General features: G+C 44.1%; 1 long non-coding RNA gene and 1 pseudogene across 2 annotated transcripts; one reads left to right on the forward strand and one right to left on the reverse strand.

Moving 5' to 3' along the window:
* Nucleotides 1-11,977: 11,977 nt before the first annotated feature.
* Nucleotides 11,978-51,478, reverse strand: LOC120401645 (annotated as a pseudogene).
* Nucleotides 14,320-51,568, forward strand: LOC120401651. 2 transcript variants are annotated; one of them, XR_005596611.1, is made up of 3 exons: nucleotides 14,320-14,593; nucleotides 20,522-20,572; nucleotides 50,768-51,568. It is a non-coding gene; the product is annotated as an uncharacterized LOC120401651 (long non-coding RNA). The 2 variants fall into 2 exon arrangements; XR_005596612.1 differs by lacking the exon at nucleotides 50,768-51,568 and adding an exon at nucleotides 28,552-28,862.
* Nucleotides 51,569-56,411: the final 4,843 nt, after the last annotated feature.

A 56,411-nucleotide genomic window follows, 5' to 3' on the forward strand; every position in this document is an offset into this window, starting at 1 on the left:
CTCTGGCGGCTGGGGGAACCCGGCAGGGCTGGCTCTAGGTTTTTTGCTGCCCCAAGCAAAAAAAATTTGGCTGCCCCCTGTCCCAGCCCTGGGCTCCCCCTGTACCCCCCTGCTGCCCCAGTCCTGGGCTCTCCCCCCCACACACACACACACCCTGTTGCCCCAGCGCTGGGCTTCCCCCTTTCCTCCCCACCAGTGCCCACCCCGCTGCTGCCCCAGCCCTGGACACCCTCTCCACCAGTGCCCCCCCCCAACCTGCTGCCGCCCCAGCCCTGGGTCACTGGTAACTCGCTCGCAGGGCGGGTCATTCAGCAGGAATTTTGGATGTGCACAAAACACAGACAGGATTGGTTCCCGTATGGTTACAGAGCTGCAGTAAAGTGGAACAATTTTCAGCTTGTGTGATTGGAGGATATCTGGATGTATATTATAAGACTGTCCTCCAAAAATGAGGAAAAGTTGAGGTGCCTTTATTATTCTTTTGTTCCACTCTTTCTTTCTATGGGGAATTTGCCAATGCAATATCACTGTCTTCCTTTTAAACAAACAAAAAGGCAATGGCTGTTGAAAATAACAATTCCAGTCCTAATAAGCATTTCTTGCTCAATTTTATCCTACTTTTTCTACAGCAAGTTACAGTGGATCAGTATATTTGATTTGGGAGAAATGAAGTAACAGCTGCCCAAACTGAGCTTGAGCACTCCTGAATTTTGAGGTGTTCAAATCTGGAAGGCAGGTGCTGGGGGGCTGTGGGCTCCGCGGGGGAGCATGGCAGCAACGTGTCTGGAGCTGCACAGAGCCTGACACGCTGGTCTGAGTGGTACGGTAAGGGGACTGGAGGTTGGATAGGCATGGGAGTCCCAGGGGTTTATCAGGGGACAGGTAGGGGTGGGGTCCTGGGGGAAGCTGGGGGTCTCAGGAGGGAGCAGTTGGGGACAAGGAGAAGGGAGGCTTAGAGAGGGCTGGGGTTCCAGGGGCAGTTAGGGGCAGGGGTCTCAGGAGGGGCAATCGGGGACAAGGAGCAGCGGCATTTAGATAGGGGGAGGGGTCCTGGGGGGCAGTTAGGGGCAGGGGTCCCGGGAGAGGGGTATCAGGGGACAAGGACCAGCGGTGCTTAGATAGGGGGTGAGGATCCTGGGGGGCAGTTGGAGCAGGGGTCCGGGGAGGGGGCAATCAGCGACCACGGGCCGGGATTCAAAGGGCTCTGGGCTGCCCGCAGCCATGGGGAGCCCAGAGCCCTTTAAATCCCAGCCGCAACCCTGCCACCAGAGCCGTGGCTGGGATTCAAAGAGCTCTGGGCTCCCCACGGCTGCGGGCAGCCCTCAGCCCTTTAAATCCCAGCTGCGACTGGGAATCTCTGCGGGCAGTCCAGAGCCCTCTGACTCCTGGCCGCGGCCGGGATTCAAAGGGCTCTGGGCTGTCCACAGAGCGCCCTGTGCGGGGGATTTAGAATCCCCCCGCGGGCCGTATGTTGTGCAGGCCTGCTTTAAACAATCTAACACAGCAAGCAGCAAATATTTGGCCACACACTTCTGAAACCCCAAACCATATTCAGGTTTTGGCAGACTAATTTCAGCTTTTCAATTAAAAAAAACACAACAAATTTTGAAGGAAAGCAGACATCGTCCGTGATTTTTTTCTGCTTTTTAAAAACCCCTAGTTTTCGATCCAAAAAAAGTTTTGATGGAAAATATTTGTCCAACCCTTTTAATGAGCTTTAGTGCCTTTTAGCACTAGCTGATGCTGAGAACCAGTGATACCTTGTAAAGAAGTTTTCTCAAAACTGGGTTTGTGCCGAGATGCGGAAGGTTTATTTTTCCCAGGGCCACCTATGGGGGTGGGGAGCAAGTGGGGCAATTTGCCCTGGGCCCCACAGGGGCCCCCACGAGACTATAGTATTGTATAGTATTGCAATTTTTTTTATGGAAGGGGCCCCTGAAATTGCTTTGCCCCAGGCCCCCTGAATCCTCTGGGCAGCCCTGTTTGAGGTTAAAAGGGGCTGTGGCCGGGCCAGAATCAGAAGGGGCCCCAGATGACCCGATCCCCTGGCTGGCTCAGCTTGCTCCGCCCACGCTCCATCTCTGCACTCCCCAGAGGATTACAGCAGGGATCAGACGCCCTGCACTCACCGGCAGCGGGAAGTGGAGCAAGTCGGTCACAGCCCGCTCTGCACCGCGGGCGAGTGCTGGGGGGCAGTTCCCCCAGGTCCCAAGGCTGGGAGCCAGGGGAGCAGAGCGGAGCGGGGTAGGGCCGAGTCGCTCCACTTCCCGCCACCCTGTGAGTGCAGGGTCAGGCCTGCCCTGCAATCACCTGGCAGCAGGAAGTGGAGCGACCCGGCCCCAGCCCGCTCCGCCGGCTCGTTCTGGGGGGCGGTTCCCCCTAAGCATGGGGAGGAGATGGAGTGGTGGGGAAGGGACATGGGATGGGGAAGAGAAGGGGATGGGAGAAGTGGGGGCAGGGCGGAAGAGTCAGTGGGGAAGGAAGGGGGTGGGGTGCGGAGGAGATGGAGTGATGGGGAAGAGAAGGTGATGGGGGAAGCGAGGGCAGGGGGGAGAGCAAGGGATGGGGATGAGATTGAGTGGTGGGGAAGGAATATGGGATGGGGAAGAGGAGGAGATAGGGGAAGCAGGGGCCCGGCATGCGGATCCCCTGGCAGCAGCTGGGGCTCCCCTCTTAAGCAGGCCCATCAAATCCTCACCCTGACAAGCCCCACCTCCCCTGCATCTGTCCCATGCGGATGAGACACCCCACTGAGCCCCAACCACCTACACCTGGACCCCCACCCAAATGAACCCCACCTCCCCTGCACCCAGGCACCCCTCCAGCCCCGCTGAGCTCCAACCACTTTCACTTGGTCCCCCCTGCAAACTCCCATTGCTCCTGCACCTGGAACCTCCCTGTGCATCCAGATCCCCCACTGTGCTGCCTGCCCCCAGACTTCCCCACACAGAACCCTCTTACCCCCATCTGGATCCCCCCGACACCCCATACTAATTCCCTCTGCACTTGGATCCTGATGCCAGGCTAAGCCTCCCTTCCTACATCTGGTGTGCCTGGCGCAAAAGGGGCAGGGCCCCAGGGTGTTTCTGTGGCAGGCATGGTCCTTGTGCTGTGTAAGGGTCAGGTGCAGCCTCACTGCGAAGTCCTTGTCCCAGTGGGGTGGGGGAAGCTGCAGGGTATTTTCCCACCTCAGTGGCCTGTGCTCCCCACTGCCATGGTGGAGCTTCCACATTTATTTATTGTAAAAAAAAAAAATTGCAGAATTTTAAAATATGCACAGAATTTGATGCAGAATTCCCTCAGGAATATGGGGTGCTGTACAGCTGCGATGGTGAGGCTGTGAAGGGGGTACTGGACAGTAGAGGATCTGTGGGTTGGGGAGCTAGGCAGGGGGGATGGTGTGCAGAGTGCTGTTCAGTTGTGGGAGGTCAGCGGGAGGAGTCTTTGGCAGGGAGTGCTGGGCATAGAAGGTCTGGAGGCATTGCAAATAGGGATCTGTGGGGAAGGTCTCTGGGCGAGGGGGTGCTGGGCTAAAGGGCAGGGAACTGGGCAGGGGGGCAGTGTGGAAGGGGCATGCTGGCAGCGCAGGGCTCGGTGGGCCAGTGTGCGTCTAGCAGTTGTGGGTTTGCAAACAGTGCCCTTGTGCTGGGCTGAGTGGGGCCACTCCCGCTGTGCTGCACTTCATTGCCCCCAGCCGGCCTCTTGCGCTATGGACCACCTCCCATCACATGCCTTATTTCCCCAATAGGGGCCCACAAATATGTTTGGCGCCGGGCCCACAAGAAGTTAATCTGACCCTGACTGTGGCCTTGTGTACTGAGCTTTCTAGATATCTGGAACTATAAGCATCCCAGGGAAACACGCACTGCACTTTGCATTCAGCAGTTCCCACCTGAGCCAAGGGAAGATTTCAGATACTCAACAGTTTTGAAAATCAGGCCATTTATTTAAGCAGCTGTAATATGGATTCAGAAGCCTAATTGTAGGTATCCATCTGAAAACACAAAACCTTGCTCAGTATGTTGTAGTTACGCTACTGTTTTGTTATGCTGCGTATATTCTTTTACCCTGTGCAGTCTAAAATGGCATTGGCTTTTTGCATGAGCCATTTTGCAGTACAAACTGAGGTGCAATTTGTGGTCCACTCTCATGTATGTCTACACTGCAAGTGAAGGTGTGATTGTAGCACAGGTAGGTATACTCATGGTAGCTTTAATCTAGCTAGTGCTGGAAACACAGTGTAGATGTGGTGTCACAGGCTTCAGCACAGGTTAGCAACCAGCCTACAACCCACTGGGAATCCTGGATATGTGCTCTGATTGTTAGCCCATGCCAAAGCCTGTGCAGTCACATTTACACTGCTACTGTTACCTGGCCAGCTAAATTAAAGCTAGCATGCAGGTGCCTACCTGTGCTACAACCACACCTTCACTTGCAGTGTACTCCAAAATCTCACGCTGGAACTATATCTTGGTTTGAAACAGCAGAGCACAGCAATTGTTAGTACAAGTATAGTCTGACACCTAGTGGTTTTACAAAAACAACTAATGGATAATATTAATGATCTAACTAACTGATAATTGCTGGAGATTCAGTTCTTACTTACCTTAGCTCATGCCCTGAAGTCAGTGGTACTACTCATCTGAATAAGGCAAGTAGGATTTGTCCCCTCAGAGGTGCTGGGTTTCTGGGGTTGTGTGAAAAAAACCGTGAGAATCTGTGAAATAGAGTAAAGACTGTTTCTTAACTAAAGTTTGATTGTATTATAGCTGTAGCAGTTGTAATATCAATAGTTAAAGATGACACATAAATGCGTATAGTCCTTGAGGCTGAGCTCACACCAGTTTTATGCCGGTGTAAGGGTAGCTGTTTGAAATGCAGCAAACAGGCAAGTTTGAACTAATGTCGCTATAGTGCCAGTATTTCAACACCGGCCCAAAACACACTTCACAATCTGATATAGCCATATCCCAATCTGTCACCCTCAACACCAAGCATTTCTGATTAGAGTCAAGGGAAGAGCATCTAGGTACTCAGCAATTTTGATTATCAGGCCTAATTTGCAGTGCCTAAATTTGGACTTAAGAACCTAACTTTAGACTCCTATTTTCAAAAATCTTGGAAATTTTAAACTGTAGTGCAGGGCCGGCTCCAGGGTTTTTGCTGCCCCAAGCAGCAAAAAGAAAAAAAAGCCGTGGTCGCGATCTGCAGCTCTACCGCCGCCGCTTCAAAATTCGGCGGCTGGTTCTTCGCTCCAAGAGGGAGTGAGGGAACCACGGCTGAATTGCCACCAAAGACCCGGACATGCCGCCCCTTCCCTTTGGCTGCCCCAAGCAGCTGCTTGCTGGGCTGGTGCCTGGAGCCCGCCCGGCTGCAGTGTTGTTATACTGCAGTTTGGGTGAGTTCTGTTCCACTTTGCAACCCTAACTTCAAGATAACAAAGTTTGTTTTTGTCTGTGAATAATAAAAGAAAGCCTGTCTTTGAATAAATGTAGTATATTAGCGGATTGGGCCAAAAGAAATCTGATGAGGTTCAACAAGGACAAGTGCAGAGTCCTGCACTTAGGACAGAAGAATCCCATGCACTGCTACAGACTAGGGACAGAATGGCTGGGCAGCAGTTCTGCAGAAAAGGACCTAGGGGTTACGGTGGACGAAAAGCTGGATATGAGTCAACAGTGTGCCCTTGTTGCCAAGAAGGCTAATAGCATTTTGGGCTGTATAAGTAGGGGCATTGCCAGCAGATAGAGAGACGTGATCATTCCCCTCTATTCGACATTGGTGAGGCCTCATCTGGAGGACTGTGTCCAGTTTTGGGCCCCACACTACAAGAAGGATGTGGAAAAATTGGAAAGAGTCCAGCAGAGGGCAACAAAAATGATTAGGGGGCTGGAGCACATAACTTATGAGGAGAGGCTGAGGAAACTGAGATTGTTTAGTCTGCAGAAGAGAAGAATGAGGGGGGATTTGAAAGCTGCTTTCAACTACCTGAAAGCAGGTTCCAAAGAGGCTAGATCTAGACTGTTCTCAGTGGTACCAGATGACAGAACAAGGAGTAACGGTCTCAAGTTGCAGTGGGGGAGGTTTAGGTTGGATATTAGGAAAAACTTTTTCACTAGGAAGGTGGTGAAGCACTGGAATGGGTTACCTAGGGAGGTGGTGGAATCTCCTTCTTTAGAGGTTTTTAAGGTCAGGATTGACAAAGCCCTGGCTGGGATGATTTAGTTGGGAATTGGTCCTGCTTTGAGCAGGGGGTTGGCACTAGATGACCTCTTGAGGTCCCTTCCAACCCTGATATTCTATGATTGTTTAAAAATAAAGGAAGAACTACATTTTCTAAATAGTATTAATATTTATTATTTATATTATACTAGTGCCTGTAGGCCCCAACCAAAATCAAGTCCCTATATTACTAGGTGCCGTATAAACAAAGGAAGAGACAGTTCATCCCCTGCCCTGAAGAGCTTACAGTGTAAATAGACAAGACAAACAAAGGATGGATGATAAAACAGAGGCTTGGAGAAAAGAAGTAACTTGCCACAATTTACAGAGTAGGCCAGTGGCTGAGCTGGCAGTAGAGACAGGTCAATTGACTCCCAGGTTAACACCTTAGCCAATAGACCTGAAGCAGTAGCTAGCTTTTCATTAACAATGAGTTTCTGGCTGCAGGAATAATTGTGTTCATAGTCCAGTATTTTAAAAATTACTGCCCAGAGATAAAGGGCACACGTTAGCTTTGCTGAACTGAACAAAATACATCTGGCTTGATTATTCACTGCCTCACCCTTTGTCTAGCATATCTATAAACTATTGTAGTTATTTTATAAACATCTTTAACATTTTGGTCCCTGGGCAGAGTACCATATATTTTATTGCTTATGATGTTGATTTGCACCTTGGCTTCTGTTCTGAAAGTCAGAGACACTTGATAAGTTGGAATTGAACCATCCAAGTAACACAGCTCAGCAACTACCTTAGGTGTTTCTTCAGAAATCTCCCATTCATATTCTTACCAGGCCTGAATCTGTTTAGCTTCTAAGAAATTGATGAGGTTACAACCTATAGTGAAATAGCTGCATTTATTCCCCGCTCATAAAATTGTTTATGGAAAAAATCCTACTAGCTCATCCAGTCCATCTCATTACCAGTTCAGGATGCTTCCCTGCAATACATCTGGTGCTTTGTGCTATCTAGATTTAAGTGTCCCCAGATGATGAGGTTTCACTGTATGTTACACTTCTCTGTCAAGATTTTTTCCATTTCAGATTAAATTCTCCCTTTTTCAGAGAGAAACCTATAGTCTCGTACACCCAGGTGTTAAAAGAAAGAATTCTTCTGCCTCTGATATATTCCTCTGCTTTCTGTCAAATAGGTGTCAGCAGCTATCTTGTCCCAATTTAGCTGCCATTTAGCCAATCTGTACATACTGGGTGAAATTCTCCACTGGGTTACACCATTGAAAATCCAGAGAAATTCCATAGATTTTGGCAAAGTTAGTCCTGTCTTAAACTGGTGTAACTGAGAGCAAAATCTGGCTCACTCGATGAATCTTCTTTATAAATCAATCCCTCCACCCTGCTGATAATCTTTGTTGATCTTATCTGAACTGCACCTAGTTTGTCAATATCTTTCTAGCAATGAAGTTCTCAGAACTGAACACAATATTTCAGGCATAGTCAAGTAGAGCCACATAGAGGGGAAAATCACCTCTTTGTTTCATTAGGCCCTTTGCACCCTATACTCTGGCCATTTTAAGAATTTATCTCTGACCCTCTGTATCATCTCTTTGCACTTGTTGGTGTTGTTGGCTCCAGTATTTGAACGACTGCCTTACCTTGACATTGGGTCAGCATGCCTGGAATATTATTCTTGTTATCAAATTTTCTGTTGAATGTTAGTGCTTAGGAAAGATGCCGAATTTACAGCCATGGAGATTAAAGTCTTCTCTTTATTCGTATAATAAGTATCACATGGGCCATGGGAGCTCCAGTGTCCTTACCGTTCCCTGCCAATCAGCTTTTCAGCCTACTGCATGGAAAGCTGAGGGTGCCGGGTATTTCAGTTTCCCTGTTCACTCAATTATTGGAATTGTTACCATATCCAGTTCAGAACACTTCACACCTTTTCCTGAAAGCCGCTATCCCACCAGCGACCCTAAGCATCAGGATGGGCTACCTCAAAACCTCAAGCCAAATTCTGTCTCGGAGACCAACAGAATCTGTGAAATGGCATATAAGTCATTGCTAGACTATAGTTTTAATTGTATTATAGCTACAGCAATAACAAAAGCAAGAGTTAAGAATGACACACAAGAAAATTTGTACAGGGCCTGACTCTGCTCTCCCTGACACTAATTTTATACTGGTGTAACTTCACTGATTTCAATGGAGCTGCTGCTGATTGGCATCCATGTAACCAAGAAGAGAATCAAGCTAATGTATTCTGGGATACTAACAGCGAAATTCTTTGTGGGTATAAATGGGCACAATGCCTCTGACGCCAATAGAGTTTCCCCCATTTACACGAGCAGAGAATTTGCCCATAAATCTGCAGGCAAATTTCCCAAATCCGTTCAGACCCAGACTAAGACTATTTTCAGAAAGATGAAAAGCCTTAAGAAAATATTGTGCTCCCTTTATTTTAATAACTATTCTCTCTCTCTTTCCATTTCAGCAATACTTATTATGGATCATATGGAAAGATTTGTATTGACTTGAGCTGGGGTTGAATCTGTCCCTGTGTTTGATAGAAATCCCTTTGTGAAGAAGATTCCTCAGTTAAAACATTTTTTGAAAATGTCTCCACATACCAAATGCTATTAAATATTTTAGCAAGATTGGTGGAGTTGGGTGAGATGAGGCAACAGTAGGAGGGAAAGAAGGTAGTGGGAAGAGAGGTTCTTCCAGGTGATATGTACTGGAGCAGTGGTGTAGTATTGGTCTGGGTATGACTGATTATAATAGCATTGAATAAAGGTATGCAGTCTAAGCATGCTGAGAATCCGCTGTCACTGTAAAGAGAGCTGGAGTGTTGTGATCATTTACAAACATTCAGAGAAGTTTGAATCACTCGATCTATTTTTCTAGTGCATGTAATGCAACTGATCTGATAGAATTGTGGGGAACTGTTGCTTTAACAAGGTTTTCTTAGTCCTCAGGCTTTGCAATACACCTCATGCTTTATCTTTGCTCCCAGCTTAGTTTTTGCTCGGTGTTCTTCAAACATTCTCTCCATTTCTTGGTTCTGATCTTCATTAAAAAGATTCTTCCAGTTGCTAACACCACTTACAAAGAAGCAACCTTTATGTATGTATAACACATGTACAAAAACTTTGAAAATGAAGAATGTAGCATTTCTATTTTTTTCTAAAGATCAGCCATTTTGATCACTTTCACTAACTGGAGTTTGTTGCTATGTTTTTTAAACACAAGGCTTGATTCAGTGTTACTTAATGAGATGGACTCTATTATAGCAGTTTTACACTGGAGTAATTCTACTGACATCAGTAGAATTACTCCAGTGTAAAACTGCTATAATAGAGTCCATCTTATTAAGCTTTATTGACTAATACAGTATAGCACATAAAAAGGAATATGCATCTCATTTAAGGAAATAAAGTAATAACTAGGACTTCATGCAATACAGTTTTGTGAGGCAGCACTGAGTAAATAAAGGGGAATTCTGAATTCCCCTCAACAGATGACTGTGAGACTGGTATTCACAGCATCAGCATCAGTGTAGTATGCCCTCCCAAGAGAAGGGACAGGGATCGTAGAATCCTAGAACTGGAAGGAATGTTGAGAGGTCTTCTAGTCCAGTCCCCTGCACTCATGGCAGGACTAAGTATTATCTAGACCATCCCTGACAGGTGTTTGTCTAAGGGCTGGTCTACACCAAGGGGGGGGAGGGAGGAATTGATCTAAGATACGCAACTCCAGTTATGCTATTCACATAGCTGAAGTCGAAGTCTCTTAGTTCGACTTACCTGGCTGTCCTCACGGTGGCAAGTTGACTACTGCGGCTCCTCCATTGACTCCGCTTACTCCTCCTGCTGAGGTGGTGTACATGTGTCAGTTTGGGAATCAATTTATTGCATCTAGACAAGACGCGATAAATCGATCCCTGATAGATCAATTACTACCTGCCGATCCGGTGGGTAGTGTAGACGTGGCCTAAGCTGCTCTTAAAACCCTCCGGTGACAGAGGTTCCATAACCTCCTAGGCAATTTATTCCAATGATTAACTACCTGAGAGGAGTTTTTCGTAATGTCCAACCTAAACCTCCATTGCTGCAATTTAAGCCCATTGCTTCTTGTCCTATCCTCGGAGCCTAGCAAGAATAATTTTTCTTCCTCTTTGTAACAAGCTTTTATGTACTTAAAAACTGCTATCATGTCCTCCCTCAGTCTTCTCTTCTCCAGACTAAGCAAACCTAATTTTTTCAATCTTTCCTCGAAGGCCATGTTTTCCAGAACTTTATTCATTTTTGTTCTCCTCTGGACTATCTCCAATTTGTCCACATCTTTCCTGAAATGTGGCACCCAGAATTGGACATACATCCTCAGCTGCAGTTTTATCAGCTCAGAGTAGAGCAGAAGAATTAATTCTCGTGTCTGGTTTACAACACTCCTGCTAATACATCCCGGAATGATCTTTGCTTTTTTTGCAACAGTGTTACATTGTTGACTCTTATTTAGTTTATAATCCACTATGACCCCCAGATTCCTGTCCACAGTACTCCTTCCTAGGCAGTCATTTCCCATGTGTGCAACTGATTGTTCCTTCGTAAGTAGACTACTTTGTATTTGTCCATATTGAATTTCATTCTGTTTACTTCAGACCATTTCTCCGGTTTGTCCAGACCATTCTGAATTTTAATCCTATCTTCCCTTCGCCACACAAGTTTCTGCCCAGCCCCATCCACAAATTAGGCACAGGTCTGCCTTTTTCGCTCCAATCTTCCATGCCTGATTGGAGCTGCTGAGAACTGAGTGTTTATTCAGGGGTTCCTACCTAGCACTCTGTCATACAAGGCAATAAAAGCGTATCCCTCGACATTCTTTAGAGAAATCTACCTCAAAATCCTTACCTACCAGTGAAGAGAGAGGGGAGTTCCAGTTCACTCTGTTCATAGAACGTTATCCTTGGATCCAAGAGCCTGGGTCAGCAATTTGGGCTTCCTTATAAACTCTAGATTGCTCCTGTGTGACTGTTTCCTCCTCATCCTCAATGATTTTTATAAAAATGATACATGTTCCCACAATGAGCCACTTATGAAAGAAGATTGTCTGAATTTTTAAAGATCCTTCTATTAACCTCTGTCATTGTTCTGATAAAATAAATGAAAAGAGCATAATGATTCTGGGTTACAAATTCTATATTTTCAGATTTAGTCTACACATTGAATAATTGGCATAAGTAGAAAAAGGAACAGTACTTTTTCCAGTCATGAAAGCTGTGAAGAATTTATCCCAGGTTTCATAAGAGGGAAGTGGAGATATGCCATTGGTAAAATAGTAAAAATACATACCTATTTGGAATCTTTTGGATTTCGAACAAACACCAGTATCTAGAAAGTTAATATATATTTCTGGAGCAAGATATAGCAAAACTGCAGTATCAGAAAAATAAAAATATTTAATTATAATATTGATAATTTCTTGGACCTCATATGTTAGGCACAGAGATAACAATTTAATCCTAGATGCAGAGGGTTGGATTCCTGAGGTCCCTTCCAACTCTGATATTCTATGATCTTTGATCACAAATGATGCAATTATTTCGTTATTCCTCATTAGATTTCAAAGATTATTGGCTAAATTCACTGAAATGTGCTTGTCCTGAACTCCTTGGAGTCTCCAGGAATTAAAGATTAATCTTTAATTAATGTGATAAAACCACCAGGAATATGTCCCAACAAAACTGGCAATCCTAGCCAGGGTTCCAACATGCCCCCTCCAATTGAGACAAGATGAACTAATTAATAACATTTTTAATGCACTTATCAAATCAAAGATTTAAAAGGACACAGACAAATAATGAATGCAAGCAGAAAAACAGAAAAGCTGCTTGGATAACAGTTATCCTGGAGGGATTCAGCCTGTTCCACCAGAAGATAGCCACATTCAAGTCATTGTTAATGGCAAAAACTAATCTATTTGGTGGAATTTCTATCGCTTTTGGACATCTGGATCATCTGGACACTCTAAGCCTAATTCTGCACTGACTTACATCAAATGCAACCCCCATGAATTTCAAGGGATTTCTCAGTGCAGAATTGGCTCACCGATTACATTGTTTTTGATAGAGTGGTTAAATAACTGATGGTGCTTCTGCCTGATACCTCCTCAGAATAGCGTAGACGATAATGAAGTCTAGGGCTCCTTTCTAAGGCAATGCCATACAATGGGCATATGCATACATAAAAGATCTATTAAGCAGAGTGAGGTATCAAATTTAAAGCACGCATCTGACATAAATTTCTGGTATTAGGGACTAGAACATAATTATTTACAATTGGATACACACAAGTTTAGATGATTTTTCCAGTGTACAAAAACTAGTGATCAAATCATACTAAGGGAAACAGTCACATTAGGTTTTGCTCTTTAGGCGTTGCAATACACCCCATATTTCATCTTTTCTCCCAGTTTAGTTCCTGCTAAACACTCTTCAAATTTTCTGTCCATTTCTTTACTCTGAGCTTCAGAGAAATGGTCCTTCCAGTCACCAACAATTCCTGCAAACATTAAATATTATATAATCATTTGTTAGAAAGGATCATCACTCCTTGGTTGAAGTTGTAAGTAGTTTTCCATTGCAAGTCTGATTTTTGCACATTACAACCTTCACTCCCCCATCTATATCCCTAAGAACTGATCCTTTCTTCTTGTGCCTCTACATTTGAAGTTTGTGACGACAGGAGAATTTTTCAGCAATGTATGAGTTGAAGTATAGAAGCCATTACTAAAATGTAGGATTTTTTTAAAATATAGGTAAAGTTCTTGGTATATCTTCTGTTTTAGTCATACCATATCTCAGAAATAATTGGCCCCAGAAACATCCATTTTGTAATATTCAAGAGTCATTACACTCATTTACACCTGGTCTGATTTGGCCCCAAGGCTGTAGGTTTTTTTCCTCTATAAGATGGTCTTCAAACTGCAAACTGAGCATGTATATTGTTAGGTGTGGTGCTTATTCTTAAATAAATGTAGAGGAAGAGATCAGATTCTCCATGCACACTCCACCATTAACAGCTCTGTTCTTGTGCGCCACTCTCAGCCTCTGGCAGCCAGAGATCCTAACTCAGGGCCTGATAATGTCCCCATGATTCATAACCCACAGAGGGGAACTTCCACACATGAATCTGATGTATTCTCTATAAGGTGGGGTAAATTGTCTTCAGAACATCTTCCACTTTCTTTGGAGACCATGTGACCCACACATCAGGAGAGGTGGGCCAGTAGTGAGGCTGTGGGAGAGACAGACGTAGTCTTCCCCACAACGGATGGGATTCAGTGAAATCCCAATGAACAAAAAAAGAGCTCCAGGCTAATGTGAGCTACAAGTAACCCCACTGTATCTCAGAGTACATTCCTGAGCTAACCAGTGGTAGTGCCAGAGTCACTGCAGCAATTGTATTAGGTGATTTCAACTTCTGCACTGATTGTGGTGCTTCTACGTTAGCCCAAGATTCCACAGCCACCAATAACAGCCATAGCACTTGCCCAGGGACAGTCTGGCTCAACACCTATAGTTGGATGCACTCTAGATTTTGTCTTTGGCCTGGGATTGGAGGTGGATGTTACATACTCGTTACAGTAGGGGTTATCAGTTCTCCTCTAGTGGCATCAGAGAGGCCTTTCCCTGGCCATCCACCCAGCAATAAAAGGTTCCTGGATATAATCCCAACAAGACAGAGGTCCTGAGCTACGAACCCTTGCAGAGGCCTGTGCCTTCACATCACACCAGCAAGCTAGAGTTGCCAAGCCTGTGATGTCACAAAGGCCAAGACTTTTACAACCTCCCTAAAACATAGGGATGCTGGAGCCAAGACCTCATCTGAACTTGCGCCTTCAGTTCACCCAGCCAGCTCGAGGTGCTGTGCTAATGACTTCACTGCAAGGGACTGGTGATCATTTATAGGGAGTTTTCAGAAATGTACCTTTACGGAAGAGAATTTTCCCAAATGTTCCATGGGTTTTGAAGGATTTCTCTTTCATAGCTTCGAAGCTGCTCTTCTCTGCAACAGTCTGAATCTCTTCCTCACTTAGGGAGAACCCAAAGAAGTCAGCTATTTTTTTCAGTCCTAATGTCTGATTCTGAAAACAAGGAAGATAAGAGTGAATATTATTGAAACATTCCATTTGGATCACACCTGTGGAGTGATTATAACAGTATCTCTGAAGGGTTTGTACTTTCACGTAGCAGAATTACTTCATTTTGCATCACTGAGAAACTCTAAGAGGTGTAACTTCCGGGCAGGTTCTGTACCGAGGGCCTTCTCCTGAACTCCTTACTCATGCAAGTAGGATACTTTGTCTAAATGAAGAGCGGGCTCTATACTTTTTATATGTGGCTGTGCATACAAGTGAGTAATAATAATACCACGTAGAGCCTTTCAGCACATAATTGAGTCCAGAAAGTTTATACCTGTTAGTATTCATATACTTCAGGTGTGCTGAAGCAAAAGACATTGCTAAGAAATGTGCAAATAAGGACATGCCTGAATAAGGAATTCTGTACTCTTCACACACCAAGTGACGGTGCATTTTGACAGATACAGCACTGAGCAGAAAGAGCTGTTCTAACGGGATTTGACAATAGTGGACCTAAAAATAATAAGAGGAAAACTAGGAGAATAAAATAAAATAATAAAATAATTGAGCCCCTCAGAGCAAGCCAGGAAATAGAATTTCCATCCCACCAAAAATATTGAATTTGCAGGACTTTTCATCAAGAATCAGGATGAAAGGCCAAAAATTGAAATTCTGCAATATTTTGTTTTGGACATGCTGAAATGTTCCTATTGTGGAAAGGTTGTGGTATTTCCAAAATGAAATATGATTTCTGATAGCCCAGGGAGCTAGGGAGTCAGCTGCTCAGGGAGCCTAGGAGCCCACCGGTCCATTCGTGAAGCAGGCATCCCTGGAAGCCAGCCACCCAGACTCCTGGCAGAGGCAAATTATGGTTTTGTGGGGCCCTGGGCCACAGCAAGTGGGGTCCCCTCACCACCCCTTCTGCCTGCAGACCCCCCACTCCCCTACCAGCAATCCTGCTGGGGAAATGGGGTTGGGGCATGGGGGCTTGCCCTGCCCTGCCTAGCACTCCTGCACTGGCACCCCAGCTGGGTTTGCCCACCCAGTGCTCCTGCCGGGGAGTGGGGCAAGCCCCCGCATCCGCATCCCACTCAGGGCCGGCTCCAGGCATCAGTGCTCCAAGCGGGGGGCGCTCTTCCGGTTGCCGTGAGGGCGGCAGGTGGCTCCGGTGTACCTCCCGCAGGCGTGCCTGCAGAGGGTCCGCTGGTCCCGCGGCTCCGGTGGAGCATCCGCAGGGACGCCTGCGGGAGGTCCACCAGAGCCACGGGACCGGCGAGCAGCAGAGCGCCCCCTGCGGCGTGCCGCCGTGCTTGGGGCGCCGAAATTGCTAGAGCCGGCACTGATCCCACTCCCCAGCAGGAGCACCAAGCAGACAGAGCACGTTGGGGCACCCATTTTTCCAAGGGCCCCCAATTAACTGTGGCCCCTGGGCACAGGCCCCATTGGCCCAGTGATTAATCCACCACTGCTGGTAGTTAGGGAACTGGGGAGCCTGGAAGCCATCGAAAGTGTTGAAGCAATTTACATGTTCCCACGGATAGAGTTAATTGAATCAGCATTTTCTGGTGGAAAGCTGACAACTTCTTAGAGAGAGAGAGAGACTACTTTTTCTAAATAGATTTAGTGTGGGGCCAAGGTACCACACTGCAGGCACTGAAGAAATTAGATCACCCTCTTTTTATTTTATTTTTTAAATAATTGCCCAAACACCTTGTCCAATTTTCAGCAATCTTTCCAGGAAAAAAAATCTACCCTGCCGTTTATCACAGCTGTGAAATTTCAGGTGAATTCATTTCACTTTAGCAAGGTTGGGTGTCGGGATCATAGTCAGACTGCAAACTGAACATGGTTTTTCCACTTAACCTATTATACAAGTGGTTAGCATTTCTCCATGGTCACTCTCCATATGCTTTGTGGTAGCTGGGCATAATAGGAAGGTATGCGAAAGACAGCCTTGGTTTGCAAATGGAAATTGTTATTAGATGGCTTTGTGGATTTTGCCAGTGTTTCACACACTTCATGTTACTGTAATTTAGGTTAATTCAATATGTAGACTACAATCCCATCCAGCTCACTCACATGTGAGATTTGGAGAAGTCCACATTGGTTACAGATGGACATATCTTATTGTCTTCCATTTTGGCAAAATTTCCCACTAAAGACAATTAAAGTTTTGACTGAGTGAGGACTGAAAAACTTGGCCAGTTTTATTGTGACAATGTTTTATCTGAGTTTCAGGGCTAAATGAAGTAAGTGAATGGGTGGAAATCCATTGAAAGGTAACAGCGTTACATCTGCTTACAGCAAGGCTGATGTTGGCTCTTGTTAATCATTTCCCCATGAAGTGAATACTATTAGATGTAGGCCTTATTCGTTCCAAAGTCTTTGTTCCTAGATCAGGGGCGGCTCCAGGCCCCAGCACGGGCCATGCCACGAGGGGCGCTCTGCCGGTCACCGGGAGGGCGGCAGGTGGCTCCGGTGGACCTCCCGCAGGCATGCCGGCGGAGGGTCCGCTGGTCCCGCAGCTTCTTTGGAGCTTTCAGTGGAGCCGCAGGACCAGCGGACCATCCACAGGCACGCCTGTGGGAGGTCCACCGGAGCCGCGGGACCGGCGACCAGCGGAGCTCCCCCTGCGGCGTACCGCCGTGCTTGGGGCAGCGAAATGGCTAGAGCCACCCCTGTCCTAGATTCAAGTTTCTTGGCACATTGGTGGTCACAGATGGTGAAATTCCACCCTACTCAGAGGTCTTGAACTAGGACTATATGATATTTGCATCTGACTTATTTCTTCATAGGGTTTAAGTAGAGCAGATTTAAAAATTTCCACTGAAACATGAGGTTTTTTTTTATAGAATGTGGCTTGTTGATCAAAATTTCATGAAAATTTCTTTTGTTGGTTTCTATCAAAAACAAAATGAATTGCATAGGCCTTGCATTGGCTTAGTAGCTCTGTTGTTATCATTAGCTATGCATTAATTCAGTAGGAAGCAAAGATTCCTTTAAACAGCATTAACCTCACCTCTTTCAGCTCTTCATAGGTTATCTCCATAACATTTTCATCATCCATATGCTTGTTCCATTCAACTAAATAACCAAAATAGGAGCCCCAACACACTGGAGGAAAAAACCCCAGAAAATCAGAATGATTCAGTAATAATGAGGTAAAGATGAACTGAGACAAGGAACGTGGACTCCTTTTATAGGCTTAGGCTGACTTCATGGTGTCAGTCAGAGTTTTGAGCTGAGGACTACAGTAACACGTTTTGCTACTGCTCTTCTGAACAGAAGCAATAAGTATTCCCTCCATCTAAGGGCTAGTACTGGCCACTAATGGAAGGGCACACATATACTAGGTCAGTAGTTCTTAACCTGGGGTGCACGCACCCCCTGGGGGTGCGAGGTGCCCTTTCTAGGGATGTGAGACAAGCCAGATTTTTTTAGAAGGTAAATCATTGAAAACATAAATTAAGCACTGACACGTAAATACAGCTACTTTGTTTCATCAAACCTATGTATTTATTAATATTATACATTTTAAGGGGTGCAAGAACATATTTTGAGAACCAAAGGGGTGCAGGCTGCAGTAAAGGTTAAGAACGACTGTACTAGGTGGAAAGAACTAAACACCCTCTTAACCACCTTAGGGACATAGCATACAAGCTGGAAAGCCAGCCAGCTGAACATTCCAGCACTCTCCTGTTTGCCATGGAGATATCCTGCCTGACTGCTGGCTGGGTCGGAAAGGAGGTTCTCCTTTGCACTGTTCCCTATCACAGCTGAGTGAGTGATGGATTTTTTGGGTTGGACAGTGAACCAAAAAATCCAAAACAGAATCTGGTTTGATTAGAACCAAAAACAATGGTTTTTTTAAATTGTTGGGTTTTTTTGCTGAATCAAAAAAGTAGAAAAATCTTAGTTTAAAATCAACCAAAATGTTTCACTTGACTCCAAACAAATTTTATTTTGAGTTATTCATTTTGATCCAGCCGTTTTGGATTCTTTTCACCCTTTTTGTAGTCTTTTCTTTAACTGACCAAATTTGAATGCGAAATGCAATTTTGAATAGAAAAGTGTAACAAAACATTTCAAACTGAAACAGTCAAAATGAAATGATTCAGAACAATTGAAACAAAATGTTTCCTCTGTTTAGAAATTTTATTTCCAAACAAAACCATTTACAAAATTCAACCTGAAGTCAGCAAATATTTTTGACCCCAAAAAACAATTAGTTGAAAACATTTTGCTCACCTGTATTCCCTTCTTTATGCACCAGTGAGAAAAATTTTAGCCTTCTACCCACTAAATTAATTCATTTGATGCATAGATTAGCAGGGAAAAAAGTATAGGGGGAGATTGTTTTGACTGGGAATATTGGGTTTGGATTTCTAGGCCAGCATGCTTATACCTATTGTGACAAAGCTCTGTCTTTATCTCCATGGGTCCCACGTTTCTTGGCAGATTTTGCTAGCCTCAGAGGCTCACTGTGACCCTTGACGTAGCCCTTCTCTCTCTAGAGACAAGGGTCACAGCCTACTGAGCCATTTTCATCATAAGCCAGTGAGAGAGGTGAGGAAAAGCTATCCTCCCTTGCACAGTCTCTGTTGTCTCCCAGACTCAGTGATTAATTAGGGGGGTAAAGGTGGGAGCCCAGGCCCACCCTCTAATCCGGGCTCCAGCCCAGGGACTCTAATAGTATCAGCTATGGTAACTGACTTTTTAGAAACAGGACATGTACAATTCCCTGGGCTACTTCTCCACAGCAGCCCCCCACTTCCTCAAGATCCACTTCACCTTTACCTCAAGGCTTCCTTCCTTGTGCCTGATATGGTGTGTACTGCTCAGCCTCTCCAACAGCCCAACTTCCTCCTGCAGCTCCTGACATGCACACCCACTTGACTAACTGGGAGGCTTTAAACTAGTTTTCAGCCAGCCCCTGATTGGCTTCAGGTATCCCAATCAACCTAGTGTCCCCCCTGCCTTCTGGAAAGATCTTAATTGGCCTCAGGTGTCTTGATTAATCTGGAGCAACTGCCATTTGGTTACCATGGTAACAGGGATTTGTTTAGCCTGGGGCTAACATACCTGTTTCTCATTACTTTCCTATAGCCATCTGGCCTTACCGCATGACACTATTTTAATAAGTACCGTATTAGCATAGTCACTAATATAACTCATATTTAATTTCCTAAATCTGTGTTTCAGACTGTATAAAGTTCAGGGTAATGGTAGTCAGGCTGTAAGAGCTTACATGACTTACTCAAGATCACAGAGGGAGTCAGTGTCAGCAAATGAATTATCTCTTGATTTCAGGGGTCACAGGCTGATTTCAATTACATCATTTATAAATCTAGAATAACGCTAACTAAGACCATGAAGTTCTTCCTGAATTATAACATTACAACTAAGATCAGAATCTGCCCCACGTCTTCCTGAATCCCAGTGCCCAATTTTGCCAATGCATTAATTAATCAGAATAGCTGAAAAACAGAGTGTACATTTTCCATGCATAAAAGCTGTAAAATACTCATCCCATGAGCTGAAGGAGGGAAGTGTAGGTATATTATTGTGAAAATGGAAGTAAGATACAGCGGTGTCTTTTGGATTTCGAACCAGCAGCAGTATCTAAAAAATATAAGTAAATGAATTATTTGTTTAAAGCTTGAAAGTCAATACAAAAAAGTTTGTACTTTTCCTAGCACACTAAGATCCTGGTCTATGACTAGGGCTCTTGGCACTATGGTAATATAAATAATTAATAATTAAGAAAAAGGTTATATTTGTTTAACAATCACAGCATCAGTAGAATCAGTTTAATTAATTTTACCTTATTTGAAAAATAAGGAATGGAAAAGCTCATTAGCAGGATATTTTCTCCTGAAATGATAGCAGAGAAATAGTCAACATTTAAATTGTCAGCATTAGGTTTCAGTGTTCATGCACCATGTAGACGAATGGGGCCAGTTTACTCCCAACCTAAAGCTATTCTTTCAGTTGTCCGCTGTCCTAGTACATAACACTGTATCAGTTCACATGCAGAAATCTTATCTTCACGACCATAAAACCTAGATGGAATCATAGAAAACACAAGGCCCTGTATATAACATAGAGGAAATCCAAACGGGTCTGAAAGTGCCTTTACAGTGGGTATTTTCTACGATACTGTAAATAAGGACTAACCTTGGCCTTGTTTTTGAAAATAGATTTGGGCAGGACTTCAGGAGAGAGATGTGTTACTATGATTCTTCTGAAAGGTAATTCCTTCATCCTCTTTAAATAAAATTGGAAAGAAAGACAGAATGAAATAGCCTCTTTAATAGAATGTTATCTTTTTAAGAATTATTTATTTTAAAAAATTAGACTTAGCAGGAAATAATATCTTTTCCTGCCAATCCAGAGGGTGACTATTTCACTACCATTAACATACAGCAGAATCTAAGACAAATTAGCATTAATTTTTCCAAGTTCTTCCTGAATCTCTCATTTCTTTCAAACTTTAACTACCATGCTCCCAATTATTAATGTTCCTCTAATGCCCTCTAGTGAATGAGGTCCCATGTATACTGTGCAAGACCCTGTTCTAACAGTATTTCCTGCCTGACTAGAAATAGGGGGGCCTGTTCTTTTGAGATGTCCAGCTGAGCTTAGGCAGAACCAGTGATACACTCATTATCTAATGGCTGACAATAAGCACTTCTTGTGTTCTCCAAAACCTAACTCTTACACATTCAGATAAACAGAACTAGCAAACCCTTCTGCAATAGCACCCTCTAGTCAGGGCTGGCTTTATGACCCACTAGGCCTGATTCCAATACCCGGCAGCGATCCGGGGCTTCGGTGGCACTTCGGCGGCGGGGGGGTCTGCTCCGGGTCTTCTGTGGCACCGAAGGATCCCCTGCCGCCGAAATGCCACTGAAGACCCCTGGAGCTTAACCCCCACTGCCAAAATACAGCCTAAGACCCCCGGAGCAGGGCCCTCTTAGGCGCAGGCGCTGGGCCCTCTTAAGCACAGGGCCCAATTCTGGGGAATTGGGGGAATCAGCTTAAAGCTGGCCCTGCCTCTAGTGACTCCCAGTAAGAGTGCATTTACTGACATCTCTGGGGTGGCTTTGTGGCCAAGCAGATGGAAAGGTTTCCTGAGTACCAGTCTAGTGCTCTGAGTGTTTGCGCACAAGTCATTTCTCCATTCTGTGCCTCAGTCTCACCTTCTGTAAAATGGGGATAATGATACTTACCTCCTCTGTAAAGTGCTTTGAGATCTGCTGATTTAAAAAACTATATAGGAGCATTGTATTATGATGTGTGACTAATGAATATCTTTCTACAGTTCCAAAAGGACAGGTCACTGTGTCATAACAATCAGCATCATAGCTCTGACTTATTGTCCTGAGATGGGAAATCCAGTTCAAATAGAATAAAAGCCAACCTAAATCTTGAGCCAAGCCTCCCTCCTCCCCCTTTTTTTTTTCAGTTTGATAAAATGAAATGCAAGGGGTGGCTAACACATGATACTGAGAGTCAGGAGTCCTGGGTTCTTCCCTTTCTGGCTCCGTCTCAGATTTCCCATGCTAGCCCTTTGCGATCAAGGAGAGACAATGTGGCAGTGGGAGGAGGAGCATTACTTCAAGGCTAGTGAGCTGATGTTGGGAGTGTTTTGGATGGATGAGAGAAGGAAAGGTGGAGAAGGATGAAATATGGGAAATGGAGAAAGTCGAAGGGGGAAAGACGTGGATTTTTCAAAACAATTCAGATTAATCTGAATGAGCATCTAATGGACCAGGAGACAGGATGATCTCTCTGCTACTACAGCAGAACCTTCTAGGTCAGGCTTTGAGATCCATTGACAGAACAGCATGAAGCGGTTTGCATTGTTTGTGTTATGAGAGCTTTTTGGCTAAACAGAGGGCCCTCTGAAGTCTCAGGCAATAAAATCAGTTACTTACAAAAATTATAAAAGCACACACAAGTTCTGTCTACAGGGAGCGTATATGGCATATAAATCAGCTGTTCAGCAGCTGCAGATTCCGTGAGCTTTGTACTAGTGTTAGAGGTTGTTCATCTATAGGCCTTGCATTGGTTGATATTGTCCCTCAGTTTCACCATATGTATCTCCGAAAGTATCAGTGTTCCCTTCACACACACCCCTCCCCGCCCTCACTCTTGAGCAGATCACTACTGCTGTCTTCTGTGGGAGAGCTGTGCATAGGCCCAGGGTTGGCACCTGTGTTTACCCCCTCAGTCTGCTCTTGTTTTTGGAGTAATTTGCTGCAATTCTATGGTCCTAACATAAGTTCCCTCTAATCCATGCGGCCGTTCAGCAGTCTACCAAGTGCTGTACACTTCAGGTGTCCCTTCTCCCACTGCTGCACTGCTCCTATCCTCTGCCTTGGAGCCCCTGGCCAGCTGCTCCCAGGAGTCTCCTGCTTGCTGTGCAGAGTGTGTGGGGGGCACTGATGTCAGGGTATCCACCTCTCCTTCCCACCCCAGTACTCCATATCCACAGAGCAGCGGGGGCACGGCAGGGCTCAGAAGTGGGATGCAGGGAACTTGCTGGTGGCTGCTGGTGTCTGTCTCCCACACTCACACTGTGTGTCTCTCTGTCTCACACACACACACACACACACACTCTGTCTTTCACTCACCTCCCAACATATACTTGTATTGGTGGTGGTGTTAGTTCTTGAGCACTTTAAAAGAAATGTGGTGTTTGAATTTTTGTCTGGTCTATGCATTTCATAATTTTTATTTCTCTTACACTTAAATTTAATTCTTTGAGTAGCGAGTTCTAAAATGGCTTAACTGTCCTGGCTGGAATAATTATCCCTATGGTTACTCTTCAAAGATATATATATCCATTGCTAATTGCCTCTTTTCTGGTGGAGGCTCTTAAATCCCTCCTCTCCACATAGTCAGCTCTATGGAGACAGTAGTAGTGCAAAGGAGAGAGCGACAGATCAGAATCTAAGGAAACCCAGTGGTGGGGAGGTCATTTGCATGAATTATCCACCCCTTGTCGGAACCTCCATGGTTTCCAGTCATGGATTGGCTAATCAAATTCACTACACCCTGATTGTGCTGACCTGATCACACCTTGTGGGAGGTAAGAGTCCTCCATAGCCTGTAAAATTCAGCCATTACAGTTTATCAATTCTTACGGTTCATATTAACATTTCTAATATCATCCCGAGCTGACCTTAAATTTCTCTGGATCCCCTAACTCTAGACGTGGCAATACCAATAATTCATTTTTAGTATTAATTCTCTCATTAATTTCCTCCTTTGTATATTTTGCAGCTGTAATTTCCAAGTCATTTAGGACTTGATCAAGCCAGTTAGTACCTGAAACAAGATAGAAACAGGTTTAAAGACTACGGAAGTGAAAATTGTCACAACAAGTATTGAATGTATTTAGTTGCAAATACCTGTGTATGATATCAATTACTGTGGAAGAAAAAACATTAACATTCAAGGATAGTAGCTAACTAAACTGAAATCTTACTTTGATACAGGAATATTTTCCTGTTCTTTATGACACAAGCTATGAGTGAACACAAGTGTCATATGATTGAGCTACATAATTTGTCAACAAACAGGAACAGTCCTGTTCTCTGGGTGAATTCATATCACAGATAAATGCAGACACCACCATTGTCACTGACTAGGCTCCTACTTGCCAATCCAGGGTAAGCCATTAGTTCTTGCTTGACCAAAGTTAAATATTCAATAGTGGCTGTCTTCTTCTCAGCTCATTCATCATCACAATGCAAAATATTAGTAAAGGTTTGTCATCTGCATTGAATCAGATCTACAATGAGACACACTGGTACATTTTCTCTAAACTGATAAACACTGGACATATAGTTACTTAAAATGTAAATATTCAAAGGGAGAAGAAAGTAATTGACAGTCATTAATGGCCGAAATTATTCTTCTCACCTCATTCATCTGAACAATCCCTAATACAGTATCTTCACGATGGACAGTATTTACTATGAATTGCAGTCATGTATAATCATTGTATTAAATGCTGCCTAATCATTCATAACTTCTGTATAATATTTCATATTTAGTTTTTGTAACAAGCTAGCAATAGTCACCATTTCTAGGGTATCCCACTAGGATCACATCGTCACTCCTGGCTTCAAAAGAATCAAGAACTTGGAAAGTTTCCAGGTTGCAAAAAGCAGCAGGGTACAAAGTTCCTTTATAGGAAAATAGCAGGTCTTCAGGGGCTGCCTCTTTACTATCAGCCAATGCCTTCTCCATATATTCAGCTACTGTCTTTCTGCTTTTATCCATGTTTGAGAAACTCTCTATTCAGAGAGACTGAAGCTCAGGCTGTCTTTTAGAGAAACAATTGTGGTAGTGATGTACAGCGTAAGTTAATGGTGAAAGACACTCCTTCGGACATGTTACTGATTAACTTGGAGCGTTTGAGATTGAAAGGGGCTGTGGCCTTGTGTACTGAGCTTTCTAGATATCTGGAACTATAAGCATCCCAGGGAAACACGCACTGCACTTTGCATTCAGCAGTTCCCACCTGAGTCAAGGGAAGTTTTCAGATACTCAACAGTTTTGAAAATCAGGCCATTTATTTAAGTAGCTATAATATGGATTTAGGAGCCTAATTTTAGGTATCCATTTGAAAACACAAAACCTTGCTCAGTATATTGTAGTTATGCTACAGTTTTCTTATGCTGAATATATTCTTTTACATATATCAGCAACATCTTTGGTGCAAGGCCAGAATGCCTTCCTTTGGAGAGGAATTTACTTAATGAAGTAAGTCTTTTCCCTATGCAGTCTAAAATGGCATTGGCTTTTTGCATGAGCCATTTTGCAGTACAAAGTGAGGTGCAATTTGCGGTCCACTCTCATGTATGTCTACACTGCAAGTGAAGGTGTGATTGTAGCACAGGTAGGTATACTCATGGTAGCTTTAATCTAGCTAGTGCTGGAAACAGTGGTGTAGATGTGGTGTCACAGGATTCAGCACAGGTTAGCAACCAGCCTACAAACCCACTGGGAATCCTGGATATGTGCTCTGATTGTTAGCCCGTGCCAAAGCCTGTGCCGTCACATTTACACTGCTACTGTTACCTGAGTTAGCTAAATTAAAGCTAGCATGCAGGTGCCTTCCTGTGCTACAACCACATCTTCACTTGCAGTGTACCCCAAAATCTCACGCCGGGACTATATCTTGGATTCCAACAGCTGGTTTGAAACAGCAGAGCACAGCAATTGTTAGTACAAGTATAGTCCGACACCTAGTGATTTTACAAAAACCACTAGGGGATAAAATTAATGATCTAACTAACTGATAATTGCTGGAGATCCAGTTCTTACTGACCTTGACTCATGCCCTAAAGTCAGTGGTACTTCTCATCTGAATAAGGCAAGTAGGATTTGTCCCCCAAGGGGTGCTGGGTTTCTGGAGTTGTGTGAAAAAACCATGAGAATCTGTGAAATAGAGTAAAGACTGTTTCTTAACTAAAGTTTGATTGTATTATTGCTATAGCAGTTGCAATATCGATAGTTAAAGATGACACACAAATGCATATAGTGCTTGAGGCTGAGCTCACACCAGTTTTATGCCGGTGTAAGGGTAGCTGTTTGAAATGCAGCAAACAGGCAAGTTTGAACTAATGTCACTATAGTGCCAGTATTTCAACACCGGCCCAAAACAGACTTCACAATCTGATATAGCCATATCCCAATCTGTCACCCTCAACACCAAGCATTTCTGATTAGAGTCAAGGGAAGAGCATCTAGGTACTCAGCAATTTTGAATATCAGGCCTAATTTCCAGTGCCTAAATTTGGACTTAAGAACCTAACTTTAGGCTCCTATTTTAAAAAATCTTGGAAATTTTAAACTGCAGTGTTGTTATACTGCAGTTTGGGTGAGTTCTGTTCCACTTCGCAACCCTAACTTCAAGTTAATAAAGTTTGTTTGTTTTTGTCTGTGAATAATAAAAGAAAGCCTGTCTTTGAAAAAATTTACTATACTGTTTAAAAATAAAGGAAGAACTACATTTTCTAAATAGTATTAATATTTATTATTTATATTATACTAGTGCCTCTAGACCCCAACCAAAATCAAGTCCCTGTATTACTAGGTGCTGTATAAACAAAGGAAGAGACAGTTCAGTCCCTGCCATGAAGAGCTTACAATGTAAATAGACAAGACAAACAAAGGATGGATGATAAAACAGAGGCTTGGAGAAAAGAAGTAACTTGCCAAAATTCACAGAGTAGGCCAGTGGCTGAGCTGGCAGTAGACACAGGTCAACTGACACCCAAGTTAGCACCCTGGCCCACAGACCTGAAGCAGTAGCTAGCTTTTCATTAACAATGAGTTTCTGGCTGCAGGAATAATAGAGTTCATAGTCCAGTATTTTAAAAATTACTGCCCAGAGATAAAGGGCACATGTCAGCTTGTTAGCTTTGCTGAACTGAACAAAATACATCTGGCTTGATTATTCACTGCCTTACCCTTTGTCTAGTATATCTGTAAACTATTGTATTTATTTTATATACATCATTAACATTTTGGTCCCAGGGCAGAGTACCGTATATTTTATCACTTATGATGTTGACTTGCACCTTTGGCTTCTGTTCTGAAAGACATAGCTCAGCAACTACATTAGATGTTTCTTCAGAAATCTCTCATCCAAATTCTTACCAGACCTGAATCTGTGTAGCTTCTGAGAAACTGGTGAAGTCACAACCCCTAGTGAAATAGCTGTATTTATTTCCTGCTCATAGAATCATTTATGAAAAAAATCCTACTAGCTCATCCAGTCCATCTCACTACCAGTTCAGGATGCTTCTCTGAAATACATCTTCTGTTGCTTTGTTCTATCTAGATTTAAGTGTCCCCAGATGATTCCATAGATTTTGGCAAAGTCAGTCCTGACTTAAACTGGTGTAACCGAGAGCAAAATCTGGCTCACTCTATGAATCTTCTTTATAAATCAGTCCCTCCACCCTGTTGATAATCTTTGTTGATCTTACCTGAACTGCACCTTGTTTGTCAATATCTTTCTAGCAATGAAGTTCTCAGAACTGAACACAATATTTCAGGCACAGTCAAGTAGAGCCACATAGAGGGGGAAATCACCTATTTGTTTCATTAGGATTTTCCCTTTGGACCCTATACTCTGGCCATTTTTATCATTTCTCTCTGACCCTTTGTATCATCTCTTTTCACTTGTTAGTATTCTTGGCTCCAATATTTTAACAACTGCCTAACCTTGGCATCAGGTCAGCATGCCTGGAATATTTTTCTTGTTAATAGATTTTCTATTGAATTTTAGGGTTTAGGAAAGTTGCTGAATTTACAGCCATGGAATTTACAGCCACCGCTCTGCCACCATGTCAAGGCTGATTCTTCCCTCTGGCACTTTGAGTGCAAAAGGTGGAGGCCCGGAAGGATTCTAAAAATTAATACTGGCCACTCCAGGCTTTTATTAAACTCCCAAGGTTACAGCTTTTCTCTGACCTTCGATGGGTAGATGCTGCCACCACCCAAGTGCAAAAAACCCCTTTGAAAACACAGGAAGGCACACTTGGGAATTCCTTGGATTGGATTTGTGTGTCCCTAAGAGGTTTGTGCACATGTTGTTTAATTAGCTACTGGCAACAGTTGATTTCCTTTGTTTTCTTTCTCAGCTCTTCCCCAGAAGTGAGTGGGAGGGGAAAGGGCTTGAGGCTACCCCACAAGAAGGATTTCCCAAGTGCGTCTTCCTGGGTCTTGGAAACCAACAGAATCTGTGAAATAGCATATAAGCCATTGCTAGACTATAGTTTTAATTGTATTATAGCTACAGCAATAACAAAAGCAAGAGTTAAGAATGACACACAAGAAAATGTGTACAGGGCCTGACTCTGCTCTCCCTGACACTAATTTTATACTGGTGTAACTTCACTGATTTCAATGGAGGTGCTGCTGTTTGGCATCCATATAACCAAGAAGAGAATCAAGCTAATGTATTCTGGGATACTAACAGCGAAATTCTTTGTGGGTATAAATGGGCACAATGCCTCTGACGCCAATAGAGTTTCCCCCATTTACACAAGCAGAGAATTTGCCCATACATCTGCAGGCAAATTTCCCAAATCCGTTCAGACCCAGACTAAGACTATTTTCAGAAAGATGAAAAGCCTTAAGAAAATATTGTGCTCTCTTTATTTTAATAACTATTCTCTCTCTCTCTCTCCTTCCATTTCAGCAATGCTTATTATGGATCATATGGAAACATTTGTATTGACTTGAGCTGGGGCTGAATCTGTCCCTGTGTTTGGTAAAAATCCCTTTGTGAAGAAGATTCCTCAGTTAAAACATTTTTTGAAAATGTCTCCACACACCAAATGCTATTAAATATTTTAGCAAGATTGGTGGAGTTGGGTGAGATGAGGCAACAGTAGGAGGGAAAGAAGGTAGTGGGAAGAGAGGTTCTTCCAGGTGATATGTACTGGAGCAGTGGTGTAGTATTGGTCTGGGTATGACTGATTACAATAGCATTGAATAAAGGTATGCAGTCTAAGCATGCTGAGAATCCGCTGTCACTGTAAAGAGAGCTGGAGTGTAGTGATCATTTACAAACATTCAGAGAAGTTTGAATCACTCGATCTATTTTTCTAGTGCGTGTAATGCAACTGATCTGATAGAATTGTGGGGAACTGTTGCTTTAACAAGGTTTTCTTAGTCCTCAGGCTTTGCAATACACCTCACGCTTTATCTTTGCTCCCAGCTTAGTTTTTGCTAGGTGTTCTTCAAACATTCTCTCCATTTCTTGGTTCTGATCTTCATTAAAAAGATTCTTCCAGTTGCTAACCCCACTTACAAAGAAGCAACATTTATGTATGTATAACACATGTACAAAAACTTTGAAAATGAAGAATTAGCATTTCTATTTTTTTCTAAAGATCAGCCATTTTGATCACTTTCACTAACTGGAGTTTGTTGCTATGTTTTTTAAACACAAGGCTTGATTCAGTGTTACTTAATGAGATGGACTCTATTATAGCAGTTTTACACTGGAGTAATTCTACTGACATCAGTAGAATTACTCCAGTGTAAAACTGCTATAATAGAGTCCATCTTATTAAGCTTTATTGACTAATACAGTATAGCACATAAAAAGGAATATGCATCTCATTTAAGGAAATAAAGTAATAACTAGGACTTCATGCAATACAGTTTTGTGAGGCAGCACTGAGTAAATAAAGGGGAATTCTGAATTCCCCTCAACAGATGACTGTGAGACTGGTATTCACAGCATCAGCATCAGTGTAGTATGCCCTCCCAAGAGAAGGGACAGGGATCGTAGAATCCTAGAACTGGAAGGAATGTTGAGAGGTCTTCTAGTCCAGTCCCCTGCACTCATGGCAGGACTAAGTATTATCTAGACCATCCCTGACAGGTGTTTGTCTAAGGGCTGGTCTACACCAAGGGGGGGAGGGAGGAATTGATCTAAGATACGCAACTCCAGTTATGCTATTCACATAGCTGAAGTCGAAGTCTCTTAGTTCGACTTACCTGGCTGTCCTCACGGTGGCAAGTTGACTACTGCGGCTCCTCCATTGACTCCGCTTACTCCTCCTGCTGAGGTGGTGTACATGTGTCAGTTTGGGAATCAATTTATTGCATCTAGACAAGACGCGATAAATCGATCCCTGATAGATCAATTACTACCTGCCGATCCGGTGGGTAGTGTAGACGTGGCCTAAGCTGCTCTTAAAACCCTCCGGTGACAGAGGTTCCATAACCTCCTAGGCAATTTATTCCAATGATTAACTACCTGAGAGGAGTTTTTCGTAATGTCCAACCTAAACCTCCATTGCTGCAATTTAAGCCCATTGCTTCTTGTCCTATCCTCGGAGCCTAGCAAGAATAATTTTTCTTCCTCTTTGTAACAAGCTTTTATGTACTTAAAAACTGCTATCATGTCCTCCCTCAGTCTTCTCTTCTCCAGACTAAGCAAACCTAATTTTTTCAATCTTTCCTCGAAGGCCATGTTTTCCAGAACTTTATTCATTTTTGTTCTCCTCTGGACTATCTCCAATTTGTCCACATCTTTCCTGAAATGTGGCACCCAGAATTGGACATACATCCTCAGCTGCAGTTTTATCAGCTCAGAGTAGAGCAGAAGAATTAATTCTCGTGTCTGGTTTACAACACTCCTGCTAATACATCCCGGAATGATCTTTGCTTTTTTTGCAACAGTGTTACATTGTTGACTCTTATTTAGTTTATAATCCGCTATGACCCCCAGATTCCTTTCCATAGTACTCCTTCCTAGGCAGTCATTTCCCATGTGTGCAACTGATTGTTCCTTCATAAGTAGACTACTTTGTATTTGTCCATATTGAATTTCATTCTGTTTACTTCAGACCATTTCTCTGGTTTGTCCAGACCATTCTGAATTTTAATCCTATCTTCCCTTCACCACACAAGTTTCTGCCCAGCCCCATCCACAAATTAGGCACAGGTCTGCCTTGTCAGCTCCAATCTTCCATGCCTGATTGGAGCTGCTGAGAACTGAGTGTTTATTCAGGGGTTCCTACCTAGCACTCTGTCATACAAGGCAATAAAAGCGTATCCCTCGACATTCTTTAGAGAAATCTACCTCAAAATCCTTACCTACCAGTGAAGAGAGAGGGGAGTTCCAGTTCACTCTGTTCATAGAACGTTATCCTTGGATCCAAGAGCCTGGGTCAGCAATTTGGGCTTCCTTATAAACTCTAGATTGCTCCTGTGTGACTGTTTCCTCCTCATCCTCAATGATTTTTATAAAAATGATACATGTTCCCACAATGAGCCACTTATGAAAGAAGATTGTCTGAATTTTTAAAGATCCTTCTATTAACCTCTGTCATTGTTCTGATAAAATAAATGAAAAGAGCATAATGATTCTGGGTTACAAATTCTATATTTTCAGATTTAGTCTACACATTGAATAATTGGCATAAGTAGAAAAAGGAACAGTACTTTTTCCAGTCATGAAAGCTGTGAAGAATTTATCCCAGGTTTCATAAGAGGGAAGTGGAGATATGCCATTGGTAAAATAGTAAAAATACATACCTATTTGGAATCTTTTGGATTTTGAACAAACACCAGTATCTAGAAAGTTAATATATATTTCTGGAGCAAGATATAGCAAAACTGCAGTATCAGAAAAATAAAAATATTTAATTATAATATTGATAATTTCTTGGACCTCATATGTTAGGCACAGAGATAACAATTTAATCCTAGATGCAGAGGGTTGGATTCCTGAGGTCCCTTCCAACTCTGATATTCTATGATCTTTGATCACAAATGATGCAATTATTTCGTTATTCCTCATTAGATTTCAAAGATTATTGGCTAAATTCACTGAAATGTGCTTGTCCTGAACTCCTTGGAGTCTCCAGGAATTAAAGATTAATCTTTAATTAATGTGATAAAACCACCAGGAATATGTCCCAACAAAACTGGCAATCCTAGCCAGGGTTCCAACATGCCCCCTCCAATTGAGACAAGATGAACTAATTAATAACATTTTTAATGCACTTATCAAATCAAAGATTTAAAAGGACACAGACAAATAATGAATGCAAGCAGAAAAACAGAAAAGCTGCTTGGATAACAGTTATCCTGGAGGGATTCAGCCTGTTCCACCAGAAGATAGCCACATTCAAGTCATTGTTAATGGCAAAAACTAATCTATTTGGTGGAATTTCTATCGCTTTTGGACATCTGGATCATCTGGACACTCTAAGCCTAATTCTGCACTGACTTACATCAAATGCAACCCCCATGAATTTCAAGGGATTTCTCAGTGCAGAATTGGCTCACCGATTACATTGTTTTTGATAGAGTGGTTAAATAACTGATAGTGCTTCTGCCTGATACCTCCTCAGAATAGCATAGATGATAATGAAGTCTAGGGCTCCTTTCTAAGGCAATGCCATACAATGGGCATATGCATACATAAAAGATCTATTAAGCAGGGTGAGGTATCAAATTTAAAGCACACATCTGACATAAATTGCTGGTATTATGGACTAGAACATAATTATTTACAATTGGATACACACAAGTTTAGATGATTTTTCCAGTGTACAAAAACAAGTGATCAAATCATACTAAGGGAAACAGTCACATTAGGTTTTGCTCTTTAGGCGTTGCAATACACCCCATATTTCATCTTTTCTCCCAGTTTAGTTCCTGCTAAACACTCTTCAAATTTTCTGTCCATTTCTTTACTCTGAGCTTCAGAGAAATGGTCCTTCCAGTCACCAACAATTCCTGCAAACATTAAATATTATATAATCATTTGTTAGAAAGGATCATCACTCCTTGGTTGAAGTTGTAAGTAGTTTTCCATTGCAAGTCTGATTTTTGCACATTACAACCTTCACTCCCCCATCTATATCCCTAAGAACTGATCCTTTCTTCTTGTGCCTCTACATTTGAAGTTTGTGACGACAGGAGAATTTTTCAGCAATGTATGAGTTGAAGTATAGAAGCCATTACTAAAATGTAGGATTTTTTTAAAATATAGGTAAAGTTCTTGGTATATCTTCTGTTTTAGTCATACCATATCTCAGAAATAATTGGCCCCAGAAACATCCATTTTGTAATATTCAAGAGTCATTACACCTGGTCTGATTTGGCCCCAAGGCTGTAGTTTTTTTTCCTCTATAAGATGGTCTTCAAACTGCAAAATGAGCATGTATATTGTTAGGTGTGGTGCTTATTCTTAAATAAATGTAGGGGAAGAGATCAGATTCTCCATGTACACTCCACCATTAGCAGCTCTGTTCTTGTGTGCCACTCTCAGCCTATGGCAGCCAGAGATCCTAACTCAGGGCCTGATAATGCCCCCATGATTCATAACCCACAGAGGGGAACTTCCACACATGAATCTGATGTATTCTCTATAAGGTGGGGTAAATTGTCTTCAGAACATCTTCCACTTTCTCTGGAGACCATGTGACCCACACATCAGGAGAGGTGGGCCAGTGGTGAGGCTGTGGGAGAGACAGATGTAGTCTTCCCCACAACGGATGGGATTCAGTGAAATCCCAATGAAAGATAAGAGAGCTCCATGCTAATGTGAGCTACAGGTACCCCACTGTATCTCAGAGTACATTCCTGAGCTAACCAGTGGTAGTGCCAGAGTCACTGCAGCAATTGTATTAGGTGATTTCAACTTCTGCACTGATTGTGGTGCTTCTACGTTAGCCCAAGATTCCAAAGCCACCAATAACAGCCATAGCACTTGCCCAGGAACAGTCTGGCTCAACACCTATAGTTGGATGCACTCTGGATTTTGTCTTTGGCCTGGGAGTGGAGGTGGATGTTACATACTCGTTACAGTGGGGGTTATCAGTGCTCCTCTAGTGGCATCAGAGAGGCCTTTCCCTGGCCATCCACCCAGCAATAAAAGGTTCCTGGATATTATCCCAACAAGACAGAGGTCCTGAGCTACGAACCCTTGCAGAGGACTGTGCCTTCACATCACACCAGCAAGCTAGAGTTGCCAAGCCTGTGATGTCACAAAGGCCAAGACTTTTACAACCTCCCTAAAACATAGGGATGCTGGAGCCAAGACCTCATCTGAACTTGCGCCTTCAGTTCACCCAGCCAGCTCGAGGTGCTGTGCTAGTGACTTCACTGCAAGGGACTGGTGATCATTTATAGGGAGTTTTCAGAAATGTACCTTTACGGAAGAGAATTTTCCCATATGTTCCATGGGTTTTGAAGGATTTCTCTTTCATAGCTTCGAAGCTGCTCTTCTCTGCAACAGTCTGAATCTCTTCCTCACTTAGGGAGAACCCAAAGAAGTCAGCTATTTTTTTCAGTCCTAATGTCTGATTCTGAAAACAAGGAAGATAAGAGTGAATATTATTGAAACAACTTTCCATTTGGATCACACCTGTGGAGTGATTATAACAGTATCTCTGAAGGGTTCGTACTTTCACGTAGCAGAATTACTTCATTTTGCATCACTGAGAAACTCTAAGAGGTGTAACTTCCGGGCAGGTTCTGTACCGAGGGCCTTCTCCTGAACTCCTTACTCATGCAAGTAGGATACTTTGTCTAAATGAAGAGCGGGCTCTATACTTTTTATATGTGGCTGTGCATACAAGTGAGTAATAATAATACCACCTAGAGCCTTTCAGCACATAATTGAGTCCAGAAAGTTTATACCTGTTAGTATTCATATACTTCAGGTGTGCTGAAGCAAAAGACATTGCTAAGAAATGTGCAAATAAGGACATGCCTGAATAAGGAATTCTGTACTCTTCACACACCAAGTGACGGTGCATTTTGACAGATACACCACTGAGCAGAAAGAGCTTTTCTAACGGGATTTGACAATATTGGACCTAAAAATAATAAGAGGAAAACTAGGAGAATAAATTAAAATAAAATAATTGAGCCCCTCAGAGCAAGCCAGGAAATAGAATTTCCATCCCACCAAAAATATTGAATTTGCAGGACTTTTCATCAAGAATCAGGATGAAAGGCCAAAAATTGAAATTCTGCAATATTTTGTTTTGGACATGCTGAAATGTTCCTATTGTGGAAAGCTTGTGGTGTTTCCAAAATGAAATATGATTTCTGGTAGCCCAGGGAGCTAGGGAGTCAGCTGCTCAGGGAGCCTAGGAGCCCACCGGTCCATTCGTGAAGCAGGCATCCCTGGAAGCCAGCAACCCAGACTCCTGGCCAGAGGAAAATTATGGTTTTGTGGGGCCCTGGGCCACAGCAAGTGGAGTCCCTTCCCCACCCCTTCTGCCTGCAGACCCCCCACTCCCTTACCAGCAATCCTGCTGGGGAAATGGGGTTGGGGCATGGGGGCTTGCCCTGCCCTGCCTGGCACTCCTGCACCGATACCTCAGCTGGGTCTGTCCACGCGGTGCTCCTGCCGGGGAGTGGGGCAAGCCCCCACACCCGCATCCCACTCAGGGCCGGCTCCAGGCATCAGCGCTCCAAGCGTGTGCTTGGGGCGGCATGCCGCGGGGGGCGTTCTGCCGGTTGCCAGGAGGGCGGCAGGCGGCTCCGGTGGACCTCCCGCAGGCATGGCTGCGGAGGGTCTGCTGGTCCCGCGGCTCCGGTGGAGCATCCGCAGGCATGCCTGCAGCAGGTCCACTGGAGCCGCGGGACCAGCGGACCCTCCACAGGGACGCCTGTGGGAGGTCCACCAGAGCCACGGGACTGGCAAGTGGCAGAGCGCCCCCTGCGGCGTGCCGCAGTGCTTGGGGCTCCGAAATTGCTAGAGCCGGCACTGATCCTACTCCACAGAAGGAGCACCAAGCAGGCAGAGCATGTTGGGGCACCCATTTTTCCAAGGGCCCCCAATTAACTGTGGCCCCTGGGCACAGGCCCCATTGGCCCAGTGGTTAATCCGCCACTGCTGCTAGTTAGGGAACTGGGGAGCCTGGAAGCCATCGAAAATGTTGAAGCAATTTACATGTTCCCACGGATAGAGTTCATTGAATCAGCATTTTCTGGTGGAAAGCTGACAACCTCTTAGGGTATGTCTACACTACCAGATTAATTCGATTTAACTTAATTCAAATTTGTGGAATCGACCGTACAAAGTCGAATTTGTGTGTCCACACTAAGGACACTAATTCGACTTTGTGAGTCCACACTAACGGGGCAAGCGTCGACATTGGAAGCGGTGCACTGTGGGAAGCTATCCCACAGTTCCCGCAGTCCCCGCTGCCCATTTGAATTCTGTGATTTCCCCACAATGCATGCTGGGGGGAAAAATGTGTTGAGGGTGGTCTTGGGTAACTGTCATCATTCAACGTGCTTTCGGACGTCTCAAGGGGAGATGGAGGCGCTTACTGACTCGCTTGGATCTCAGCAAAACCATAAGAACATAAGAGAGGCCATACCAGGTCAGACCAAAGGTCCATCTAGCCCAGTATCTGTCTACCGATAGTGGCCAATGCCAGGTGCCCCAGAGGGAGTGAATCTAACAGGCAATGATCAAGTGATCTCTCTCCTGCCATCCATCTCCATCCTCTGACGAACAGAGGGTAGGGACACCATTCTTACCCATTCTGGCTAATAGCCATTTATGGACTTAGCCACCATGAATTTATCCAGTCCCCTTTTAAACATTGTTATAGTCCTAGCCTTCACAACCTCCTCAGGTAAGGAGTTCCACAAGTTGACTGTGCGCTGCGTGAAGAACTTCCTTTTATTTGTTTTAAACATGCTGCCTATTAATTTCATTTGGTGACCCCTAGTTCTTGTATTATGGGAATAAGTAAATAACTTTTCCTTATCCACTTTCTCAACATCACTCATGATTTTATATACCTCTATCATGTCCCCCCTTAGTCTTCTCTTTTCCAAGCTGAAGAGTCCTAGCCTCTTTAATCTTTCCTCGTATGGGACCCTCTCTAAACCCCTAATCATTTTAGTTGCCCTTTTCTGAACCTTTTCTAGTGCTAGAATATCTTTTTTGAGGTGAGGAGACCACATCTGTACACAGTATTCGAGATGTGGGCGTACCATGGATTTATATAAGGGCAATAATATATTCTCAGTCTTATTCTCTATCCCCTTTTTAATGATTCCTAACATCCTATTTGCTTTTTTGACCGCCTCTGCACACTGCGTGGACATCTTCAGAGAACTATCCATGATGACGCCAAGATCTTTTTCCTGACTTGTTGTAGCTAAGTTAGCCCCCATCATGTTGTATGTATAGTTGGGGTTATTTTTTCCAATGTGCATTACTTTACATTTATCCACATTAAATTTCATTTGCCATTTTGTTGCCCAATCACTTAGTTTTGTGAGATCTTTTTGAAGTTCTTCACAATCTGCTTTGGTCTTAACTATCTTGAGAAGTTTAGTATCATCTGCAAACTTGGCCACCTCACTGTTTACCCCTTTCTCCAGATCATTTATGAATAAATTGAATAGGATTGGTCCCAGGACTGACCCTTGGGGAACACCACTAGTTACACCTCTCCATTCTGAGAATTTTCCATTAATTCCTACCCTTTGTTCCCTGTCTTTTAACCAGTTCTCAATCCATGAAAGGACCTTCCCTTTTATCCCATGACAGCTTAATTTACGTAAGAGCCTTTGGTGAGGGACCTTGTCAAAGGCTTTCTGGAAATCCAAGTACACTATGTCCACCGGATCTCCCTTGTCCACATGTTTGTTGACCCCTTCAAAGAATTCTAATAGATTAGTAAGACACGATTTCCCTTTACAGAAACCATGTTGACTATTGCTCAAGAGTTTATGTTTATCTATGTGTCTGACAATTTTATTCTTTACTATTGTTTCAACTAATTTGCCCGGTACCGACGTTAGACTTACTGGTCTGTAATTGCCGGGATCACCCCTAGAGCCCTTTTTAAATATTGGCGTTACATTAACTAACTTCCAGTCATTGGGTACCGAAGCCGATTTAAAGGACAGGTTACAAACCTTAGTTAATAGTTCCGCAACTTCACATTTGAGTTCTTTCAGAACTCTTGGGTGAATGCCATCTGGTCCCGGTGACTTGTTAATGTTGAGTTTATCAATTAATTCCAAAACCTCCTCTAGTGACACTTCAATCTGTGACAGTTCCTCAGATTTGTCACCTACAAAAGCCAGCTCAGGTTTGGGAATCTCCCTAACATCCTCAGCCGTGAAGACTGAAGCAAAGAATCCATTTAGTTTCTCCGCAATGACTTTATCGTCTTTAAGCACTCCTTTTGTATTTTGATCATAAAGGGGCCCCACTGGTTGTTTAGCAGGCTTCCTGCTTCTGATGTACTTAAAAAACATTTTATTATTAGCTTTGGAGTTTTTGGCTAGCCGTTCTTCAAACTCCTCTTTGGCTTTTCTTATTACACTCTTGCATTTAAGTTGGCAGTGTTTGTGCTCCTTTCTATTTGCCTCACTAGGATTTGACTTCCACTTTTTAAAGGAAGTCTTTTTATCTCTCACTGCTTCTTTTACATGGTTGTTAAGCCACGGTGGCTCTTTTTTAGTTATTTTACTGTTTTTCTTAATTTGGGGTATACATTGAAGTTGGGCCTCTATTATGGTGTCTTTAAAAAGGGCCCATGCAACTTGCAGGGATTTCACTTTAGTCACTGTACCTTTTAACTTTTGTCTAACTAACCCCCTCTTGTTTGCATAGTTCCCCCTTTTGAAATTAAATGCCACAGTGTTGGGCAGTTGTGTTCTTCCCACCACAGGGATGTTGAATGCTATTGTATTATGGTCACTATTTCCAAGCGGTCCTGCTATAGTTACCTCTTGGACCAGCTCCTGCGCTCCACTCAGGATTAAATCTAGAGTTGCCTCTCCCCTTGTGGGTTCCCGTACCAGCTGCTCCATGAAGCAGTCATTTAAAGTATCGAGAAATTTTATCTCTGCATTTCGTCCTGAACTGAAATGTTCCCAGTCAATATGGGGATAATTGAAATCCCCCACTATTATTGGGTTCTTAATTTTGATAGCCTCTCTAATTTCCCTTAGCATTTCATCATCACTATTACTGTCCTGGTCAGGTGGTCGATAATAGATCGCTAATGTTATATTTTTACTAGAGCATGAAATTTCTATCCATAGAGACTCTATGGAACATGTGGATTCGCTTACGATTTTTACTTCATTTGAATCTACACTTTCTTTCACATATAGTGCCACTCCTCCCCCTGCACGACCTGTTCTGTCCTTCCGATATATTTTGTACCCCGGAATGATTGTGTCCCATTGGTTGCTCTCAGTCCACCAGGTTTCTGTGATGCCTATTATATCTATATCCTCCTTTATCACAAGGCACTCTAGTTCACCCATCTTATTATTTAGACTTCTGGCATGTGTGTACAAGCACTTTAAAAACTTGTCCCTGTTTATTAGCCTGCCTTTTTCTGATGTGCCAGATTCTTTTTTATGTGACTGTTTATCATCTGATCCGGCCCTTACATTATACTTTTCAGTCCTCTGCTCCTGACTATAACCTGGAGATTCTCTATCATCAGGCTCTCCCCTAAGAGAAGTCTGTGTCCGATCCATACGCTCCTCTGCAGCAGTCGGCTTTCCCCCATCTCCTAGTTTAAAAACTGCTCTACAACCTTTTTAATGTTTAGCGCCAGCAGTTTGGTTCCACTTTGGTTTAGGTGGAGCCCATCTCTCCTGTATAGGCTCCTCCCATCCCAGATGTTTCCCCAGTTCCTAATGAACGTGAACCCCTCCTCTCTACACCATCGTCTCATCCACGCATTGAGACTCTGAAGCTCTGCCTGCCTACCTGGCCCTGCGCGTGGAACTGGGAGCATTTCTGAAAATGCCACCATAGAGGTCCTGGATTTCAGTCTCTTCCCTAGCAGCCTAAATTTGGCTTCCAGGACATCTCTCCTACCCTTCCCTATGTCATTGGTACCTACATGTACCACGACCACCGGCTCCTCCCCAGCACTACACATAAGTCTATCTAGATGCCTCGAGAGATCCGCAACCTTCGCACCAGGCAGGCAAGTCACCATACGGTTCTCCCGGTCATCACAGACCCAGCTATCTACATTTCTAATAATCGAATCTCCCATTACTAACACCTGCCTTTTCCTAGAAACTGGAGTTCCCTCCCCCGGAGAGGCAACCTCAGTGCGAGAGGCAACCCCAGCACCATCTGGAAGGAGGGTCCCGACTACGGGAAGGTTTCCCTCTGCTCCCATCGACTGCTCTGCTTCCCTGGGCCTTTCTTCCTCCTCAACAGCACAGGAGCTGTCTAAGCGGAGGTGGGACAATTCTACAGTGTCCCGAAAAGCCTCATCAACATACCTCTCTGCCTCTCTTAGCTCCTCCAGTTCCGCCACCCTGGCCTCCAAAGTCCGTACATGGTCTCTGAGGGCCAGGAGCTCCTTGCACCGACTGCACACATACGCCACCCGCCCACAGGGCAGGTAATCATACATGCAACACTCAGCGCAATAAACTGGATAGCCCCCACCCTGCTGCTGGGCTTCTGCCTGCATTGTCTCCTAGTTAATGTAAGGGTGGTTTAAAGAAAGAGGTTTTGAATGTAGTTTGGTTTATAGGTTTTAGGATTTTAGCGGGGGGCCACAGGGAAGGGGTTACGGCCGGCGAGGGACTCCCGCTCCCTTCCAAACTCCCTTGCGAAACTCCCTGTTAGCAGCCCCTGTTCGCAAAGCTCCCTGGTCGCTTGTCCGCGGCTTTATAAAGCCCTGGCCTGAGTGAATGCCCCGCCCACCAATATCCCCATTGTTATTGCAGCTTGCTGTGTGCTCCACAATCTCTGTGAGAGCAAGGGGGAGACCTTTATGGCAGGATGGGAGGTTGAGGTAAATCGCCTGGCTGCTGATTATGCTCAGCCAGACACCCATGCAATTAGAAGAGCCCAGTGGGAAGCGCTGTGCATCCGGGAGGCTTTGAAAGCTAGGTTCCTCGGCGAGCAGCGTGACCTGTGACTGTTCAGTTTCTTTACAGAGAAGCTGAACCTGCCCCTGCTTCAGTTACTGTTGACTTTCTTCTGCGGTTACATACCCTGTTCCTCCCCTTCCAACACACGTTTAAAAATAAAGTTAATGGAACATTGTTAATTAACAACGTTTTCTTTATTAATGAATTCGTGTTAAAGGGTTGAAACAGGGACGCAGACTGTGGTGGGTAGGGTGTGTAGTGATGTTAACACCACTTCTACACTCGAGGAATGATAGGCTCCTGCTCCTAGAGCGGTCTGCAGTGCCGGACTGGTTGTTTCAACGGAGCCTGCCATCCCTCCTTTTTGGGACTCTGTGTGCGGGGGCTATGTGACCTTGTGGCGGGGGAGGACAGTTACAGATTCCCCTGCTGCGTGGCTCTGTGGTGCGGGACAAGGACCGCAGCATAAGTTCTGTAACCGCCCTTCCATGCCACAAAGTCACATACCCCCCACCCACACAGAACATGGAAAACACCTCCCAGACCGACCAGGGTGCCTACTGACTGCACTGTGTGTGTGACCTGCTGCTGATCCTGCCTCCGTGTCTGTACCCTGGTGAAGGTGACTGTCCTATGCAATTAACAACCCTCTTCCGCCCCCCCTTCACAGACAGTCTTCTGTAGAAAAACTTGACGGAAATAGTAATTAACAGCAAACTACTTTTAATAATCAACTACACAGTTAGGGGATGAAACTGGGATTGGTGCTTTGGTGAGCCAGGAAGGGAAGGACTTCTCAACATTTAGGGAATGAGAGCCTTCTTGCATTTGTGCACTCTGCAGGGATGCAGTGACAGTTTTCACAGCCCCGGGCACCCCTCCTTCTTGTTACTTTGGGTGAGGGGGGTTTGGAACTTTGTGGCAGGGGAGGGTGGTTGCAGATACAGTGCAGGGGCGCTCTGTCCTCCTGCCTGCGGTCCTGAAGAACATCCACAAGGCACCGGAGCGTGTCAAATTTTCCCTGGGCATTTCCTGTGTGGCTGGTCAGAACATCCAAGCTCGGACTGCTGTCCAGAGCGTCAACAGAGTGGTGCACTGTGGGATAGCTCCCGGAGCTACTAAGGTCGATTTCCGTCCACACATAGCCTAATTCGACATAGCCATGTCGAATTTAGCGCTACTCCCCTCATCGGGGAGGAGTACAGAATTCGAACTAAAGAGCCCTCTAGGTCGAACGAATTAGCTTCCTGGTGTGGATGATTGCACGGTTAAGTCGAATTAATGCTGCTAAATTCGACATAAACTCCTAGTGTAGACCAGGCCTTAGAGAGAGAGACTATTTTTTCTAAATAGATTTAGTGTGGGGCCAAGGTACCACACTGCAGGCACTGAAGAAATTAGATCACCCTCTTTTTATTTTATTTTTTAAATAATTGCCCAAACACCTTGTCCAATTTTCAGCAATCTTTCCAGGACAAAAAAATCTACCCTGCCGTTTATCACAGCTGTGAAATTTCAGGTGAATTCATTTCAGTTTAGCAAGGTTGGGTGTCAGGATCATAATCAGACTGCAAACTGAACATGGGTTTTCCACTTAACCTATTATACAAGTGGTTAGCATTTCTCCATGGACACTCTCCATATGCTTTGTGGTAGCTGGGCATAATAGGAAGTCATGCTAAAGACAGCCTTGATTTGCAAATGGAAATTGTTATTAGATGGCTTTGTGGATTTTGCCAGTGTTTCACACACTTCATGTTACTGTAATTTAGGTTAATTCAATATGTAGACTACAATCCCATCCAGCTCACTCACATGTGAGATTTGGAGAAGTCCACATTGGTTACAGATGGACATATCTTATTGTCTTCCATTTTGGCAAAATTTCCCACTAAAGACAATTAAAGTTTTGACTGAGTGAGGACTGAAAAACTTGGCCAGTTTTATTGTGACAATGTTTTATCTGAGTTTCAGGGCTAAATGAAGTAAGTGAATGGGTGGAAATCCATTGAAAGGTAACAGCGTTACATCTGCTTACAGCAAGGCTGATGTTGGCTCTTGTTAATCATTTCCCCATGAAGTGAATACTATTAGATGTAGGCCTTATTCGTTCCAAAGTCTTTGTTCCTAGATCAGGGGCGGCTCCAGGCCCCAGCACGGGCCATGCCGCAGGGGGCGCTCTGCCGGTCACCGGGAGGGCGGCAGGCGGCTCCGGTGGACCTCCTGCAGGCATGCCGGCGGAGGGTCCGCTGGTCCCGCGGCTTCAGTGGAGCTTTCAGTGGAGCCGCAGGACCAGCGGACCATCCACAGGCACGCCTGTGGGAGGTCCACCGGAGCCGCGGGACCGGCGACCAGCAGAGCGCCCCGTGCGGCGTACCGCCGTGCTTGGGGCAGCGAAATGGCTAGAGCCGCCCCTGTCCTAGATTCAAGTTTCTTGGCACATTGGTGGTCACAGAGGGTGAAATTCCACCCTACTCAGAGGTCTTAAACTAGGACTATATGACATTTGCATCTGACTTATTTCTTCATAGGGTTTAAGTAGAGCGGATTTAAGAATTTCCACTGAGACATAAGGTTTTTTTATTAGAATGTGGCTTGTTCATCAAATTTTCATGAAAATTTGTTTTGTCGGTTTCTATCAAAAACAAAATGAATTGCATAGGCCTTGCATTGGCTTAGTAGCTCTGTTGTTATCATTAGCTATGCATTAATTCAGTAGGAAGCAAAGTTTCCTTTAAACAGCATTAACCTCACCTCTTTCAGCTCTTCATAGGTTATCACCATACATTTTCATCATCCATATGCTTGTTCCATTCAACTAAATAACCAAAATAGGAGCCCCAACACACTGGAGAAAAAAACCCCAGAAAATCAGAATGATTCAGTAATAATGAGGTAAAGATTAACTGAGAAAAGGAACGTGGACTCCTTTTATAGGCTTAGGCTGACTTTATGGTGTCAGACAGGGTTTTGAGGTGAGGACTACAGTAACACGTTTTGCTACTGCTCCTCTGAACAGAAGCAATAAGTATTCCCTCCATCTAAGGGCTAGTACTGGCCACTAATGGAAGGGCACACATCTACTAGGTCAGTAGTTCTTAACCTGGGATGCACACACCGCCTGCGGGTGCAAGGTGCCCTTTCTGGGGATGCGAGACAAGCCAGATTTTTTTAGAAGGTAAATCATTGAAAACACAAATTAAGCACAGGCACGTAAATACAGCTACTTTGTTTAATCAAATCTATGTATTTATTAACATTATACGTTTTGAGGGGTGCGAGAAGAGTGATAAGGGGTGCGAGAACATATTTTGAGAACCAAAGGGGTGCAGGCTGCAGTAAAGGTTAAGAACGACTGTACTAGGTGGAAAGGACTAAACACCCTCTTAACCACCTTAGGGACATAGCATACAAGCTGGAAAGCCAGCCAGCTGAACATTCCAGCACTCTCCTGTTTGCCATGGAGATATCCTGCCTGACTGCTGGCTGGGTCGGAAAGGAGGTTCTCCTTTGCACTGTTCCCTATCACAGCTGAGTGAGTGATGGATTTTTTGGGTTGGACAGTGAACCAAAAAATCCAAAACAGAATCTGGTTTGATTTGAACCAAAAACAATGGGTTTTTTTTTGTTTTTGTTTTTTTGCTGAATCAAAAAAAGTAGAAAAATCTTAGTTTAAAATCAACCAAAATGTTTCACTTGACTCCAAACAAATTTTATTGTGAGTTATTCATTTTGATCCAGCCATTTTGGATTCTTTTCACCCTTTTTGTAGTCTTTTCTTTAACTGACAAAATTTGAATGCGAAATGCAGTTTTGAATAGAAAAGTTTAACAAAACATTTCAAACTGAAACAGTCAAAATGAAATGATTCAGAACAATTGAAACAAAATGTTTCCTCTGTTTAGAAATTTTATTTCCAAACAAAACTATTTACGAAATTCAACCTGAAGTCAGCAAATATTTTTGACCCCAAAAAAACAATTAGTTGAAAACATTTTGCTCACCTCTATTCTCTTCTTTATGCACCAGTGGGAAGAATTTTAGCCTTCTACCCACTAAATTAATTCATTTGATGCATAGATTAGCAGGGGAAAAGTATAGGGGGAAGTTGTTTTGACTGGGAATATTGGGTTTGGATTTCTAGGCCAGCATGCTTATATCTATTGTGACAAAGCTCTGTCCTTATCTCTGTGGGTCCCGCGTTTCCTGGAAGATTTTGCTAGCCTCAGAGGCTCACTGTGACCCTCGACATAGCCCTTCTCTCTCTAGAGACAAGGGTCACAGCCTGCTGAGCCATTTTCATCATAAGCCAGCGAGAGATGCACAGTCTCAGTTGTCTCCCAGTCTCAATGATTAATTATGGGAGCAAAGGAGGGAGCCTAGGCCCACCCTCTAATCCAGGCTCCAGCCCAGGGACTCTAATAGTATCAGCTATGGTAACCGACTTTTTAGAAACAGGACATGTACAATTCCCTGGGCTACTTCTCCACAGCAGCCCCCCACTTCCTCAAGATCCACTTCACCCTTACCTCAGGGCTTCCTTCCTTGTGCCTGATATGGTGTGTACTGCTCAGCCTCTCCAACAGCCCAACTTCCTCCTGCAGCTCCTGGCATGCACACCCACTGGACTAACTGGGAGGCTTTTAACTAGTTTCAGCCAGCCCCTGATTGGCTTCAGGTATCCCAATCAACCTAGTGTCCTCCCTGCCTTCTGGAAAGATCTTAATTGGCCTCAGGTGTCTTGATTAACCTGGAGCAACTGCCATTTGGTTACCATGGTAACAGGGATTTGTTTAGCCTGGGGCTAACATACCTGTTTCTCATTACTTTCCTATAGCCATCTGGCCTTACTATGTCACACTATTTTCATAAGTACTGTATTAGCATAGTCACTAATATAACTCATATTTAATTTCCTAAATCTGTGTTTCAGACTGTATAAAGTTCAGGGTAATGGTAGTCAGGCCGTAAGAGCTTACATGACTTACTCAAGATCACAGAGGGAGTCAGTGTCAGCGAATGAATTATCTCTTGATTTCAGGGGTCACAGGCTGATTTCAATTACATCATTTATAAATCTAGAATAACGCTAACTAAGACCATGAAGTTCTTCCTGAATTATAACATTACAACTAAGATCAGAATCTGCCCCACGTCTTCCTGAATCCCAGTGCCCAGTTTTGCCAATGCATTAATTAATCAGAATAGCTGAAAAACAGAGTGTACATTTTCCATGCATAAAAGCTGTAAAATACTCATCCCATGAGCTGAAGGAGGGAAGTGTAGGTATATTATTGTGAAAATGGAAGTAAGATACAGCGGTGTCTTTTGGATTTCGAACCAGCAGCAGTATCTAAAAAATATAAGTAAATGAATTATTTGTTTAAAGCTTGAAAGTCAATACAAAAAAGTTTGTACTTTTCCTAGCACACTAAGATCCTGGTCTATGACTAGGGCTCTTGGCACTATGGTAATATAAATAATTAATAATTAAGAAAAAGGTTATATTTGTTTAACAATCACAGCATCAGTAGAATCAGTTTAATTAATTTTACCTTATTTGAAAAATAAGGAATGGAAAAGCTCATTAGCAGGATATTTTCTCCTGAAATGATAGCAGAGAAATAGTCAACATTTAAATTGTCAGCATTAGATTTCAGTGTTCATGCACCATGTAGACGAATGAGGCCAGTTTACTCCCACCCTAAAGCTATTCTTTCAGTTGTCCGCTGTCCTAGTACACAACACTGTATCAGTTCACATGCAGAAATCTTATCTTCACAACCATAAAACCTAGATGGAATCATAGAAAACACAAGGCCCTGTATATAACATAGAAGAAATCCAAACGGGTCTGAAAGTGCCATTACAGTAGGTATTTTCTACGATACTGTAAATGAGGACTCACCTTCGCCTTGCTTTTGAAAATAGATTTGGGCAGGATTTCAGGAGAGAGATGTGTTACTATGATTCTTCTGAAAGGTAATTCCTTCATCCTCTTTAAATATAATTGGAAAGAAAGACAGAATTAAATAGCCTCTTTAATAGAATGTTATCTTTTGAAGAATTATTTATTTTAAAAAATTAGACTTAGCAGGAAATAATATCTTTTCCTGCCAATCCAGAGGGTGACTATTTCACTACCATTAACATACGGCAGAATCTAAGGCAAATTAGCATTAATTTTTCCAAGTTCTTCTTGAATCTCTCATTTCTTTCAAACTTTAACTACCTTGCTCCCAATTATTAATGTTCCTCTAATGCCCTCTAGTGAATGTGGTCCCATGTATACTGTGCAAGACCCTGTTCTAACAGGATTTCCTGCCTGACTAAAAATAGGGGGGCCTGTTCTTTTGAGATGTCCAGTTGAGCTTAGGCAGAACGAGTGATACGCTCATTATCTAACGGCTGACAATAAGCACTTCTCCTGTTCTCCAAAACCTAACTCCTACACATTCAGATAAACAGAACTAGAAAACCCCTCTGCAATAGCACCCTCTAGTCATGGCCGGCTTTATGACCCACTGGGCCTCATTCCAATACCCGGAAGAGGTTCGGGGCTTCAGTGGTGGGGAGTCTGCTTCGGGTCTTCTGTGGCACCGAAGGATCCCCTGCTGCCAAAATGCTGCCGAAGACCCTGGAGCGTACCCCCCCACCGCCAAAATGCAGCCGAAGACACTCGGAGAGGGCAAGCGCTTAGGGCCCTCTTAAGCACGAGGCCTGATTCCGGGAAATCAGGGGAATTGGCGTAAAGCCGGCCCTGCCTCTAGTTACTCCCAGTAAGGGTGCATTTACTGACATCTATGGGGTGGTTTGTGGCCAAGCAGATGGAATGGTCTCCTGAGTACCAGTCTAGTGCTCTGAGTGTTTGTGCACAAGTCATTTCTCCGTTCTGTGCCTCAGTTTCACCTTCTGTAAAATGGGGATAATGATACTTACCTCCTCTGTAAAGTGCTTTGAGATCTGCTGATTAAAAAAGCTATATAGGAGCATGGTATTATTATGTGTGACTAATGAATATCTTTCTACAATTCCAAAAGGACAGGTCACTGTGTCATAAAAATCAGCATCATAGCTCTGTCGTATTGTCCTTAGAGATGGGAAATCCAGTTCAAACAGAATAAAAGCCAACCTAAATCTTGAGCCAAGCCTCCCTCCTCCCCCTTTTTTTTTTCAGTTTGATAAAATGAAATGCAAGGGGTGGCTAACACATGATACTGAGAGTCAGGAGTCCTGGGTTCTTCCCTTTCTGGCTCCGTCACAGATTTCCCATGCTAGCCCTTTGCGATCAAGGAGAGACAATGTGGCAGAGGGAGGAGGAGCATTACTTCAAGGCTAGTGAGCTGATGTTGGGAGTGTTTTGGATGGATGAGAGAAGGAAAGGTAGAGAAGGATGAAATATGGGAAATGGGGAAAATCGAAGGGGGAAAGAAGTGGATTTTTCAAAACAATTCAGATTAATCTGAATGAGCATCTAATGGACCAGGAGACAGGATGATATCTCTGCTACTACAGCAGAACCTTCTAGGTCAGGCTTTGAGATCCATTGACAGGACAGCATGAAGCGGTTTGCATTGTTTGTGTTATGAGAGCTTTTTGGCTAACAGAGGGCCCTCTGAAGTCTCAGGCAATAAAATCAGTTACTTACAAAAATGATAAAATAAAAGCACACACAAGTTCTGTCTACAGGGAGCGTATATGGCATATAAATCAGCTGTTCAGCAGCTGCAGATTCCGTGAGCTTTGTACTAGTGTTAGAGGCTGTTCATCTAGGATTAATCACATATCTCTTGAATTTTTGCTCCTGTTGGTCTCTGTATTTGACAATGAATGAAACTGCCCCTTATGATGGGAAGTAATATTTGTCCAGTAATTGTTGTTCATTCATACTCCCACTATCTTTTTTTATTTATTCATTGATCTGCACGTTTGTCCCTAATGTTTGGGCATTTTTGCCCATTGACACCTCAGAAAAGCCACAGACCGAGAGGAAGCATAGATCCAAATATCTCTGCTGCAGTTCTGGCTTCCGACCAGATTTATGGAGTGGTCATGCTGCCAGCAGTAGGTACGCAGAGCCAGGAAAGGGTCCCAGAGGCAGGTCCAATCAGATAGTTGATATTGTCCCTCAGTTTCACCATATGTGTCTCTGAAAGTATCAGTGTTCCCTTCATACTCCTCTCCGCTCTCACTCTTGGGAAGATTACTACTGCTGGGTTCTGTGGGAGAGCTGTGCATGGGCCCAGGGTTAGCACCTTGCTGTGTTTACCCCCTAAGTCTGCTCTTGTTTTTGGAGTAATTTGCTGCAATTCTATGGCCCTAACATAAGTTCCCTCTAATCTACGCGGCCGTTCAGCAGTCTACCAAGTGCTGTACACTTCAGGTGTCCCTTCTCCCACTGCTGCACTGCTCCTATCCTCTGCCTTGGAGCCCCTGGCCAGCTGCTCCCAGGAGCCTCCTGCTTGCTGTGCAGAGTGTGTGGGAGGCACTGATGTCAGGGTATCCACCTCCCCTTCCCACCCCAGTACTCCATATCCACAGAGCAGCGGGGGCACGGCAGGGCTCAGAAGTGGGACAGAGAGAACTTGCTGGTGGCTGCTGATGTCTGTCTCCCACACCCATACTGTGTCAGAGTAGCAGCCGTGTACCCATACTGTGTGTCTCTCTGTCTCATACACACACACACACACACACACACACACACACACACACACACACACACACACACACACACACACACACACACACACACTCTGTCTTTCACTCACCTCCCAACACATACTTGTATTGGTGGTGGTGTTAGTTCTTGAGCACTTTAAAAGAAATGTGGTGTTTGAATTTGACTGGTCTATGCATTTCATAACTTTTATTTCTCTTACACTTAAATTTAATTCTTTGGAGTAGTTAGTTCTAAAATGGCTTAACTGTCCTGGCTGGAATAATTATCCCTATGGTTAATCTTTAAAGATATATATATCCATTGCTAATTGCCTCTTTTCTGGTGGAGGCTCTTAAATCCCTCCTCTCCACATAGTCAGCTCTATGGAGACAGTAGTAGTGCAAAGGAGAGAGCGACAGATCAGAATCTAAGGAAACCCAGTGGTGGGGAGGTCATTTGCATGAATTATCCACCCCTTGTTGGAACCTCCATGGTTTCCAGTCATGGACTGGCTAAGCAAATTCACTGCACCCTGATTGTGCTGACCTGATCACACCTTGTGGGAGGTAAGAGTCCTCCATAGCCTGTAAAATTCAACCATTACAGTTTATCAATTCTTACAGTTCATATTAACATTTCTAATATCATCCCGTGCTGACCTTAAATTTCTCTGGATCCCCGAACTCTAGACGTGGCAATACGAATAATTCATTTGTAATATTCATTCTCTCATTAATTTCCTCCTCTGTGTATTTTGCAGCTGTAATTTCCAAATCATTTAGGACTTGATCAAGCCAGTTAGTACCTGAAACAACATAGAAACTGGTTTAAAGACTACGGAAGTGAAAACTGTCACAACAAGTGTTGAATGTATTTAGTTGCAAATTTCTGTGTATGATATCAATTACTGTGGAAGAAAAAACATTAACATTCAAGGATAGTAACTAACTAAACTGAAATTTTACTTTGATACAGGGATATTTTCCTGTTGTTTATGACACAAGCTATGAGTGAACACAAGTATCATATGACTGAGCTAAATAATTTGTCAACAAACAGGAACAGTCCTGTTTTGAAGTACATACTTCTTTGTGACTAACAATTTAGTTATAAATCACTAAATTAAAAACTATGTTCTCTGGATGAATTCATGTCACAGATAAATGTAGCCATCACCACTGTCACTGACTAGGCTCCTACTTGCCAATCCAAGGTAAGCCATTAGTACTAGCTTGACCAAAAGCAAAATATACAATAATGGCTTCTAAAAAGAAGAAATCAATTTGGGGGAAATGGACAGAAATATTTGTGATCACAGTTATGTGAAATCTAGATTACCCTCATATCTCTGAATCACATTGTTTTTTTTCTCACATTTCAGCTGTGTAAATTTGGAATCATTCCACTGGCTTCAATTGAGGGTTTGCCATGTACAGCAGTGAAACTGACAGCAGAATTTGATCCAATTTTTCCATGTGAGACTTGCTCAATTAATAAGTGATGGAATTGTTTTTCAAACCACCAGCCCTTCAAACTAAGTCAAATTGACAGTCAAGCTGTCTTCTTCTCAGCTCATTCATCATCACAATGCAAAATATTAGTAACGGTTTGTCATCTGCATTGAATCAGATCTACAATGAATCACAGGAACATTTTCTCTAAACTGATAAACTCTGGACATATAGTTACTTAAAATGTAAATATTCAAAGAGAGAAGAAAGTAATTGACAGTCATTAATGGCCGAAATTATTCTTCTCACTTCATTCATCTGAACAATCCGTAATACAGTGTCAGTCATGTATGATCATTGCATTAAATCGTGCCTAATCATTCATAACTACTGTATAACATTTCACATTTAGTTTTTGTAACAAGCTAGCAATAGTCACCATTTTTAGGGTATCCCGCTAGGATCACATCGTCACTCCTGGCTTCAAAAGAATCAAAAACTTGGAAAGTTTCAGGGCTGCATATAGCAGCAGGGTACAAAATTCCCTTATAGGAAAATAGCAGGTCTTCAGGGGCTGCCTTTTCACTATCAGCCAATATTTTATCCAGATATTCAACTACTCTCTTCTTGCTCTTATCCATGTTTGTGAAACTCTATTCAAAGAGACTGAAACGCAGCGAAATAATTGTGGTAATGATACATGGTGTAATTTCATGGTGAATGACACTCCCTCGGGCATGAAGGTAAATGTTACTGATTAACTTGGAGTGTTTGAGATTGAAAGGGGCTGTGGCCTTGTGTACTGAACTTTCTAGATATCTGAAACTATAAGCATCCCAGGGAAACACGCACTGCACTTTGCATTCAGCAGTCCCCACCTGAGTCAAGGGAAGATTTCAAATACTCAACAATTTTGAAAATCACACCATTTATTTAAGTAGCTATAATATGGATTTAGAAACACAAAACCTTGCTCAGTATATTGTAGTTACACTACAGTTTTCTTATGCTGAGTATATTCTTTTACATATATCAGCAACATCTTTGGTGCAAGGCCAGAATGCCTTCCTTTGGAGAGGAATTTACTTCATGAAGTAAGTCTTTTCCCTGTGCAGTCTAAAATGGCATTGGCTTTTTGCATGAGCCATTTTGCAATAGAAAGTGAGGTGCAATTTGCTGTCCACTCTCATGTATGTCTACACTGCAAGTGAAGGTGTGATTGTAGCACAGGTAGGTATACTCATGGTAGCTTTAATCTAGCTAGTGCTGGAAACAGAGGTGTAGATGTGATGTCACAGGCTTCAGCACAGGTTAGCAACCAGCCTACAAACCCACTGGGAATCCTGGATATGTGCTCTGATTGTTAGCCCATGCCAAAGCCTGTGCAGTCACATTTACGCTGTTACCATTACCTGGGCTAGCTAAATTAAAGCTAGCATGCAGGTGCCTACCTGTGCTACAACCACATCTTCACTTGCAGTGTACCCCAAAATCTCACACCAGGATCTATATCTTGGTTTGAAACAGCAGAGCACAGCAATTGTTAGTACAAGTATAGTCCGACACCTAGTGATTTTATAAAAACCACTAGGGGATAAAATTAATGATCTAAGTAAGTGATAATTGCTGGAGATTCAGTTCTTACTTACCTCACTCATGCCCTGAAGACAGTGGTACTACTCATCTGAATAAGGCAAGTAGGATTTGTCCCCTCACAGGTGCTGGGTTGCTGGGGTTGTGTGAAAAAACAGTGAGAGTCTGTGAAATAGAGTAAAGACTGTTTCTTAACTAAAGTTTGATTGTATTATAGCTATAGCAGTTGCAAAATCAATAGTTAAAGATGACACATAAATGCGTATAGTCCTTGAGGTTGATCTCACACCAGTTTTATGCCGGTGTAAGGGTAGCTGTTTGAAATGCAGCAAACAGGCAAGTTTGAACTAATGTCGCTATAGTGCCAGTATTTCAACACCGGCCCAAAACACACTTCACAATCTGATATAGCCATATCCCAATCTGTCACCCTCAACACCAAGCATTTCTGATTAGAGTCAAGGGAAGAGCATCTTGGTACTCAGCAATTTTGAATATCAGGCCTAATTTGCAGTGCCTAAATATGGACTTAAGAACCTAACTTTAGACTCCTATTTTCAAAAAATCTTGGAAATTTTAAACTGCAGTGTTGTTATACTGCAGTTTGGGTGAGTTCTGTTCCACTGTGCAACCCTAATTTCAAGGTAACAAAGTTTGTTTGGTTTTGTCTGTGAATAATAAATGAAAGCCTGTCTTTGAATAAAATCATGTATATTGTTTAAAAATAAAGGAAGAACTACATTTCCCTAATAGTATTAATATTATTTATATCATACCAGTGCCTGTAGGCCCCAACCAAAATCAGGTCCCTGTATTACTAGGTGCTGTATAAACAAAGGAAGAGACAGTTCAGTTCCTGCCCTGAAGAGCTTACAATGTAAATAGACAAGACCAGGGGTCTCAAACTCAAATGACCACGAGGGCCACATGAGGACTAGTACATTGGCCTGAGGGCCGCATTACTGACACCTCCCCTGAAATGCCCTCGGCCACGCCCCCACTCCACCCCTTCCATGAGGCCCCACCCCACCTCTTCCCACCCCTTCCTTGCGTCCATTCCAACCCCTTCCCTGAAATCCCCACCCCAACTCCACCCCCTTTTTGCCCCCAGGGGGTGCAGGAGGGGTGTGGGGTGTGGCAGGGGCTCAGGGCAGGGAATCAGGGTGCAGGAGGGATGCGGCACGGGGCTGTGACGTTATTGATATAAATTGGGACCATATAGAACATGGGTTGCAACCAAGGTCCTGTAGTGGCACCAAATCTTAAGTAAAGGGGGTCATATAAGGTGTCTAAGACCAGGTGCTGGGTTGCTGGTTATGATTATGCTGTCTGTATGTCTGTGTATCATTTTGTAGTTGAAGTTATAAGTATTGGCTCTGTACTGTGTGTATTTTGTATTATGCTCTGCTTCTGGGAAATATCCCAGACAAGCTGGTGTTAGCCCTGCCTAGCTGGCTTGATGGCCCATTAAGGACCATCAGCTACACAATTGACCCATGGAGAGAAGGCAGACACGCCTTGTGACTCAGCAAAGTATGCAGAGACTTGTCCATGTGACTGCAGACTCCATTTTGCTGTAATTTTCCACAGTGAGGACAAAGAGATTCTTACACCTGGAAAAGTTTATATAAGGCTGATGCATCATCTCCATCTTGTCTTCAATCCTGATTCTGACCTCTGGAGAGACTTTGCTACAAACTGAAGCTCTACACAAGGGACTGAGGGCCCATCCCGGCGGGGGATGTTCCAGAGACTTGACTTGAACCTGCAGTTTATGCCATCGCTGCTGCAAGCCTGAACTAAGAACTTTGCCATTACTGTATGTAATCCATTCCATTTAACCAATTCTACCTCTCATCTCTACCTTTTTCCCTTTGTAAATAAACCTTTAGATTTTAGATTCTAAAGGATTGGCAACAGCGTGATTTGTGAGTAAGATCTGATGTGTATATTGACCTGGGTCTGGGGCTTGGTCCTTTGGGATCGAGAGAACCTTTTTCTTTTATTGGGGTGTTGGTTTTCATAACCATTCATCCCCAGGACGAGTGGGACTGGTGGTGATACTGGGAGACTGGAGTGTCTAAGGAAATTGCTTGTGTGACTTGTGGTTAGCCAGTGGGGTGAGACCAAAGTCCTTTTTGTCTGGCTGGTTTGGTTTGCCTTAGAGGTGGAAAAACCCCAGCCTAGGGCTGTGACTGCCCTGTTTGAGCAATTGGTCCTGATTTGGCACTCTCAGTTGGGTCCCGCCAGAACCGCACCGTCACAGGGGCTCAGGGCAGGGAGTTGGGGTGTGGGGTGCAGGAGGGATGAGGTGTGTGGCAGGGGGTCAGGGCAGGGGGTCGAGGTGTGGAGGGCAGGAGGGGTGAGAGATGTGGCAGTTGGTTGGGGTGCAGGATGGGTGAGGGTACAGCAGGGGCTCAAGGCAGTGGGTTGGGGTGCAGGAGGGGTTCAGGGTGCAGCAGGGGGCTCAGGGCAGGGGGTCAGGGTACAGCAGGGGGTCGGGGTGTGGCAGGGGGCTCAGGGCAGTGGGTTCGACTGCAGGAGGGGTTTGGGGGCGGGCTCTGGCGCAACGCCCCGGGCGCAGGGCGGGCTCCCTGCCTGCCTGCCCTGCCCCCGTGCCACTCCGGCAAGCGGTTGGAATGTGCGGGAGCAGGGGCACAGGGGGGGGGGTGTTGCTGTTGCTTCAGGCACCGCCCCCAGCAGCTCCCATTGGCCGGGAATGGGGAACCGCAGCCAATGGGAGCTGCTGGGGGCGGTGCCTGAGGCAACATCAACAGATACCCCTGTGCCTCTCTTCCCCCAGGTTCTGTCCGCTTCCCAGAGCGACGCGGGGGCAGGGCAGGTGGGCAGGGAGTCTGCCCTGCCCCCGGTGCGCATCAGGCTGGAGCTGCTCAAGGTAAATGCTGGGGGAGGGCGGAGGAGCCACAAGGAGCTCATGGGCCACAGAAAATTACCTCGCGGGCCGAGTGTTTGAGACCCCTGGACAAACCAAACAAAGGCTGGATGATAAAGCAGAGGCTTGGAGAGAAGTAACATGCCAAAATTCACAAAGTAGGCCAGTGGATGAGCTGGCAGTAGACACAGGTCATCTGACTCCCAGGTTAACATCTTAGCCAATAGACCTGAAGCAATAGCTAGCTTTTCGTTAACAATCAGTTTCTGGCTGCAGAAATAATTGTGTTCATAGTTCAGTATTTAAAAAATTACTGCCCAGAGATAAAGGGCACACGTTAGCTTTGCTGAACTGAACAAAATACATTAGGCTTGATTATTCGCTGCCTCACCCTTTGCCCTTCCTGATTGGCTGCCACTTTGCACAGCCTCTCTGGCCTGTCTTAGCCCAGTCTAACAGGGAGGTGGGGCACTTGCCCCACCACACTGCCATTTATTCGGCCCCTGTTCCGCAAGCCCCGCCCCCCGGCCTCACCGTTCCCGCACCCCAAGCCGGCTGCATACCTTTCAGCCAGTCCGGTCCCAAACCGTGCCTAGAGACCAACTGTACACACTCGTGCATTTCCTCACCCACGCGTCCTTCTCCGACACCAAATGGTGGAACTATCTTCCACCTCAAGAGTGTGAGGAGCCCCAGTGGTCCAGCCTTTATTCCACCTTGGTCCCACGGCCTGCCAGGGACATCAGTTGGCAGCTCCTTCACAGAGCCGTGAGCATGGGCGTGTACCTGGCGCAGTTCACACCCGTCCCCGAGGCCTGCCCCTTTTGCGGCAGGAGGGAGAACCTGGCGCACGCTTATCTCGAATGCGCCAGGTTGCAGCCCCTATACCAGCTCCTCCAGAACCTCTTGTTGAGGTTCTGGCTGCACTTTTCCCTGCACCTGTTCCTTTTTGCACACCCCATCCATGGCCCCATGAAGTCGCGAGACCTCCTTGTCAACCTCCTCCTGGCCCTGGCCAAACTCTCCATCTACACTACCAGGAGAAGGATGCTGGACAAGGGGCTGCTCTGCAACTGTGGGGCCTATTT

This window comes from Mauremys reevesii, linkage group 3 (assembly GCF_016161935.1).
Source record: "Mauremys reevesii isolate NIE-2019 linkage group 3, ASM1616193v1, whole genome shotgun sequence".
Lineage (NCBI taxonomy): Eukaryota > Metazoa > Chordata > Testudines > Geoemydidae > Mauremys > Mauremys reevesii.